This window comes from Scomber japonicus, chromosome 13 (genome assembly GCF_027409825.1).
Source record: "Scomber japonicus isolate fScoJap1 chromosome 13, fScoJap1.pri, whole genome shotgun sequence".
Taxonomy (NCBI): Eukaryota; Metazoa; Chordata; class Actinopteri; order Scombriformes; family Scombridae; genus Scomber; species Scomber japonicus.
In genome coordinates this window covers 15,799,708-15,871,796 of record NC_070590.1, presented here as the reverse complement: position 1 = coordinate 15,871,796, position 72,089 = coordinate 15,799,708, and the positions used below count along the sequence as shown (strand labels likewise).

Below are 72,089 nucleotides of genomic sequence, written 5' to 3'. Positions count from 1 at the left end.
AAACAAATATGGCTCACATATTTAAGATAATTAAAAATTAGCTTATTACATAGTTTATTTGTTTGAGAGTACAAAATACTCACATTTTAAACACCAACGTCCTATGCACTGTTTACAGATTCACTGTATTCATAGTATTTCTTCTGTCTCTCTAATTGAGAACAGACAGAACTACTCTCTAAAAGACCAATCTTTTTTTTCAGTCCTTTAGTCTTTCTATGTATAATAAATAGAGTTGTCAGAAGGCATCAAAGGCTAGTGGGAGTTATTAAATGTTATAAGATGGTGAAATATTGCTTTAACTACCTCTGCTGGAATCTCTCAGGATGTCTCATTAAACTGCTGTCTTGATTCTAACAAGTTACATTTGTGGTTTACCAGTTCAATATGAGTCAAAAGATGAGCAAACTAAACCTAAAAAACAGAATTAACTAGTCTAGAGTGTAGACTACCAGGTATGTATAGTGACAGAGTGGTGATTAAAGTAATTAAGGTCTTTGCATGTAATTACAGAGGTTTGGCATTTCTGAAAGAAAGCATGACTGCGAGTGTATTTAAAACACTTGCCATCTGTAGAGTGTGGCCATCTGCAAGTGTCTGTGTTTGTTGTGTGTGTGCCATACATTTTTCGATCAAAGCTTCCTGCTCTTCACCCCAGGGAATAAATGTGTGTTCATCATTTAGAATTGCTTTATTGCTGCACCATTGCTCTGGCATTGTGGGGAGCTGGAAGTGGGGGGAGAGGTGGGGCGCAGGGTGGATTTGTACAATTATAGAACTGATGATGCAAAGACACTGTAGCGCACATTCCCCCTTACACAACCCTGAGTGGTACGGTCCACTGTCTTAAAGGCAGAGTGTACAGCTGAAACATTTTTACACCATTTTATTTCAACTAAACTAAATAGTGAACATTGTGATACAGAGTAGAAGAATACACACAATTATTCAGGTTGTACATAGATAGTAGATTCAAAATCAAATGTGGCAAATCATATGGAAGTGCAGTAATAGTTCAAATTGTCTTGATCATTTCTGGTGATTATTTATTTAAATCTGATGTAAAATGAATAGTACACACATATACATACACGCACACACACACACACACACACACACACACAGATAGTGATGCAGGGTTACTTCCTTAGCCCTCAGCACTACAACAGTGACCATATGACAACAACAAGCCTTCCTATTGCCATGGCAACAACTGCACCATTGCTAAAGCAACAGCTGCAGAGTGCTACAACAAGCAGAAAACCCTTCATGCATTTTCAGTCTCATCATTTCATCAGGTTAACTCAAACTCCTGTTTCTTCTTCTCGTGTTTGTTTCGGTCTTCTTTAAGTCTATCTCGCGGTGCTTCGCGTTTTCTCTTTTTTTCTTCTGTGGTGCATATGTAATTCACACTCTCCTCCTCAACACATTTTCTTTCGGTCTAATTCCTTCTGTCTTCTCTCTCTCTTTCTCTGTCACACACGCACACACTCACCCACTCTCCCTCTCCTTTTCTCACTCCTTCACTGTCCCCTCCCTCAGTTCTTCCTCTCCATCCTCTGCTGTTTCACTGTCTTATTCTGTTTCTCTTTTTTCCCTTTTATTTCCATAGTGTGAACCCCCCATCCCCCCACTCTTTTAAATCCCCGCCACCTCTGCTTTCCATCTCCATCATCCTTTTCTTCAATCTCTTTTTCCTATTCACCTCATCTTTTTCCTTTCTTTTACGCCGCTTCTCACTCGCTACAGACCCCCCAAAAAGCAGATTCTGTCTCTCTGTCTCTCTCTCTCTGTCTCTCTGTCTCTCTCTCTCTCTCTCTCTCTCTCTCTCTCTCTCTCTCTCTCTCTCTCTCTCTCTCTCTCTCTCTCTCTCTCTCTCTCTCTCTCTCTCTCTCTCTCTCTCTCTCTCTCTCTCTCTCTCTCTCTCTCTCTCGCCCTCCCCCTCCCTTTTCATGTTTCCCCCTCCCTCCATCCTCTCTTTCCCTCGCTGGTTCAGTTAGTCAAAGAAGAGATTCACGGAAGGAGCGAAAAGGGGGGAAAGGCAGGACGAGAGTGAGAGTGCAGGAGTGGGGCAGGCTGGGGAGAGGGGTGTGGGGTCTCAGCCCTCTGTCGTGGGGGGTTGGGGGGGTTGAAATACACCCCAATATTTCGCTCTAAATACCATGGACTGCCTCTGCATTGTGACTACAAAGGTAAGCTTATCTGTTCATTACGCTGGCTCAGTGTCTGTGTGTGTGTGTGTGAAGGAGTGAGATGTGCCACAACTGTATCTGAACACAGAGGTGAACTCATCTTTCTGCTCATTATTAAAGCATCTACATGCCATTTCTTCTTCTGTTAGACACAAACATTTCTCTATCTTTCTGTCTTTGTGTTCTTTTTTGGGGATCTTTGTGTTTCAGAAAAACCTCTGGGTGAGCTGGGCTACCTGAGTGCTGTGTAGACAGCATACTCTTTGATATTTCCCTCTCTGGATGACCCTCTCTCCCACTCTCACTGAATCTCCAACTCTGTGTCATGCTTTGCGAGTGTATAAACAGGGGCTGGCTGACCTGCGTGGATGTAGTAGAAGCAAGAGAGAGCCAGTACTTGGGTTGCTTGTGCAGGGCTATTGTGTCACGCCGGAGCCGCAGAATATGTCAGGGAGAGACAGGACACTCTGCATGCTAATGTATCCTCATAATATTCAACTGCTTTCTTTTCACGTCAAGTGTAGGCATACGTTAGCAACCCACCATACATCCACACACATCTGCCTCTCACACACAGGATGTGAGCAATGTGTTATATCATGCACATGTGCTAAGCGTCAGACCTCCACGGAGGCAGTGCTTGTCAGGAAATTGGCAAAAAAATTAATAAAATGAAAAATGAAAGCATCTGTGTCTTACAGACCCTCTCTGGGGTCAGAATGTTTGTTCAGACGGCTGTTTTCTGTCCGCCACCTTCAAAAATCCTGGTGGACATACACATATTCAAAAACAGGTGAACAATGTACTGTAGCAGCTGCACCTGAATGCAGTTTCTGGCAGGAAGTGATGAGAAAAAGTGGGAAATTCACACACACAGCAAATCTTACAGCTGTGTGAAGATGGGGATGGCTTGAAATGTTTGCTTACACTATGTATGAAGCAGACATAATTACAGGTGGCCCTTTCAAATGTATTACATAAATTTGTGCTTAACTGTGGCACATAACATTTGCTTGTCAGCCTCTGCGTTTCTGTGGCAACAGAGATTATTGGCCTGTTAAACATAGGTTCAGTCAGGCAGAGGGACGATGTTTCACATTGTGGAAAGCTTACATTAAAACACATTTTTATCTTTATGGTGTAGACACAAAATAAAACCTTTGATTTCTCTAATGAGCTCACTTGCAAGCTGATACCGCCTGTTGGCTCTACTAGCCTATTTTTGTTACCTAACACGATGCACAGTGTGACAAATTCTTTGTGAGGAAAAAAAAACTGAAGAGAAATTAAAATGTCAAGGTATCTCTGGAAGCCTGGAACATCAGTCCCTCATGCATCTTATTTTCCTCGAGTGTGACTCACTGAGTTAGCTGAGAAAAAAAACAAAACACTTCAAGTGGTAACAGTGGATAATTTGACCAAACTTGTTCCAGAATCGCTATCAAAGTGAGAAAAGACTTACTGTAAAGCTGGCAAAGACCATCTGACTGTTGCCAAGAGATTGTGAGACAGATGGTCAGTTTATAAAGAGGAAAGTTAGTGCACAAAAGCACGTAAAGGGACGCAATAACTGATCGGCAGAACGGGTCTTTGATCAAACAACGAGATGATTGATTAAACTGTCATTGCAGTACACTACACTGTATAACTTTAAAATACAAGCTATGATTATCATATCGCATTAATGACGTGCTAAACCTTGCGTATCCAACACTGTTAAGTTATTAAAAACTTAAAAACAAGAGTACTGTGGATTCCCTTGTCTTTCCGCTGAGCAAATCTAACTTGAATCTGGGTTGGATTTACCAAAAAAAATCTTGGTGTATTCCTTTAAATGTAAGTTATTAAACTTTAATGGAGGCTGGCTGCATTGCAGGTGAGGAGTGTGACTTGCCATCATGTAGCAGATGATGGGCGAGCTGTTCCCTGGGTAAGCTGTTTCCTGACACCCACATAGTATAGAGCAGGTTATGTGAACAATGTTACTTCCCTGTGCAGGTCTATGGACAAAGTCTTTTTGCTGTGTTGGTGAAGCCACAAGTAAGCTAGTGAGTGACAAATATCTGATTATATTGAATAGGAAGTTGTGCTCAATGCTGCTTTAAGTTTGGACAACAGCAGCTTTAGTATGCTCTTCTAGACCAAATGAAGTGACATTACCGCTGAGCCAGTGTGCTAAGTATTTTGATGACAAAACTCACCAATTTGTGAGCTGTATTGTAATGAGAGGACTGAAATTAAGAGCACTTAAAGTGAGCCCCTTCGTACTAAAGAGGAAGTCGTTTTAGTTGAACAGGAGTTTCTTATCCTTGAGGCAATTTAGGGAAAATTAGACAAGTAAGTATTTAGTTGTCTTTTATAGTACTAGTATTATCTTTGCACATCTGTCTACTGACAAGTTCCATCTGGTCTCCATAAAAATTTAAGCAATATTGCTTTTTATCTCATAAAGTGTGCAAAATGCCTGAAAAATGTGTTAAGTGGGATATAGCGTTTCATCCATATGCTGTCCAATATTTTTTCATGACATCCACCTTTTGTAAACTGGCTGAACTGAAAATCAATTTTAAGAGAAAGTATGAAATAAAAATAATTTTAAAAATGGAAGAAATACTGATAAGGTCATGTTAAGTCATCATGGCTGGTGTGGAGTGAAAGCTGCTCTGATGCTACCCAAAGCAGCTTGTAATTTAATTTAATTTGTTAGCAAATGTTTTAGTAAATGTTGTAGCAGCACCTGTCAACACAGATGACCCAAGAACACTCAAGAGTTTCACTTCTTTTCTCCTGAGTGTTGATTTGGGCTTTTAAGCAGCTTATGCAATTTTCTGCTCCTTCCTACACTCAAATCTCGGAAGAATTAAATAATAAATTGCAACATATGACATCAATCCATCACCCAGAGCAGAAGTGTTATTACATAACATTTAAAACTGGAATATTGGGGCATATCAGCTTGAAGAGACGTCACAGGATTTATATTTGGTTGCAAGCCTGACAATATTTTTTGACTCTGCATCCTTGTAAGTCAGAGAGGAGCAGTTTGATGTTTGAGAGCCAAGAACAAAGGCAGTGTGCAAAGTAAAACAACTTTTCTCAATGCTATGATGTCTGATGGAAAATGATTGTAATATAAAATCAAGGCTCCTGTGTAGAAAGGTAGTATATTTCTAACTCCTTCTCTTGCTTTGCTTGTCTTACAATCCTTTGATTATCACTCCTCTTCCTGTTGTCACCCTCGTTCCACTTCTCTGCTTGCACATTTCCAATTCAGCTCTTTCCACAATTCTGCCTCCTTCACCTCTGTAATCCCTCGCTCAGTCCACCCTCCTCTCTCCTTTATCTCATTTTACCTCATTTTCACCCCCCCCTCCTCCTTCTACTTGCTCTTTCCTGCTCTCCACTCTCCAGCTTACCTTCTGCCCTGCTCTTCAGCACTTTCGAGGCTTCCTTAGTTAGTGCTTCTTCAAATAAATTATACATTTGACAAGATGTAGTCAAAGTCAGCAGCTTCATGTGCACATTATTGGCTTCATGTATGGTCACATGCTCTGACATGAACATTTTCTTCCCCAGAATGGGGTTTTAGCACTCACATTTATGATTATTTTTGTGTTGCCAGCTGTTCCTATAGTTCAATATATATAAATATTTATATGTTGTGGATGTCTGTTTTCACACGAAGATGAAAAGCTTATGGCTGCTGCTGCCTGCCGTATTCCTGAGAGTCTCCAAAATGGAGTTTGAGCTAAACCCTCCGCTTCGCCACTCGGATGAAATCAAACAGAGCCTCCTCAGTATTCGTTCAGCTCGTCCGCAATTCTGCTCGTCTTAACAAGTGTCCATTCACCGTACTGTGTGCGACTGTGTGGGACATGCAGTTTATAGTGTGCTGTTAGTCGGGATCAGTGATCGAGTGAGGGGGCTCATATGATCTCCGCTCAAGGGCACGGGCAATCTCTCGTCCACGGGGCCTTTGTATGCAGCCACAGAGACACTGATCCTGCCAAGTTGCTCCCATGGCACAATGAAGTGAAGGAAGGGCTTGCCCCGGTGCAAGTCTGATGCCATGACTGCACAGCACAGAGCTTTTTTGTTGTCTGATGAAAAAAAAAACCCACCACACAGCAGAATCGAGGGGATGACAGAGATGTGATTAGGCACAGATAGATGTTTTTTTCTTTTGTCATTATTTCTGCTGGAATGACAGCTTGCTTTTGTGCTCATGAAGAAATATCGCACATTACCGTGGTCAGCTGTGGTTTTGTTTCGTCTTTAAGTACATATTGCACCACCCACCCACACATTCAGCCGCTTTCCTGAAAGAAAGCCACACACCTACATGAGAAGACAGAACTCCCACAATCGGCAGAGCATCCTGCTCCAGCACAAGGGGCTTAACTGCACTGTGGATTGTAATGGCAGCCTTGCCTGAGCTAAGAAATTGGTGTCGAGTTCACTTCTTAGAAAAACTTGTCGGATCTAGGTGGAGGCTTGCTGTGTGGTGCTGATTTTTACTGCATGTGCTAAAGTTAAAGAGATACAATGTGAATGGTGTTATGGCAAATTCTACGAAAGTGGTAACTTAGAAAAGCCAATCACTACATATTGGCTTTATTTTTTTAAACATATGTGCTCGTCAATCACTTTGAGTTACCACTGGTGAGGGTTTGCTTCATATTTGAGCTCGTCATTCTCTCTCTATGTTAATGCCAATGATGCCAATCAAAGCTATCCTCTAGTCATTCAGCTACTTTATAATTTCCACTACCCCCACCTGGAGCCTTGGCCAGCCAGGAGGCTGTTAAGAGCTTGTCTTTGTCAAAAGCACACAATACAATCTGCTCCACTCTTTTCTCTCCATGTTTTTCTTCACCAGCTCATCTGGTGGAGAGGCTGAGTAATGTCTTATAATTTCTTTTGAATTTTATCTTGAATATTTTGACACAATTGATGGATATTATGATGTATATTGTGGTATGTATCCTGATGTGATTAGGCTACAGGTTCATTCCACATATTCACTGATTAATCAGCCTCCTTGAAGACTGATTGCCCCTTTGTGGAATTGATTGATCACCATTTTGTTGATTTAATAATAAGGGAATCAAACATGATATATGATAATCTGTTAATAGTATATAGATACAAGAGCCAATAGCTAGTAATCTAGTAATAACAGGAAAGAAAAAAATCCTTGTATATTTAAACCACAGCCTGCTTGCTGTTCACCAGCAGACCGTGCTCACAGGCTCTGCCACTTAATTTCAGTGTTTTGGCTGTCAGCATCACTGTCCGTCCTGAAATTGTCCATATGACAGGTGACAGATCAGATCCATCATGGGTAGTTTGGGTTAGAGACTTTGTCGTCTCACATCGAGTGAGAAGGCTAATGGCGAAACATGATCCTGCAACAGTGGACCAGGAGGAGGACTGTGGCTGATGGCTTCCCCTGACAGTGTAGGATGCACTGACTGGACAAGACACAGAACAAATCGTTGTGGCAATTCTGTAAATCCGACTGAGGAATAACTAAATCAATAAAGATGATGATGTGTATTTAAAGATGCGGATAGATTCAATACAGGAGATCCTGTGGGCCTCATTATGTAACAAGCTACGGTCAAGGAGAGTCAACTTCTCACCAGGGCCTCTTGTAATAAAACACTATATAGGCATTTTGGTTAAAGGAGTCAACCAAACCGTATCTGTCATGTAATTAGAGTCTGTTTGTAAATGTGTGTGTGTGTGTGGTGGGATTTTGATGTGAGGAAGTGAGGAAGGTAAACAAGACTTGAACAAGAATGAGGATGCTGATATCATCGATATGAATAGCACTTGCATTAGCCTTGCAAATGGGATCAGGTTTTCTTACAGTGCTGTGATCATATTTTTTTCATTATAGCACACAATGACACCTTGTGGTACGTTCTTAAACTACAGCGCAGGAGTCCATGACAATCCCACTGAGGGATATTGTCAAATTTTAGCTGCTAATGTTGTCCATGTGATCAGCTGGATGCTATTATGCATTATGCTACATTACCCTGGGCCTCACAGCGCTTACACGATCTGCGTTCACAAAGGTCGAAGGCCTTGTGTATTCCTTATAATAGAAATTGGGCATCTGAAATGCTGGACCCTGTGTCAGTTATTCATGAGCAGTCCCTTGTCCCAGACTTTCGTAATGTTTTCATCTGAAATTCAGGTCGTGGATACATAAGGCTGCCAGGAGTACCAGTCATATTTGAATTATATGCTTTCTCACTCTAATGATACACCTTACTGCCTCCATGTATGACTTGAGCAATAAAAATGATACAGTGAAGATTTAAATGAAAATCACAACGTGAGCTAATGACATTGTAAGTTCAAACACACACTCGTCACAGTGATGTGCAGGCGCACATATTCTGTGTGATTTGTTTGTCTCTGGCTTTGTATCTTCATGTTCCTCTTATAGGTGATGTCAGTTGCCTAGCAACCAAGCAATCAGGGCCCGATTGTTGCCATGACAACATGGCAGGGGTATCATCATGGAGAGAATAGAGATGAAAGGAGGAAGGGAGGGAGAGAGGAAAGGAAAAGAGAGATAGGAAAAGAGAGAGAGAGAGAGAGAGAGAGAGAGAGAGAGAGAGAGAGAGAGAGAGAGAGAGAGAGAGAGCGAGAGCGAGAGAGAGAGACAGAGAGAGAGGGAGAGAGTCCTGCCATTGAAGGCTGTTGATAATGTGAAGCCCACAGTGTGCAGGTAGGAGGATGACCTCTGTGTAGGCGGCGGCAGAGAATGCTCATGAATGCGGAGAATAGAAAATTAATGTTTGGTCTTATGCGGCTGGCTCCGCGGGTTACACAGCGTTTGACACTGTTCTAACAGCGCAGGGTTCATTCCAGATGGAAATGTCACGATGTGCTCCAGTTGTCTTTAGTCACAGACAGTGAAGCTGATGCAGAAGCCATAGCTCAGTGTGTCTCTGAGGTCCAGAGGGCTTTGGGCCTAACCTCTGCAGGTGTCATAACCCATCCATCACCCGACAGCAGTCCACTGTAAAGCAGTCCAATGGGGTCATGGTGCATTTACTCTGTTTATTCCCCTACTCAACTCTGCTTCCCTCTTAATACATTAATACAGCTATGTAGCAGGAAGAGATGCCTGAGAAGGGAACTACACACACACACATACACACACACACACACACACACACACACACACACACACACACACACACACACACACACACACACACACACACACACACACACACACACACACACACACACACACACTCAATATGATGCCAATTAAGCTACTGTATGGACCATTATTATATGTTGTGTGGACAGATTGGTCAAGTGTCACTAAAGTCAGCCAGCAAGGTCTTCTAAAGAGAATCGCTGTATTAACTGTGCTTCAACTCAAGCTTTTATTTTATTTCTATTATAGTAAATACAATAAAATGTTGCTTAGCAGTTGCATAAATCACTGGACTTCATGATCCAGTGGTGGAAATGTCCCCAAAAATCCCTATTTGTACATTTCATAAAATACTTGACGGTTAACTACCGCTGTTATATTTATTTGATAACTTTAACAGTTGATGTTACTTTTTGATACGTGGCATAAACATTTCATGGGCAAATCGACTTTCACAGTCCAGTCAGGATCTATTTCGTTTCACTGCAGATGTAGTGAATCAACTCCACAACTCAACTTTAGAAAGAAAAAAAAAAGACCATGTAGTAAATATCTGGTCTCAGTTATTGCTCTATGCGTACACAGGAACGTGTGATTCTGTGACAAGCAGACAGAAAGATACGTTTTCATCGTTAGTTTGTAAAACACGAAGAAATAAATAATCAGTATCATTGTATAGAATAAGGAAAAAAATCCTGAATTAACAATGAAAGTGTTTTTTAAGCTTTTCATAATAATATTTTGCCTTTGATGTAAAATCATACAAAACTAACACATGAAATTCAGTGAATAGATACATGTATACTCATCTGAGCCCAAACAGTAGACCTGAAATGTTTTGAGTAACATCATGCCCATAAGTGATATTTTTGGAAAAAAATAATTTTATCTCTTCTCTTGAAACACATAAACACCTACTCTAGCACCCGTCCATTGACAACTGATGACTGCGTCAGGCTGCTGTGGATTAGTAAAGTGGAAAAATACAGTAAGCTATATTAAGATACTATCTGCATCAAAGGCAGTCTAAGAGCTCCGTTTCTGAAAAGCGTGATAAAAAAAGATCCTTTAGAAATAGAAAGGGAACATACAGGCAACAATACCGACAACTACCACTCACATTTTGAAGGTCCAGGATGATATGAAAATGTGGATTTGGTCAAACCTTTTGTGATAGAAAATGTAGTCATCCATTTGAGAAATAAATGAATTTAGATGTTACATAAATGTGTGTTACAACAAATGACTAATTAATGATAACCTTCAAAGACAACAGAAGAGAGAGAGCGCCATTTACTCAAATGAATGTTTGATTGATATACAGAGGTAACATACTGCCCAATTCATCATTATTAAGTACAGTAGTACAGTAAATAGTTTACAGGGAAAAAAAGACAAAATCACCTGGCATAAACTTTTTAAGCATTGTCATCTGATGACAATAAATTTAACAGAAAATTAATTGTTTGCCTTCTAGAAACTGCTTTGAATGTTGAGAGATAGCATTTCATTTCTGCAGATATCATAATGATGAAAGTCCAAATTCCTTTTGAGTATCAAACCTATTCTAAAATACTTACATATATATATATATATATATATATATATATATATATATATACATATATATACATATATATAGATATATATATATATATGTATGTATAATGTTGCTTAAAAGAGTGTTGCAGTTGCACTACATCATTAAATATCAAAGCAAAGGTTTTCATAGTATAGTCGGGAAAATGGGGGAAAACACTCCAACAGTATGGACTGGAAATGCTAAATCACTTAGATCAAATGAGCATTTCTGTTACATTACTTTAAGAAACTGGGTTCCTCTTTCCTCAGTGGGCAGCATCATGTTTTTTCTTGCTGGGCCTTTGATTAAAAAACACAGAATGTTTTCAGTGGGGTCTGACTGATACTGGGTTTTTGGGGCCAAGACAGATATTGATAGTAGGGAGATATCGATATATTGACTTATAATCTTATACAGATATACGTAAATGCACGTTTTTTGCACTGATCCCTCAAATGTGGTTATGAAACACGTGACAAAGATATGTAATGGAGGCATGATATTTTACTGTTAAATAATAAATATATAAAATGATATCAATGCACTGACAGTAAAGTTCAATGACAAATAATTACTGTACAGAACAAACTAAAAACTATGAACATGTATATTAAAGTTGATTTAGGAAAAAGATCAAATATACACAAAATGGTGCCTATATAATTCATAGATTTTTTTGTGAGTCAAGGATTTTCCTTTTTTCCTGTGTTTTGACGTCACAGTCTTCTCATATCTAAATATGCCTAATTACATGTCACACATGTGCCCATGGCTGCACTAAATGATTATTTCCATGATCTAATAATTAAATATAAAATATTTAATAAATAACTATATTTCAATTGATAAAGTTATAATTTATTATACAGTGACAAAGATGTCTGCACAAGTTCCCATAAGCCAAGCAAGGTAACAGCGTCAAATTACCTTTTTTTGTCTAAGTGTTGCTGCTAGTAGATAATCAATTTAGAAATAAATGGTGACCGTTTGGCGTTTTTGATTAATAAATGACAATCAATCAATTCATGATTATAAAAATTGTAGGCAGTTAATTAATATATTGATCAGTTCAGCATTATCAGTGACTGAGCTTTTTTTGTTACTCTTACAATTCATAGTCTAGTGTGAGCAGTAGAATTGTCTCTAACTGAGACAGACATGACAGCAATGATGCGTGTTTGAACCTCAGAAATGAGTTTATGTGCTACAGTTAAAACACTAGCTGCAATGGGATAAATCTGTAATTATATAATGGTTGCATAACTGAGAGATATCTGTGTCAAAATAAAATCTTCATCATAATATTTAGCCTTGATGTATGTGTATGCTTGGTAACGTATGTGTGTGTGTGTGTGTGTGTGTGTGGCGGTGTGTCGAAGATGGCGAGGTTTCAAAGAGCAGCGTTGGATGGAGGATGGTGGATGTAGTGACTATTTCATAAAAAGAGGAGGAACAAAATGAAATAATATATAGGGTTTACTCTCTGTCTCTACGTCTCCTTCTCTCCCCCTCCCTCACTCACCGGCAGTGACAAACATATTATGAGTCACGGCTGGAGCAGGCTGCCAGTCCTCTCTATTCAGACCCTTGACTTAAACATCAAGATATATCCAACACCAACAACTCTGGCTTCCAGGAAAACTCTCTCTCCTCGTCTGCTACGACATCTCCCCTTCCCCTTCCCTCTCTCCCCCTCCCTCTTTTTTTTTTATTTCCCCTTACCCTTCCCCAGCCTCCCATCTCTCTCTCTCTCTCTCTCTTTCTCCCCATCCCTCTCCTTCTCTACTGCGGGTGTCTGGGAGGCTGTTTTTCCTCTGTCTCTCGCTCATGAAGGGCCGCACTAAGCTCCCTTCTCTCTGCCCGTGTGTGGTAGGTAAATCCACCTCTCTCTGTTTGTGTCGTTCTTCTCCTTCCATTCTCTCCGTTGCTGCCTCTGTTTTGCATGTTAGCTCAAAGTCTGCTAGACGTTGTGACAGGCTGGTCTGTGTCTACATCTGTGCATATTGCATCGAAACACGCATGCAATCTCTCACACTGTCATAGATTAATCAGACATATGTGTATGAGGTTGTTTTTTTTCCTCACCCTTCTGCGTATGCTCTGAGTATGTTTATTCATGCACTTTGGGTATTACGTATGAACGTGGCCTGGCACATGTGGGTGTGTATGTGCCAGTGAGCATGTTGAGATATGCAGAGGGAGTACAACTCCAGCAGACTTGTTGATTAAAGCATTATAGATTCATGTATGCAATGGTTTGATTCTGTTTGGATAGGTTTTGTCCCTATCTATGTATATATTTCAATACAATTCATATTTCTCTGTGCATCTCTATCCTTGTGAGGACATTAGGACACAGCCCAGTGTCCTCCTAAGATTAATGAAATCGTCCAATTGAAGAAAAAAAGAGTCGTCACTTTGACAGAGGACGTTTTGCTGTAAGAGTTAAAGACCCTGAAGACCAGCAGGGTTAGAGAGGGTTACAGGTGAGGGAATTCGTTTTCTTACGTCTAGGGTACTACAAGTCCCATTATGCTGATTATAGCACATGTACGCAGTTGTGTGTGTGTGTGTGTGTGTGTGTGTGTGTGTGTGTGTGTGTGTGTGTGTGTGTGTGTTTGTGATGGTAAAAAATGAAAACACTGAGCAGGCGAGAGAAGTCCAAAGCTCCTCCAGTCTTAATTAGCTGAGTGAACATGATGAGCCTGTACTAGGCTGGATGAGTGTTATGGCACCACAATGCCACTTAATGGAGTTCCACAGCTACAAACCACTGCATGTGTGTGTCTGTGGGTGTCCTTGTTTGTGTGTATCATTCGACGTGTGGTCCAACAGAGCTTTGGTTATTCATGTTAGAGATTTTAATGCAAATGTAAACGTGAATAAAAGCTGTGTGTTTGTATATGTGTGACAGAATCACAGTTCATTGTGTAGCAGATTTATAAGTGGCTCTGATTAGGCAGAATTGACGTCATTATTAAATTACTTCATTATTATTTAATTTAAGGTCATTTACATCCACATCAGATGAAGCATGTAGTGGACTAATATTATATCTATCATTTTATGCAAAAAACAAGTAAACAAAATGTTGTGGCATTTGCATTTAGGATGTGTTGTTGTCTGTTAATATAAAGATCAGTGGAAAGAAAATAGGCCAAAGTGGAATCAGTGTTGTAGCTCAAACATTTGGTGTGTCAAAATCATCTGTTCAGAAGCAGAAAGGTTGAAGAGAACTCCCTTTACAACTGTCCAGCAGTTCAAGGAGACGGTATGATGGCACACACGTGTCAGAGACAACCATCACAATAAGACTACACCAGTATAACCCAGGAAGACCAGGCTACAGTTTGCTGCAAGTACACCAGGAAACCTGTAGTGCTCTGGATCAAAGTGTTGTGGACAGATAAAACAAATAGTGGCCAGTGCCAGAGTGATAGACAGATCAAAGTATGAAAAAATAGAAAGAGCTGTGCCACCTCATTTGTCAAACTTGGCACAGGTGGTGTTATGATTTGGGTGTGTATGTCTGCCAGTGGAGTCATCTCACTTGAGTTCATTGATAATTTCACTGCTGACAGGAGCAGGGATGAATGTGGAAGTACAGAGAAACATTCTGACTATTGAAATCCAAATGAATGTACCAAAACTCATTGGACAATGCTTCATGAGCAGGCAAAGATCCTAAACATACAGCCAAAGCAACAAAGGAGTGAAGATGGCTGCTGTCCAGACCTATCGCAGCATCAGCGGGGAAGATACCAAATGTCTGTCGATGTCTATGGATCATAAACTTCAAGCAGTTACTGTAAAGAATTTTAAAACAAATATGATGCCTTTAGTAACATTTGTCCATTTACAACTGGTTTTCCAATTTTTACATGGTTCATCTGATGTGAACGTAAACACCCCAACTTTATAGCTGTGAGCCACTAGTTTAATATCATAGTCATTTCAAATCCAATGTGGTGGAGATCCCTGCACCCATCCTTACCATTACCATCTTGATATAAATAATATCACATATAACACATCATTAAAATGTCTGTTGCTTCTTGAAATGAAACATATTTGAGGCAATGCAATTACTCAAATCCTCCATTATTTGCTTTACTGGTCAGAAAACAAAATATTAGTTTCATATTGGCAAGCTAACATTACTGTTTGGCTACACATAGTAGCAACAAAGTGATTAATCCTTTCTGTTTGTCAGTAGTGGTGGAAGACTATTCCAACAACAAAATGCATGTAGTGTGTTTTACTTTGCACCCATTGTTTTCTGTTTGTCCTTCAATATGTCAAAAACTGATTGGAATAGAGGTTTCAGCATCTTGCAATTTTATTGCTATAAACAGCTTTATAATGACTAAAAGACTGAGTTTGATTGGCTGAATTGTCTACCCAACCACCAATTACCTAAAAGGGACAGTGATGGGTGAGTGGGGCTCTGTCAAGTCTTTTCCTTATTGCTGTTTAAAGCAGCTAATCAGTTAATAGTATTCTGTTTGGTTATCATGCTATTTTCGGCAGTTGTGGTAACAGCCTACATTCAACCAAAAATTGCTTACTAGTTAGCACACTGGATAATTATGGTATGCTGTTAATTACTATGTACTCTTAAGTCAATGCTGGTTAGGCAGCGTATTACTGTTGAAGATTAAAACTGTAGGCTTTTCATATAGAAAAAGGTGATTTTCCATACAAATGTACCAGAAAGGATGTAAAGTTGTGAAGCTGACTAGTCCAAAAATGAATGACTGCATATTACCTCTGTGTACAGGTTATTGTTACCAGCTTTGCAAGCTGTTAAACAGTCATAAAGATATTCAATATTATATTACTGGCTATATAAAAACAGGCATTTATCCAGTTGAGTCAATAGGTCTCTTGGTTCTTTTGTCAGTGGTGTTTCCTCTAGTTTAAATCCCCCCAATGTCACACACTTGTACTCCATTTTGCTTGCAACATAATTTGATTAAACAGACCATGTTCAACTTGCTTTCAGATGGAAGTGGTGGACAACAGGAGCATTACTGCCAGTCAGCTCTACCTGTTAGCACCTGGTGGCTCTATCTTTATTACCTTGGCTCGAAGTGGTTGCCGTGGCAGACCAGACTGATACCCTGCTGTGCATGCTACGTGCGAAGGCAGAGCTGTCAGCGGTGGCCTGAGCCTCTTTGTTTGACTTTCATCAGAGGTGGCTCCAAAAAAAATCTGCTTTTACCCTGACAGTTTGCTAAATTTCTAACTTTGAGAACACACACAGTGAGGTGCAGACCAGCATGAACTTCACTGGAAGTCTATCATAATTAAAAGACAGCATACGACTCTTCTCCAGTACACTATGTATTAAGCACTAAATGTTTTTATTTAATCTGGTCTTTATCAGGGGTGTGAAGCAATCAATCATCTTCATCTGCTCATTTATACTAGAAAGTTGTGTGGCAATCAACACCAGAGCACAAGAGCAGGCACTTACTAGAGAGAGACAATATAGGTAAAGGTCAATGAGGTCACTCTTACTGTACTGGCATAGCAAATTGATGCAAAGTGTAAAGTGCTGTAAATGTGCAGCACATTTGTGACGACTGTAGGGCCATAAACTGGTACTTTACACTACCTGGTTCATAATTTGGAAAGAGCATCATGGCTGTATTCTAGTCTAGCATACAAAGGCAAGTATTATGTAATGATTAGCAATGAGCTGTCCACTACGTGAAGTGAGTCTTTGTGGTCATGCTAGAAAACATACACAATCCCACCATGCACATTTCATGTCTAATTACAGATTGAGCCATAGTGACACCCCCAGACAAAGAAAGTTTAAATTCTCAGCCAAGTTTGACCACAATCTATCAGCATATTGCAGCATACCAATGGATGGTAGCAGTGAATTAATGCTAAAGTTCCTACAGATGTCGACCCCATGATCAATGCATAAAAATAGGGTCATAAATCTCTGAGGTTTTGGCCAATGATAATTGTTAATTCGTGAAAAGGCATCAGTGGTGCCTATCTTGGTGAATGATTTGGCTAAGATGTATAGAAGCATTTATTAGACACTTATATTTAATATTGTTTCATGCTCAGCAAAGAAAAACAGCACATGGTTTATCAGCAGCATGTGCTTTAAACAGTAGAGATATAATTAAAATGTTTAAATACAAATTGGTATTAAAGTACAAAAAGGTTTTTTTAAATTGGCCCTTCTATCAAAAATCTGAATTAGAAATAAAATCCGTCCCCATATAGCTCTAATAAGCATTCTGAAAAGCGTTTTTGTTATTTTAAAGTACCAGTATCTATGGAAGAGAGTAAGGGCCACATGTGAAAAATGAATTTGAGTTCTGCTTTTAAAGTCAGATTCTGACTTTAAATACATTCTGACTTATTGCCCTAATCCTCTCACATATTCATCAAAGAAAGTAGTATATTATATTTCATTTTCCTTATTACATTGTACCAGTAAGATCTTGCACACTGTCCACTTCATAATAATCACTGGGGTAATTTGATTTAATGATTCAAGTACTGTTCATTACAGTGATCTGATTTGGTGTAGAGCTAATTCGATATTAAATAAGCTGAACATGATACAAACAACACTTGAGACATATTGAAGAAACAGTAACATATTATCTGTATTTGCGAAGAGAATGTTACGTTACTTTTGATACAGAGTATATAATGGTATATATAGCAAAGCCAGCCTTTGTGGTAGCATGTTCAAATGTTAGAAATGATGGAGAGGTGTATGCTTTCAGCTTTAGAGCATAGACAGGCTGAGAGAAAGCCTTTCAGCTTGTAGGAGGTGCAGCTTTACAATCGACAGATTCTGGCACATGTTGGAGCCCGATTTGACAGCCAGTAGTGATCTTCCGTCCACATTTTCTCATCATTTAAGTCTCAGATGGAGGACAGCTGGCAGAGGATTGTCTCAGTGCTGTGGACGGCACGCTGCTGTCTTCTTTAGTGTGGGAGGAGGCGCAGCAGAAGCAGACTGTGATAGAGGAAGCGAGGTGATGGCTGTATAGAATTAGACCAGTAGTTGCTGTGAGACATTCTTCGCTTGTCACAGGAAGAAGATCATCCGTTAGGCTTTCATGATTATGGTGTAGATGTTCTCATCCCATTTGAGGGTGGTGCAGATAATTATACCCAAGAGCTCAATTTAACCATTTAATATCTGTCTCTAAACGTGTCTGCAGCTATCAAGAGGAGAAAAAAAATTGCATACGAGAGCAAATCAATTTTGGGGGGGCATTTAAAGTGTTGGTGAGGCATGCACAACATACATCATGCTTAACCCACTGCTCCAAGTCATCACTAATGGTGATGACTCCATTCTGGCATGTAAAATGTACACAGCTGGATGGTTTTGCAAGAGACAACCAGGAATATCAGATGTGAAATATTGTGGTTTGTCTGTCTTTGAGTGCATGTGTTGCACCTGTAGCTGAGCTCTACCACTGGACCCCAGCTGTCCAGGTTGTGGATTTAATTTTGTTTTGCTATGAAAGCAAGTTAAGGGAAGGGGGAATTGTTTTTAAGGGTGACCACAAATCCCAATAAAATTTTCCCCCAACGTTTCAAATAATGAATTTGTTGAGATACATTTTAGCAGATTTTAGCCCACCATGTCCTGTCTGAAGAGAAAATATTTAGCTATTTAGAGCAGGTAGAATCAGAAATTCAGACTGAGGGAAGTCATATATAGCAGGTTCTACCTGGGTGTGAATACTATAATTCTCACCTTGGGTATCTTCCTAGTCAGTACAGCTGAGGCAGTCGTAGAACCTCGGGAGACAACCCAGTTGTGTTTGCACTTAAGTTAGACTATTTCATTGTCAAAGCTGCTGAGTGTTTTAGAGGGGGCGGAAGACTAGAGGCTGGTTGTGTTAGAGTGATCCAGTTTGTTTCCTCCCAATTTAGGTGGTTAGCCCACTGTTTCTGATTGATTTGGATACCTGCTTTCTTTATACGACAGTAGTTATAAATGCCACTGAATGCAATCACTGTAGAATTCAGTTCTCTGGCATTTACCTGCCAGTACAACATAGGTTTACCTAAATGTCCTGACCTGTTTAGAGGATGCACACTAATCATTTTTACATCACACTCCAGACAGAACAAATACTATCATCGAATGACATTATCTAAAACTGTTATACTTGTTCCTTTATTATCAATTTCAAATGTTCAGAATCAAGACAAAATCACACCCAACAAAACATTTAAAAACTTTCAAATACAGAGAAATTTATCAGGCAGTGATAGGCTTAATCAGTATTGTGTAAACTTTTTGGCAAGGGCTTAAATGTAAGGGACATTCAAAGCCAATTCTCCAAATATGGATTGCTTGTATAGACAAATCTCTGGTGTATTTCATATATTTATGAAGAATGTGTTCAGTCCAGTAGCACAGGAAAGATGGATCAACACATATGTGCATTGAAAGTAGTTCCAGCTTAAATGTAATTGTAAGGACTGTCGTGTTTCTGAAAGGGTCTGATATGAATATTATATCATATTAATATTAAAGTGTGGGTCCCCACATTTGGTGGAGCAGCTGCTATGTAAATGATGTAATAACTAGGCTGAGCTAATCTCAAAAGGTGTCTGTGAATTTTCTCTGACTCTGGATTTAATACATCCATAGGCAAACAGTCAAATGTTTTATATGTGAACTTCTTTGCCACTGATGATAACAAGATTTTAAAATAACTGCCAAGGCCATGCCTGACTCTCAGAAAAGATGAGAAATAAAAGTCAAGTATGGCACATCTGGCTCTACATACAATGAACTGGGCTTAGAACAATTTCTGGCACTCACAGACTTAGTGAGCTGCTGTAACAGCCAGTGGTGAATACTGTCAGTGCTAGCAGCTAGACTCATGGAGCTTCTTTTCACTCATTGTGTATTTGAGAAAATGCTGGCATGTGTCTCGTAGGTGTTGCATGCAGTAGTAGCATGAGGCACCTGTTATTGCATAAACAATCAACCATGACAGAAGCAGTCGTCTTATAGATGACGGTGACCAGAAAGCTTGTGGCAAGTGGACTATTTGTTAGGGATCTGCCACCCCCTGCAGATGTTGTCATGGAAACACTCTCTTTTGGGGTCTCTCTCGCCATTCAGCACGACTCTCTCTCTCTCTCTCTCTCTCTCTCTCTCTCTCTCTCTCTCTCTCTCTCTCTCTCTCTCTCTCTCTCTCTCTCTCTCTCTCTCTCTCTCTCTCTCTCTCTCTCTCTCTCTCTCTCTCTCTCTCTCTCTCTCTCTCTCTCTCTCTCTCTCTCTCTGCAGCATTACGATGTTAATGCTATACACCACAGCTCAGGTTTCCATGTGACACCCACGCTTATATAATGCTGTAGTGGAAGTGGGGAAGCCACCTACAGTAGCCTATACCATTGCCATAGAAATGAAGATGATTATAGTCAGTCATATCCATCTTTATGTAATACTTGTATGTGAATATGAATCTTAAATGCTGCTTGAATTAAAAGAAATCTACCTAAGAGGTTATATCTAGAGGAATATCTGTCCTTAGTCCTATACAGGCTGGTTGTGTATATAAAAAGACATGTACCAGAAAATTGTGCTTTTGTACTTGTTCTGTGTACAGTCATGCCTGGGATAAAATGACTTCCCCTCATGCTGTTTCTATACATGTCAGTGGACTGAGACATGAAAAGGTTTCTTTGCAGTCAATGTTAAAGCAGAATCATGGCCAAGATATTTCTTCCAATGATGACAGCTGATAAATCAGGTGCACCACTATATTGTATAATAGATCAAATGTAAAAAGAAAAATAGAAAAATTGTAATCATTTTCCATTATTTTGTACAAAACCTGTTTGTATAAGCCATTTGCAATGTAGCTGCTATTTTAATCTTTGATTGAATGTTTCCATATTGGTCTGATCTTGTATGTTAGGAAGCTATACTATGAACTCAGTTAGTGACTTTCAGAGAAACTGTGTGGATGTTGTAATGAAGAAATGGCCTATTGCAGGTCTGTTACTCATAGTTGCAATCTCTTTTCAGTATGAGACCCTTATTAACATACATTCACTGCCAAAATCTTGGACAGAGCTTTCTGCTTTACAAAGCAATAACCAATATCCATGGAAACCATGTTGTGGGTTTGAAAAGTATTTTCTGTAGTGTTATGTGATCAGAGACAAGACTCAAAGTATATAGTTAGAACAACTGCGAGGAAAAACAACGTCATACATCTAGAATACTAAGAGTGTGAACAAAGCTGTGCCCACACACACACACACACACCGTCTAAAATAGTATTTGCACAAAGTTGAGGCCCCTTTATAGATGCTCATTACATTACTGTTCAGAATGTTTTTGTGTTGATTTTTAATGATCTGTTGATTTATCGCCTGTTTTTTTGGTCTTTGAAAGAGAGTTAACTGTAAAGATTTTTTTCCCTGAGAAAGTTACTCTGGTCTCTTCATGACCTCCTTCCAGAGGCCTGTGAGAAACCTGCTGATGTTTTAGCACATTGCAGGTTTCCCAGGATATCCCCGACCCTCTGGGAGGGTGATGATGTTTGAAAAAAAAAGCTATCAGCAGCACACTGGAGTATTTGGAATGGTTTCTGTGATCTATGCAAAGCTGACGTCACCCGAGAGCATTGAGCCCTGCGCCGCAGTCGGTCCTGAGATGAATGCACAATATTTAAATCTAGCCTACCTGGTGCTCTCACTCCACCCTGTGGGCTCACCATGTCAGCACAAGCCTACACAGGAGGGGAGAGTACAAAAACACAAATGAAAACTAAATGAGGCATTCTTCTTGACTGTTTGTATGAAAGAAAAAAGACAGTTGTTACTGTTACTAATATTGCAGGCTATCTTGAGTACTTTTCTGTACATTTTTTTCAGAAATCAGTAAGACCAAATATATAAAACCAAAATCAATATCAGCACTATAAGAGACACACTTCTTAATTTAAAACAATTGAAATCAATACAGAACCCTCGACCTATCACAGATAAGTGGCTCTTTTTAGTCTGAATCAATTTAGATTAAATCCTTCATATGCTATGAATAATTAGCGAACAACAATAATAGGGTCTATTCTTTCACTGTCTGTCTGTGTGTGTGTGTGTGTGTGTGTGTGTGTGTGTGTGTGTGTGTGTGTGTGTGTGTGTGTGTGTGTGTGTGTATACTATGTCTCTGATCACATAACACTACAGAAAATAATTTTCAAACCCACAACATGGTTTCCATGGATATTGCTTATTGCTTTGTAAAGCCGAAAGCTCTGTCCTTGATTTTGGGAATGAATGTATGTTAATAAGGGTCTCATACTGAACAGTGATGAATAACAGACCTGCAAAAGGCCATTTCTTCAATTTCCTCTAGCCCTCTTTAAATGACATCCACACAGATGCTCCCCTTATTTCAAACTTTACTCTAAAAGTCACTGACTGAGCTCATAGTACCGATCCCTAAGGAGCATTTGACACAAGATCAGACCAAAAATATACCAAAAAAATAATAAGATTGTTACAACTTTTTACATTTGTATCGACTCTACAATACAACACAATTATACACTTTATTTGTCACCTGGAGTGTGTTTGTGTGTGTGTGTGTGTGTGTGTGTGTGTGTGTGTGTGTGCATATGTGTGTTTCAGAGGGAGATGACATTTCTTTTTCTGTTGTTGTTGTGAATGAATTTTGTGTTGCTCATTTATTTAAAAAAAAAAGAAAAAAGAAAGAAAGCCTGTGAAACGACAAACACTGGCAGCAGCCTTGAGTGAGAGCGCTGACAAATGACACCCGCTTTCAGCTCAATCACCAAACCAGATACATGAAGACATTTTGTAGCCTTCAGGCTGTCCGCTGATTTGAAACATTTCAGCACCATGGACAGCCCCTCGGCGTGTCACCGCTGTTCCAACAGGGGGCGCAGTAGTCACACTGTAACGTGGTGTTGAACCAGGCGGCTTGATGTGGCATCATAAATACCTCCAAGCTATCACTGCTTTGAGATTAATGTGGACTTTAAAAAAAAAAAAAAAAAACTTTAATACTATTAGGAGTATTATTTGCATGCTGCCTCTGGGGAGAACTAGTGCTGTATATTCCGTTTCCTCACCGATTTTACCCATGATTCCAGCTGCGCATAGAGTACAAACTTTACGGTCAATCATTAGAGAGAGAGAGAGAGAGAGAGAGAGAGAGAGAGAGAGAGAAAGACTTGTGCATATCAGTGATGCTCCCGGTGTATTACCATAGGACAACATGTTAATATATAGCCACAGACCGACGCTTTGAACGTGACAAACATGCATGATCTGAAGTTGCATAAAAACAGGCCTATTGGACCGGAGCACCGTTAACGGTCACATTTCAACCGGGCAGCCCGTCTATTAACCTGCACCACCGAACCCCCCCTCCTCCCCTTCCCCTCCTCCCCTCTCATCCTCCGCGGCTCTCATCTAATTGTATCGCGGCTCTGGCTGAGTGGCGGCGGAAGGAGCAGCTCTGGTGTGAGGCTTTGGACTGATGTCTCTGCCTGTCAGGAATTTAAAGTGTCTCTCGCCGGTCATGTGCCAGTGTAAGGTCATCTGCAGCAACCGGACCCTCTCTCTCATGTTCGGGTGCAAGGTAGGTGTAAGCCTGGGGTGCAGCCGATGGTTGCAGCAGCAGCAGCGATCAGTTTATCTAAATGCACAATGTGGGATTTGTACTAAGTGTACAACATAAACATAATGAGGGAGAGAATAGGCCTCTGTAGGAGAATGCGCGTTTTATGTTTATGCCAGTTGTGATTGCATTGCTTCCATCTGCTGAATTTAGCTCATTTGAACCGCGCTTTTCTCACTGCACGGCTACTATACAATCAGTACAGTGATCACACTCACCTACAGCTCTCTCTCTCCTGCTCTAATGCTTTCAGGCTTTCAGGTGTCAGCTTATGCAAATGTATATAACCTTTTGCATCACCGCGTGGTCGTGTTTTTGCGCTCATAATGGTCGATTTGGATTTACACAGAGGCAGGCTACAGCATCCTATGCATGCACGGTTGTGTTATAGGTGATGGCTTTTCTTTACTATAAACGTTTCTTGATGTTTAATGAATGGGACGTCCATCACTATCAGACGTCTCCTCCTTATCTGTAGGGTTGGTCACTTCAGGGCCAACCATGGGTTCCTAAAGGAAACTGCATGGCAAGCTTTTGACCTTGGGAAATGCACTTTATTGCTCAGAGCCACTTTAACATCATTCATCATCGGGGAAACTGTACACTGCAAGAGAGGCTTTATCCAAGCCTGAAATCAGGTAACATGAACAGTGCCCCTGCTGCTTCCTGATGAATCAGAGCCAGGCTCTCAGCTGCTTTTTTATCAGGCAGAAAAAGAAAAAAATGAAAAGAAAAGAAAAACAGGCTGTTTAGCTGTGCTTTTGCAATATGGTTTTGGCTTTTGACTTAATGCTGAGGGGAATATACTGTCTTTTTCCATCCCAACATTTGTCCACTGAAGAGTCCATCACATCCCAAATCCCCCTCCTCCCTCCCAGCTTCAGGTGTTTCCAGTATGGCAGCCAGCTCAGAGTTCCCCTCCACATGGCACTCTGGGCTGTTGGCTTTATGACGCCAAATCTGACTATGCTGGTCCAGGAATTGTCCCGACACGTGCCAAAATGATGTGTACATGTGTACAGAGCCTCGGATAATTTGTTTGTTGTTTCACTCCCTACACTGTGGTTGGTGTTCTGCGTTGTTGCAAGAATCTAATTCATTTCTTCTATCATTAATTTGTGAATCTTCTTATTGGTTTAGGTAATTGCTAATGATTAATCATGATTATTTTTACATTTAGCCTTGTAGATGACACAAATATCTGTATTTGAGAGGCTCTGCTTGTAAAATTAATGTGGGTGTTTGCTTTCTAACGATGTGAAAGGGTGGTCCTGCTGTGCTCATACTAGCACAGATAATACCATGTGTCCCCGCCTCATTCTCTCCTGGCTCATTCCATCCTCCATATCTGCATAGGAGACACCACAGCCTTTAAACATATTAAAATTCTCCTTCCACAGGTGCAAGTTGTCTCTACAGTCATTGTGATTGACCAGTGAAATGTAACTCCACAGCATACAGTCATCCTGTAATAAAGTCAGATTTAAAAATAGGATTAACTACTCAGTTAAACTGAATTGTGCTTTTCTTACAGTGTGTAATACTGGTTATGAAAGATCTGGCTCATGGTAATCAGGTTCAGTTCATCTCAAGCACACATTACAAGTAAATATTTAGATTTTTTGTTTTTGTTTATATTTATATAGTGTTATACCCTCCAATAATACTGTGTATTTCCTGCAGCTCAGTAGCTCTTAAACAACTTTGTCCAGTGTGTTAAATTCTCATGGTGGGTTGTTACTGGTGGTGTATCAATGATATGGCCGATATGTGGTTTACTGTTCCTCTACATCCTGTCTATGTGTTTCCATACATTTCAAGCTTTCATATATTTTCCAGGATTATCAAATGTTTGCTGAAGAATTTACATTTCAATAGCTGCTACATGACTGGTCATTTTCCAAGGTGATCTTCCAAGGATATTTGTTTCCTTTGTCCTTAAACAGAGACCAGCAGAGAGCCTCCCAGTCATTTCAAACTCAGGATCTTAATTAAAAGGGTCTTTATGTGGCTGGAAGCACTCCTGCTTTAACTTGCTATTTTATGCTTAATGCTCATTGATGGCCTCACAACATTTAATCAGACTGCCTTAAGATACAATACAGTGAAGTACTTATATTGAAGGCTATTCAATGTAAACTAACCAAAGGATAGAGTTTAAATGGAAACTGAGTATGTAATTAATCATTTATGACTTGAGGATCAGTGTGCCTTCATCTTAATATCAAGATCGATGACCCACTCGCCCTGAGAGTCAATTCTAAAATATCTTTACTGGAAAATGGACAGGAAAACGACCTGCTGTCACTCATTACCAGCCAACCAATCATGTGGTCAGGAGTAACGAGTTAGAAAATATCTGAGGATGATACCAGAGCAGAGGTGGTTCGCTGTAGTTATGTGCAGTCAGTGTTCCTGTGTGTGAAAGTCTGGGTTTTACATTTCACATCCTTACTGTAACTGTTTTTATAGCTTCGCAAACACACATTTCCTTGTATGGATTTGACCTATTTTATCCTGCCGTTTCTATCATCTTTAAAAAGAGCAGAAACTCCGACAGTAAGAAATGCAGCAACAATGTGTGGTGGCAGACATTTACTAATGCATTGTTCAGGTCTTAGATTGAATCTACCTTTCAAATCCTGCAGCTGTTGTTGTGTGAGCAATATGTGCAGGTTGTAGGTGTAAGTAGCACACTCACAGTGTAAAAGCACTGTACAGAAATGGCCCTTATCTATCTGTAAAACCATGCAACAACAGGAATAACAGCAACTGACGACATGTAGGTGTTGCTCATCAAAGCAGACAGTGTCTTGCTGATGGGATGACACAGCAGAACATATGGGTTTTCTACAAGAGAACCAATGGTTCATTTGACAGAACTCAAATACTCAAACTTGCCAACACAATCTTTTACATATGTTGCAACCACCGGGATAAATTGCAATAATATGCAGAATCTTCATATTATTGCAAGATGTGTTGCCCACTGACAAGGTTTATCATTTAAAACCTTGAGGTGAACATATCAGAGCTGCAGAAATGGTGATGGGCTACTTGAATAACCAATAGAGGCCTGTTTCATAGTTCAGAAGTGGACTGTCAGTTAACGTCAGATATTTTTAAATGTATGTCGATTGTCAGACGCTGAACAGATAAGAGCATTAGATATTAAGAAACTCACTCCGCTACGCATCTGGCACAGATATGCATCATCAAGCTTTGAAATCAAATTTAGTGCAAGTGAAGCGCACAGACAGAATCAAAGTAACTCAACCTCCAGGACATGTTCATTCACAGAATGCAGAACACATAAATACACTCCAAGACAGCATTTTTCTCTAAAAACATGAGGAAACCACTAAACCATGACCACAATCTAACATAAAAATATTTTTTCCATCCTGAAATCAGCCTCTTAGGTGTGTACAGTCGGTTGTGGCTGTCAGTATGTAGTTGCTACTGTATGTTGGATTTTAATGTGAGTGAGCTATGTTATCTGTATTTAGACTGATTTTTCACACGTTAGAGATAAACTGATTCCCCTCTTTTACTACATATTTGCAGCAAATAGACACATTTTGAAAGGTGCTTTTTGCTGCTGTTTTTGCATCATAGGATGAAAGAATATACACACTGTTTCCATTGCTGCATGTTTTGTCTTCAGTGAAACCCGTAACCAGTCTTACAGCGCTGTGTGTTAAAATGGCCTCCGCTTGCATGTTTGTGTGTGTGGACAAAACAGAGGAATGGGGGGAGGGTTAACACTACAATCCCCCACTACAAGTGCAACATACATGAAAATGTATGTACTCAGCATAAAAACTGTGTATGCATGCTTGCTCTGACAAAGGGGGCGGAGGGTGGGTGGAGATAATTAAGATGACTGAGTTTTTGTGTAAGCATGAGACCTGTGAGCAAATTAATCCAGAGTTTGACTCTTTTTTTGAGATAATCAACTGTAGCTGAATAGTTAATGTGGCGATTTTTTGGAGTATAGCTGTTTTACAAGGTCTTTTTTGTTTGCATTGTATGATACAATGTCCTAAAAAACTGCAGTTATAGCAGGTTTGGTTAAATTTGAGGTCCTTGTCTGTTGTGTCAGTTTAAGTCAGGTTTAACTGAGGGTATCTTGTTTCATCAGATTAGGGTAAGGTATTTATAATGGTTTCACCTAGTTTAGTGTAAAAATTCAACCTCTGTCTTCCTATAAAAATATCATTCTGTCCATTTCTTGTCTTACAAATAAGCATGGAGTACAACCGCACAACCCTCAGCAGAAGCACTGCAGCCAAGCACCCACTATGGCACCATTTAGTGTATCTATGCTTCTAATCTAATTATTAAATTTGAGGATGATACATCTGTGTGGGTCTCATCAATGCCAATGATGAATCATCCTTCAGAAATGAGATTCAGAATCTCATTAATTCAAGGACATAAATTAACAAGAGAATATTCCAGACTGAAATGTAAGAACGACAGAATGTTGGGGGAAAAAATGTTTTCCTTATGTATTTTTTATTATTTTTCCTGTTTCACTGTTGTAATACAGCCCTTCCAGTGGTGAAGGACGTCCAGAAGCACTTTAGGGGTATTATATTTTTAGAGACAGTCTTAAGTTTGGTTGGGACAGTAGCGTACAGCTCAAAGTATTTTTTGATAAAAGTTTAAGTAGGATAATCAAGGATGTCTCCTCACAACCACCTTAAAAGGACATATTCTACACCTTTTCATACAAATCGAGGTGTTCTTGTGACTGTTTTTGGAGCTTGAGTTATAATAACAAATGGACAAATATATTATCAATCATAAATGTGTAAAAATATTTCCACTCTTGCTTCCTAGCTTTGTGTCATTTGGCATGTACTTTTAAATGATGCTCTTAGAAAAAAGATGTCAATCTGAAAACTGCTGCCATCCACTTAGCACGACAGCACTGAGAGATGAACTTATAGAAAAAATTCTGCTCCAAAAATATTGAAATGTCTCAAAATGTCTCTGGTATTTACTGATTGCAATGACAATGTTGAGGTTCAACTTGTATTGATGAGTAGATCTTTCTACGGTAGCAGTGCTGTTCAGGTAGAAGCTTTGTATTTGGCTGTTTATTTTTCAGCATTTCAAAGAAATTAGAGCGATTACACCCAACAGCAGACTTAAATTTAGGGCAAAGAGGGTGAATCTAGAGTGTATCCATGGGGGGTATAAGAAGCTCTTTGTTGCAGCCCCACTTTTTGATTTCGACTGGGTGGATTCTTACAGTATCCTGCCTGGTGCAGCTTTAAGCACTCTGCCCCGTGGTGAATGTAAAGTCTGTTGTTGTTGTTGTTGTTGCAGCATACATAGCTACAGGATACTAACACTTGTCAAAGTGTTGTGGTGAAACACCTTGGAGAATAGTCTGAAGTTAGCATTGGCAGAAGTTGAGTGAATTTCCTGTTCTCTAAGGCATACATATACATGAAAAAAACAGTTGTAGTGGTAGGTGTTGGCTGGCAGCAGTCATTGTGATAATGCAAATGAGATGAAAGCTGTGTTGGGGTTTGGCACTTGAGGAGACACTTGTGAGTGAAAATCAACTGAGAAGACAACAATGGCTGTATTGTCATGAATCATAGAGGAAAAGAGAAAGTTTTGATGACCATCGCGGACAAACATTAACTCTCATGAGCAATCTGTTAACGTGAAAAGGAGTGATGATGCTATGTGGCACATGTGTCATTTTTCTTACATGTCATCTTGATGTCCGACAGATACTAAAATGTCTGCATGTATTCTGCTCAATTGTGGCTGGTATAATGGTGCCAGTGGGTGGATGTGATGGTTTGGTCCACTAATATCCAGCAGGTGGTCTGGCCCACATATAGAGGAAGGTAAATTAACTTCTATACATCTACTGATGGATGCACTCAAGATAAAGCCAAGGTCACTTTAAAAAAATATGTATACACCCAGCATAAATCATCTGTTTGAATTCATCAGAGCAGCAAATGTTAAAATTAATCCAAACATAGGAGGGGAAAAATGGATTAATCACAGTTAAAGAAAATGCAAATAGATTAACTTGCAAAAGCTTAAATTCTGTGAACATTCAATGGGGTTCTGCCATCTTTAATATACACCTGAGGAGCCTCCTATGGTTCCTGCAAATGCATTTACAGTCTGAGTTTCTTGGAAATTATATGTGTGAGAGGTGAGGTTAGCTTTCATTCCATTACCTAATGCACAGTAATTTAAAAGCTCAAGCTTGGACCTTGAATTACAATCTGAGATGATGGCAGATAGTATTTGACATTTGCTCTACATTAAGTTACCTCATTAAGCCATTAAAGGAACAGCTTATTCAGCCTCTTAGTGTGCAATTCTTATTACACTACAGGAGGGCCGACACATGCAACTGCACACTTTGGAGACTTTCTATGTATTGACCTTTATAACACAATATTTCCTTAAAGATAAGCTGGTTTTCTTCCACCATGATTTACTGATACAATTAAGTCTACTAAACCCAAAGGTATTTTGTTGCAGTGGTAATTTAGTGGACTGCTTGTACAGTAAGAAGCAGATTTTAATTGTTGCAAGCTGTTAGAGGTGCCTTGCTTGTACAAAAAGCACCCTGGGAAAATACATTTTATTGACATGATGTCCAATTATGTTTATTAAAACAGAGTACATCATATCTTGTTTGTTTTGTGTGTACTATTGAAGCTTTGTATTAATTTAGTGAACATGGGAGTGCATGTGATTTATTACAGAATGTTTCCTCATCCTTATCTTCATATACCAACACAGATTGTAAAAGATCTGTTAGTGCCTCTGCCTGATTAAGATATAATACATCTGGCAATATATTTAAAAACAATAAAGGAGAATAATTTGCAGGCAGACATACTCACTGTCAAACTAAATTAGGGCTGCAACCAGGGATTATTTTCATTATCGATTAATCTTCTGATTTTGTTTTTGATCAATTGATTAATAATTTTGTTCTGTTTAATTTCTAAATTGTGACATATGTCAAACACATTTTCCTACAGACCACAGTGACATCATTGGATGTCTTATTTGGTTCAAACAACGGTCCAAAATCCAAAGATCATAAATGTTCTGTAATGAAAGACAAGGAAAAGCAGCAAATAAATAAACATTCTCCAGAATAAAGTCAGGAAAAAAGGCGGCACTCCACAGTTAAAAACAGCAGAAAGAATGGCCTCATGTATTATGTATCTTTTAGAAAAATGTAATCACAATGAATAAAAAGCAGCAAGTACTCTAATATGTGAGCCTAGAAGCCTCACATTTTGGGCATTTTTGCTTTAAAATAAGACCTAAATGATTAATCAATTATCCAAAAATATGCAAATTAATCTTCTGACAAATCAGCTCTGAACTAAATGTTATAAAACAATGATAAACAGTATTTTAAAAAAAGCACAATAGATAAAAGCAATAGTTCAGGCTGAACAAGACCCTTCCACTTTCACTATCACTGTCATGCATACATTATAGACATCAATGCATGACTAAGAATAACTTGGTGCTTTTGATTAATCCTGTCTAGTGATAAATGTTAATTTTAATGTTAATTTCAATATGTCTTGCTCACTGCTGACCTCCAGTGCAACAATATCTTGTAACAAAGCTTTTTTGTTTTGTTGTTAACATGTGTTCCTGATTTAAATATTGGTTTCTCATACTGAATAAATTCTGCACTTTAACAATCAGACAGTATTTTACAATGAGTGAATGTGTGTAAGATAGTGAAGCTTATGTGTAATGTTGCAGGTCTGTGTAAAACATTTATGGAAAAGGGAAAATACTAACTGCTTCTGCACTCTTCAGAGAAAAGGTAACTGGCGAGGTGTAATCATCTCAAGCAGAAGCTCACTGTCGTTGCTCCCAGGACTCAGAGCTGCTCATTTTCACTCAAGCAATCAAGGACTGATTCACACCTGCAATAGCAGGTGAATACAATGATGAGTAATTAACTGGCTGGAAAGCTGTAATGAACTGTGATGATACCCAGGAGTTAAGTGTTCCCGTACTCTCTTACTGATTTTTGGCACTGTGATAAATACTTTAAAATGCTCCTTTAATTTCACACTAATCTACAGTATTTACATTTCTCATCATATGTATGAAATCAGCTTTTTAGTCAAAATTCAATTAATCAGATTGTTGTTATTCACCTCCAAATAAATAAATCTTGGACTCACTGAGTAATCATACAAGAGGAAATGCACCTAAAGCTCTCTCAAGAAAGACAGTTTGTTAGAGAGCTTTAGCATTGACGGTCACATCCCCCACCAGTGGGACAGAAGGCAACATGGCAGCATGAACGTTGTCATGCAGGAGAGGGGGAGGCAGCACAGACCAAAGTGCTTAGGGCTACTTTGTGCTGTGATTCATGTAATGTAATTGTTCTATTTGAGTTTTGACTTAATGTTTTGTTATTCTATAAAACTTTTCAGAGTTTACTGACATAGGCAGGACTGAGAATAGTTCATTAAGTGGTAGTTGTTCAGTTCTGTATTATACTGTATAAGGGTAGTTAATGGTATAAAGGTAGGTCATATTTTACAACCTACGTTTACATTAATATAGCCCAGTGACTGCAGAGCTTAATAAAGAAAGATCAATTGCTTCCTGCCTACTAACATGTCGTATGGCATCCTGCTTTCAACAACTATTCATTTTCTATTTGGTTCATTGCTGCTGTTTCCTGCTTCCCTTTAATGATACTCTCACCTTCTTTTTTCATTTTTACCCATCCCCCTCACTTTCTCCTCTATCTTCATCTCTATTTCACTCCTTCTCTTACTTGCTGTCTCAGTGTAATGTGATCCAGGACCGATGCTGGCAGCCCCAACTGTGGCACTGCAATCTCTGCTCTGCTCTGGTTGCTAGGCAGCCTGTCTGAGACAGGGCTCAGTGATGCACCTCCCTCTCCGTCTGCCTCCAAAAAAAAAAGAAAAGGGGGGGGGGGGGGGAGTGGCAGTGGCTGGCCATCAGGCCATCAGCCAAAATTCAGATGATCCCTCCAAATTTCTCTGTTTTCAGAATGAGATGCTTCACATCTGCAGTGCAGCAGAGCATATTGTGAGTCTGGGGGGTGGTAGGCGGGTACAGATTTGTAACAAAAACACAAGTGCTAACAAACAGGACAGCGTGGCAGATCTCCACTGTGATCGCTGCCCACCTTCTGATGAGTTTGTGATGGAAAATGCTGTGTGCAGATTTTGTGTTATCACACCTAGAATGAAGCCTACCATGTGTGGCTACCACAGTGGGCTGCTGGCAGGCTGCCCAGGTGTGGGATATCGGTAGGGGAGTAAGGTTACTGGGAAGAAGCTGCATGATCTGCATTAGAGCCACTGTGAGTCATGGCTCTGGTTGCTCCATGTGGTTGTGGAGGACGACCGCCTTGCTCATCAATGTACAATGGTGACATTTGGAGGCCTCTGTTTCTATGATGTCTTTGGCTTGCACTTGTGGGCGTCACACATGTTATGGGATTTACAAGACATGGATATAAATTGTCAGCATTTGGCTAAAAAATAATCTGTGATGAAAATACTGGTTTTCGTCCTTGGAGAGGAGAGTCTGTCATTTATATGTGAATGTTCAAAGGACAGAAAACACCACTGAAAGTCTACAATAATCAGGCTGACAGTAGATTCTATTTGCGAGTTAAACATTATAAACCTTCGGCATTGTTTTCTGCCACTTCTTACATATGTGAAGTTAGGACTAACAGCCATGTCTGCATCTGTGTGTGTGTCTGCAGAAGTACAGGTACCAGGATGAGGAGACGCCCCCCTTGGAGCACAGTCCAGCACATCTGGCTCCAGGGAAAAGTGCCGAGATGCTTCACATGAGTGACAAGAACCTAGCTGCCATGGAGGCTATACATGGCTACACACCACACACACATATCTCTCCTGTCAAGGTAAGACACATGCTCACACACACACACATACACTTTTGTACACAGTTGATCAATACCTAACAGCATTACAACAGCACAACACAGTCAGCTGTCAGCACTGTTACTGTGCTAGAATACAAACACACTTCATCTCCTTGAAAGGTGAACATACGGTGACATATGGCAGCATGCGTCACACACACATTCCTCAACCAGCAGGTCACAATTTACCCCACAATACCTTTATTACAACATAATGTCTGTGACACAGTATAATTGCCCTCTATGTCCACTGAGTGAGTCCATTTTCCAAATTTTTCTTCCACATATAAAAGTACACTAACCGTAGCTACTGGAGAAGTAGGTGAATGTATTGATTGTATGAGAAAGACTTAAAATTAAAACAAAATGAGACATGATTATGATAACCCTGTTCCTTTCAATGCATTACCAGTTTGAAAACCTCTGGTTCAATCACCAGACAGAGAGCCAATAATGTTTTCTTCATTCTACATTGCTTAATTCAGATACATAACTCTAAACTTGTGAAGTTTATAGTAAGAGTTCAATGTAGCCCATACACTGTTACAGCACATTATGTCATAATTGAAATGGTGTGTTGCCTTGAAATGAAGCAATTCTCAAATATAAACACTTTGATGGGAATGTAATATATTTACGAGGCAATTTGATATCCGATCTTAATTGCATGAAAATCAAAGTGCAAGTGGCGTTCAGGATTGAGTAATCTGATCCCCTGAACCACATCAAGATGTGGTCAGAGATCCATTTATTGTAATTGATTCCAAAGTGTGGCAGCGGTAATGGTTTTTATTAATAGATGGAAGTGAAAGCTCTTATTTGTTTTTTGTTTTTTTTAAATGAAGACACTATAACACAATAGCGTAATTGGAACATTACAGTTGCAGGAACAGAACCACACACATTTATGAAGAAATGTCTGATTCCTCATATAATCATCATGAGACTGATTATTTTCCTTTAAGCAACATAAAGCTTTAACAATGGAAAGGGGAAAAAGTCATCCAGAGCTGCACGTACGCTAACACGATATACAATCGTTGTAGCTCCCAGTACGGACACTGAACCGCTATTCAGACACATTATCTTACAAATGCTAAATCTAATCGAGAGATACAAACCTCTGTGAGACATCGACGCAGACAACGCTGGAGCCGATGGTCACGCGGTGAAAGCATACAGCTGACATCAGTAGGAACATGAGTGCAGTCACTTTGCCCCGGAGTGCATTAATGAATACATACTGCAGCTACAAAAGCAAGCAGGTGTAAGCTATATTGTCCACTTAATAATGATCCATCTCATATGCCCACTCATGTTGTTTAACTGCCTCACTGGCTTTTAAGACTTAAGAGTTCCTGTATTTATTTGCTTGAAGGGGAAAAAGTGTTTCACTATTTCCCACATGGGATTACCGTGAAGTCCCCGAGGAGCAGATATGTCTATTAAAATGCTCCTTTTTTTAATGAGCAGAGAGTTGAGGATATGGTTATTGTGCTTTACAGCTGCTATTTAAAACATACAGAGCCTGTTCAGCGTGAGCTGCAACGGCACATGGAGAGTTCTCCTTGAGGGTGCTGAGAGGGTGCTCGGTTTAGGAACGCCAGTGAAGAGTAGTGATATTACAGAGTCAGTTCAGGTATCTTTGCTACCAGGAACTCATTTGATGGCACACGACTAACTCTCAAAGAGACAGATTTTTAAACGAGTGTCACATCAACACATCACATTGGCACAGGTTAATGAAACTGCACTGTATGACAGCAATCAGCTAAAACCTGTCTTATGTAATAATGTGTCATTTGAGACCAACCGTTTAAGTGCAGGTTACTTGCTGCTGCACCATTACTTTTCAGTGAGTGTCATATCAAAAGAAATGTACGTAATGAATCCAAACCCCTAATCTGATTTACATTAATCCATTTTTATACTTCTCAATGTTGCTTTGTCTTATGTTTCACACTGCGCGCTAGTATAAGCAGCTACTTGGAGACCGTTGAGTATAAACAACAAGAGATATATATAATACTGAGAGAAAGCATTGGTTGTTATGTCAGTGTCCACTACTGGAGGTTCACAACAGGAAGGTAACACACGTGAGTCTAATATTTCATGCCAATATTAGAGTAGTTAGTCTTGTATTTTAATATAAACACCCAACCCACAGTCATACTGATAGAAACTAGTTCTGTATGATAAGAAAATATTGTTTACTTCTATTAAAAATAGACAACATGTTGTCCCTTACTGACCCTTCTCACTGTTTGAATGAATTCCTCAGCAGAGTTTGTCATCCAGCACCATGCCAAGGGATCAGTAATTATTCAGGGTGGTGATGGGTGCACCATTTATTATGAGGACAGGGACGGAGACTTGCTCCTTTCTCTAAAATATGCCATTATGAGGTAATTTAAGTCTGTTTAAAAGTCTGTTTTATGTGGTGTCAGCCCTCTGGTGTTTCAGATACATTACATGACTCATTCAATCCATTCCCAGAGGCTTAAGTATTAGAAATTTTGACAGTTTTTTCTGTCAATGCATCAGCATGTCCAAATACTGGAAATACAGTATTGTATCATGCCAAGTAATAACTATATTGGAAGTAAGAAGTTAGTATTTATAAAACATCTAAAGATACATTTCATGAAGAGATGGGGCTGGAGATATTCTATATTTTAATTATTAACAAATCACATGAAGACTACAATCACCAGTGAATATATGCCACAGTGCTAGTATTGTAACCAATCAGATAATGTATTCCTCTGTGCCTGTTTTGTGTCCAAAAACTATTTAAAAAAATCATTCATGAGTGATATTACTGCACTGGCTGATATGTGCCTTTGTTATGATGATCATGGGCACCAAAATCAATGCAGAGTCATAAACTGTACTGCTGCCATAAATACTCACTTAAGCACAAAATGTGTATTTATCCACAGCTAAAAATAGTCCCCAACAAATGCACTGTTTACTGCTGTTTGAGTAATGTTTACTAAAAGCAACAGTGCCCAGCTGTTTTGGGAAATGACTGAGCCTTAAATCTAACTATGTATTTGTGACCTGTTTTAAAGAGTTGCACTTTCAGTAGGAAAAAACCTTTGATCGTCACAACTGCTAACCTTAGCCAGTTCTCTCTTATGATCAGACATTGTACAAATTTTACATTTAATTATGTCTTTGATATCCAAATTTCCTATTTTAGAGCTTTCCATAACTGGGAAATTAGCTAATATTGGTTATTCAGTTTACGCAGAATATATTTACATCAAAAAGTCCAGCTCCTGCATACCTGACCTGCCTAAAAAAACAGAAAACAACTGTAGAACAACTGTAGACTGTTTGTATTTTTACATCATTTGTTAATATGTTATTTGGTAAAAATGTTTCTGTGGGAGGCAAACACTTCATCAACAGACCTTTACTGAGCATCAAAAGTTGAATGTTTCTTAATATGCCCTGATATCCTCCACATGACGTCACAGCCAAATCACTTTACTGGCTGTACTACACATTTAGATCATTGTTATAATGATTTGTGGAGTGTTTCATTTAGTGGACAAAGTGCATTCTGCTGGATGGCTGCTTTTATACAAGATAAACAAAGGAGCAGAAGCATCACTAAGAGGCAGCCGAGCTGAAGAAGTTGCAATACAACATTTAAACTACTCATCAGTCACTGGTGTTTTTTCTAACATGATTTTATGCCTTGAATTATGTCTTTCTGTTATGAGCCGAGGAGCTTTCACAAGTCTTTATGTTGTTTTACCCACCAATCACCAACAATTAATTAAAGAATGACACCTGACCATATTTAGTACTAAAACCATACAGATAAGGAAGTGTATTTATTTAATTTACTACTTGTGTGTTTGACTGCCATGTTCATGCTTACAGTAATACACACTGCTCCTTCCTTGATGTGGATTTCCTGTCCGCACGTAGCTAAAAAATAATAATAAATATTAGTCTATTGCCCAAGTACTATCATATTTAGTCAAACTGCACTTGCTCCAATAATATCCACATTGTATCTGAATGAATCTTGAATGTTTTCTGTTTGTATAAAGTGAGTGTTTACAAAATTTGGAGAAAATTTTCTTTCAATAGATGATCTGTTTGGCAGACTCTGTAACTAGCCTGAGTGCATTAATTAGCAAACATGTCACTATGAGACGCATAAACGGCAAATGCAACATCAGCTTGAACATATTTGACAGCTACAAATCAGAGTTCTACAGTATAAGACTCTAGTTTGGTTGGTCCCGCACTACCTTGTTGCCTTTATAGCACAAAAACGCTTTGGTGTCTGGAGGAATTTGTGGTTTAAAAGAAGCAGCAAAAACAGTGTCCCTCCAGACATCTGTAATGCTTCTGTGTAAAAACCCACCTAAAATCTTAAAGTGGCACTGCACCAGAAGAGTGTCCCATCCCTCCTCACTGCCTCACTGAGGCTTTGAATATTTCCTCCATTTGCAAACACGGTGTTCAAAATGTTCACAGATAAACTCTGAATCAAAACTTTAGAGAAACACAAAACGGAAACATGCCATACATGAATGGTGGAGAAAAGTTAGTGAAACTAAAATGATTTAATTCAACCTGGAGGATATTGTTTTCCTTCAACATGGACGGGAGCATGTTGATGTTGTTCACAATGTTTGGGGAACCAGGACTGGCCCTATTTCTATTTCTGGAATACTGCCATTATTTATGAAGTCGTGTGCTCCTCTTCTCGGAGAGATGAACGCACTGTGGAGCATAAAGGTCCATGCTCACTTTGTTCAAAGTGAATTGTTTGCACCATTATATCTGAGCACAGGGCTTCTTTAATATCAGGCTCAGGCAGATGGACGACAGGGGACCACATGCTGTTGGAGCCATTTTATCAATGATCATGATCAATGTGTTCTTATACATGCAAGTATATACACTGAATGCCAAATGTACTGTAATAGATTATCCATTATTTGAGTAATTGATGATGATGATGATGATGATGATGATGATTTAATGTTAGCTGGTTTATCTGTACTATGTTACTCCACCGCTACTATTCCCTCCTCACACAGTGTCATGATGACTTTTTTGGTTTTGTGACCCTTTTTATTACTGTGTGTTATGGTGAGTATCTTCAATGGAAACCGTGTTTAATTATTTTTTCACACCTCTTATTAGTTGTATGCCTGTGCTTCCCCTCTCCCCACACTACTCAGTCGCCCACCTGCACCCATCTCCCTGCCTGTGAGTGGGTGTCAGCAACTGAGAGGTTAAACCCCCTGAAAACCTGATTTAAAACCTGAAGTATTTCATTATAACATGAAATAATAATGACAAAAAAATTATAATTTCAGAATTTGTATAATTCTGAAATTTGTGCAATTTGTATAATTCTGAAATGGTAACATCCGATCATAACACTACTCAGGCTAAATGAACATATGTCTTCTGAATCATCTGTACAGTAATAATAATAATAATAATAACAATAATCAAAGTTTAGTTTGTAATGAAATATCCTTGGTTATTATTTTTTTATTCAAGAGTTAAACACCTTTAAAACTCTGTTAATCTGCTTCATCAGGTTACTGTGGGTAAATGACAGTGTAACACATGTGACATCACATTTTTCTACTTCAAATCAGTAATAAAGGCACGGAGAAAAATACAAATACAGACAATCTTCTGTTCACTCATAGTAGTCGATTGAGAAAAAAGGTTTGCAAGTCCTTTAAGGAAGTTGATTTATAAGTTAAAATTTCCCTGTATGAATCTCTGATGACTAAATAAATGAATAATGCTTCACTTTCTGCTGATGTGCCATTGACCAAAGTACTGTCCAAAATGTCTCCAGCAGAGCCATTAATAGTAGGCCATGACTATATTATGAAAGAGAGGTGCACAGATAGTACCTGTGAAAACCAGTATCAGCACTAATTCACCTCCTATGTACATGGATCAGCAACTAGAGCTGTCCCACCATCCATACTTTAATGATGTGCTTCACTGCAATATGAAGCTTTTCTGGTAAGAGGAAAAGTGTCTCCTGAGACATGAAAATGCTGCACTGCTGCTATCTATAAAGTTCATAGGCACACAGTACGTTGTTTCTTGAAATTTAAAAAAAAAATTCGGTCTGCAATCAATAACAGAAATGACCAGGATCATATAAGTATGTGTAATACACATTCATATACACGCATACAGATGTCTGAACTCTACCGGAGGGATGAACACCATTCTTCCAAAAGATATTCCCTCATTTGGACATCTTTGTGACAAGTTCACCCAAACCATGCCATCAAATGCCCCCCATAGCATACCATGTCCCCTCAATGAAGGGGTCAGGCATTCAGAGTCTTTACCTTTTTTTACCTTTAATTTATCACCCATCTTTATGTTAATGTAGGGAAGTAAAGGATTTAACTAAAACATTAAGTATATCAATGAATAATAAATATTATAGGTTAGATTTATATGTATGTTAATGGGTGATATATATTATGTTGTGCATTCTAATTTTCTAAATCTGAAGTTTATAATGTCATCAAATAATAGATACAGGCAAGTGACTCACGTAATATGTTATAACAGTTTTAGGTGTGCAAATGTCTTTAAATTCATGTATGAAATCTACAAGGCTCCAATGACATATGATGTAAAAATTCATGCATATTTAGTCGAACATTCTTGTACAGTATATGATATATGTTATATTAGAGTACAATTACAGTACAAGCAGTAAACGGTCAGATTCAAAGCCTATAGAATAAGGTTATTGCAGATATTTTTAAATTATATACTGTCTCATCAATATTCATAAATTCAGTTTTGGTAACCTGGTTTCGGTGGATCTCGGGTGTGAACCCAGATATGAATGTGTTAGTGTGCGTCATAAATTAACTTGTTGACATCCCCTCTGATCAATAAAAAAACCCCAAAAAACCTGAAGCAGTACCCGCTGTTCATCCCCTGTGCCCATCCGCATGCCCTGCACAATTACCCTCTCCCTTCTGTTGTTTTTCAGCCAGTGTTGATGTCTACAGGACACACTCCAATGTACACCTCCGCTGTTTCCACACTGGTAAGAGCACAGCGACCCGTGCCGCTATGTCACCCTTAAAGTTTGCGGTATCATCATCAGTCATCACCATCAGACTTGTGTCCTCATTGCACGTCGTTGCTTGGTTTGGTGTCTGATCGCAACGAGCCAGCTGTCCAGTCCAACTCCATTTTATCTGTACCACCAAAGAGTATGAGATAATCTGTTCATAGTCATTGTCATTGAAACCTTTTCTGGCTGAAAGATTTATGAACCTTGTACTCTGACTATTTTGGGGCCTGTAGCTACATGACTGAAACCAAAAACTTTTGAAATGTTGTGTATTTAAACTATAATGTGGAAATAATGTGTTGTGGTCTGGTTTCCATGAATGCAAATGTAAAAAAGTGATATGTGAAGAGCATATCAGAAAAATATGCATTGTGGATCAGTCCACTGTTTATGTGTACAGAAGCGGGAATGGTTTTTGTAGGCGTATTTCTTCTCAATCAAATGCAGATCAATGGTAAAGTACCCATGAGTCTATGAGACATAAGCAAAGATTAAACTAATCCTAACATGCATCACTACGTAAGCTTCGGCATGTCTTGAATGTGATATATTGAAGGTGTCGTGTGGCATGAGGACTCGATGGACAGACAGATGTAATCTTTTTGCAGGGCAGACAGAAACCTGTAGGTGTCAGTGTTAGACTGTGTATAGTGACTCTCATAACCTTGAAAAGACGGCTATAAAACATCTTTTATGATCAGACCGGTTGCATTAGCCTCATGAGTGGCTGAGGAGTTCATACTTAAGTGCAGTTAAGTCCCCAAACTAGCCACTTAAATCCAAACATGCAATAATGCAAAAACTGCCTAAAATGTCTTATTATCTGAATAGAAATGATTTAAAAGGAAGAAGCTGAACATAATTTATTGTCTTTGTGTGCTTGCACTGACCTTGACTACACTCCGTCTAACTGTGTGGCTTATAATTAAACTATTTAACATATGGGACATTCTGCACCCTTCAGTATTAAAGTCATCAGTCAGAAAAAAAGGGTTTGTATACACTGTCTCACACATACAGGGTCGTACTTTTGGTCCACATATGCATAGATTACATTTTTCCACACTGGTTTGGTAAAGTGTGTACTGTCTCAAAGATGCATTGCAGTGAAGCCTACGGTGTGGCTTTGCGGGTGGTGTAGTACTTGTGTGGTTGTCATTTATATGTGGGTGGTGTTGTCAGTTTGTCTCTTTATTGTTTCAATGGTGTGGGGTTTGCCAGTACCACTCCAGGGCCCATTGATTTATGGGTAGGATTATCTCTAGAAGCACTGCAATGGTTTGGCAAAGTGAGAGGAGATCTTTGGGTTATGTATATGATTAAGCTTCAAATTACTACTTCTTTTTTTTTTTTTAAACATAGGACATAATGTTATTAGATTTTTTTCCTCATCGCACTGCACAGAACTTCTGATATTGATCTGTGCTCTCATATTAATGAATCTTCCCTCCAATTCTTCTCTATATGACTCCATAACTTGGCTTATAACTTGGCTATAGTGTTTTGCGGCTGCATAGTATGCTGTGACATCATGTGCTGAAAAATTCATCCAGTTATTGATATACAGATATACTCCTCTTGGCTGATGCCAGTGTTCAAGACATCTTCAACCTTCATATAAAGACAAACCAGAAGAGTGTGTGTAAGACGTGTCAAAAATACCACAATTACCTCAAAACCACTTTCATTCTTGATATTTTGGATGAGGTTCACTCACACGCTCGCAGCCCTGGAGGCAGAGCGCTGTGGCTGCTTCACTGACACAGATCGGCCTCAAAAATATTCTTAGGCAAAATGTTTTTTAAACAATGCACACGCTACATTTATCTTGACAGACTGGAGCTCTTCGGTTGAAAACATTACACAACACATTTGCCATTTATCCTTCACCTGACGAGCTGGGAGTGAGAACGAGCAGGCAGAGCACTTACTGAAAGCCCCCACCGCCAAGTTTACGTTACACTCTGTCTCTTCTAATGAAAAGGGATGCAGATCACTTTCTCCTCCTTTTTCTAAACCATAGATACTTTTCACACAAATTCTCCTCGGACTAAACAGTCAACCCCTCCAAGATGAGTTTGACACTTGGCAAAAAGGCAATATATATATATATATATATTTTAAGTAATGATTTAATGACTGTTTTCTGTAGTGTTTCTCCCAAGAGCTCTCTATTATACCCTCCCCTTTCTGCTCTGCACTCTTGTCTGGTCGGTATCTGGTTTCTATCTTCATTTTCTCCGTCCTCCTTACTTTTCTTTAATAAATGTTTAAATATGTCCCTGCAGCCTCGGTGTAATTACTGTGCACCAGCAGCTCAGCTCCTTTGAGAGAGAGAGGGGGGGGGGGGAGAGAGAGAGAGAGAGAGAGCGAGAGAGCGAGAGAGCTGCTCATGCTGAATGGCTGAATGGCAGAGTAAGACAGATAGAGAGGGCCTTGCAATCGGAAGGGTGAGAAAATTAGATAGGTAGACGGAGGAATTTTATTCAACAAAATGAGAACGTCAGCTGACAGCTTGTCCTTCAGCGTGTCCTTACATAAGTCTGTTCAGTGTGTGTGTGTGCCTGCGTATATGTGTGTGTGTGTGACTGTGTACTGTATATATTACACGCCTGTCAATCCATCTGTCTTTCAGAAAGAGAGAGCTCAAGTGAGCTGTGAGAAGCTGACGATTTGAAAAGAGAATTTTAGTCTTTTTTAGCGTAAGCAGTTGCGTGTCTTTATAAGGCTACATCAACCATTTAGCTATTTATTTAAGGAAAAGTAAAATGAATAGCCAGCATAATTTCCTTTTTAAACATCTCAATCTTTTCACCACATTCAGCGTCTTTCTAGTGTTTCTTTCTAGTTCTGTCCATGGTGCTGAATTTATTGCCAGCAGCAGGGATATTAGGCTTGAGCAGGACTGTGCCAACAGCTGATTTATAATGGCTTTAATTGATGAAATGAGAAAAAAATGTATGGATTTCTGTGTTTACATTTAAGTTAAATCAAAGTCGCAGTAATGCAGTGTGAGCATCTTAGTTTTTTTCTTAAGAAATTACTGTAGAATATTTGCATAGATTTCTGATACTTACTAGACATGAAAAGTCATGAGTATCGTATCATGAGTTGCAGAGATGGATTTGGACTCTTTGAATTATTTATGGCAGCTGTGGAAACTTTGGAAACAGAAGAAAAAACAACAATGCTGAGGTTTCACTATTCTGAATGACTTACTGTAAAAAATTTAGTTTCAGGTGCTTCCCTGGGTCAAGTTAGGCCAGTTTGAGATGCTTGCCCTTCTAAGTTGCGCCACAGTATAAATCCTCCCCCTCTCACATCACCAGCATCGACATTATACAGAGAGACAGCTAAGTAATTGCCATCAAACTTCCCTGCTCGCTCCTTATTCCCTCAGCAGTGGGGAAGGGAGGGGGTACAGTACAGTAGCAGCAGAAAATATGAACTGCATTCTCACTGAGCACAGACCAGTAGCAGGGAGGCACCGCTATCACAGTCCACTAGCACAGATGACGGGGAATGGAAGGATTTGCTTATAACGGCTCATTTTTATTCTGGAAGGGTGGTTTCTGAAGACAGGACGACTACACAAGTCTCAGATAATAATGAGCCTTAATGAGGATGAGTAATTTTTAGAGCTCAAGTCTTGGTTTTTGGGGGATGGAACGGGGCTTCCTCTAATGAAGTCTTCAGCATCGACCCAGCAAGAAAGAGGAGGATACTAATTGGGCTGTACTGATTTTGCGATTCTGGATTTAAACATTATATTGGTGTGTATCCTCAGTCCAAAACATGTTTTTTTAGATTGAGCAGAGAGCAAAGCTGAAAGGGCACGTGCTGAGTTCAAATACATATTTTAAACTGAGACGATCTGGACACTCAGTGGTTTCTGATCAACTGTTATGGCAGGACTTGGACCTGATGGATCACTTTGCGGTAATGCTTGTGTGGTATTTTTGAAAGCGGACACTTCTACAGTGTACTGTAACTCTTCTAGCCATACGCTCAGTGGGTGTGGATGTCATTGTGTTTTTTGGAGGCGAGCAGGGTTTGCTCCCCAGTCTCAACCACCATTTAGATTCCTGCGCTGAGGCATAATGTTCATGACCGTGTGGTACGCCAAGAAGATGGGCTGCCGCTTCCTCAATAATGTACGGAAAGCCAAGAAACATCGACATCATAAGATGGTAGGCATGTTTTAACCAGTTTGCTTTTTGCTAGGATTGTACCTTTATATTTGGAGAATTATGCCATGTTTTCTAGTGGTACTGAAGTGATATTTGTGGTTAGTGTTGTAGTATTTTCTCAGATACTAAGCTCGCTGTGGCTCAACCTATTGCTCATAATAGATATTTTAATCACAGTGAGGCTGAGCAATCAAATCTGAAAATACTTATCAGGATGCATTTGTGCATGTGGGTGAGAGTGGGGAGGTTGGGGGGGGGGCGTGTTTGTGAGTCTGACTACTGGTGTGAAGGTGCTGTGTCGTTCTTTCAATTCATATCCTAATAAACATGGATGTGTAGGTGGCAGACAAACTCCACACCTTGATAACCCACCCACATCCGCACGCGCTACCCTTTTTCCTGCACTCCACACGTAACGTGACGTCTAAATTAGCCTCTAACACATCCTGCACTCAGCAAACGATGAAACCCACACACAAATACAGGAGCATTAGCACGGTGTCACGGCTTCACATTACAAAACACTTCACACGCTCGTCTTCTCGTTTCCATTCACTTGTCAGCCCCTGAGGTAAGGATCAGTCTGGAGTTTTTGCTACTGTTATCTGTCTCGAACTCTTTTTGCTCCCTTAAAAAGGAAGAGCAGCAGTTCAGACACACATTAAAATGCTTGCATGATTAATTGTTGCTGTAAAAAAAAAAATCATTAGACACACACCAACTGCTGTGACATTGCGTATTTCAATAGAGGTCATTATCTTGCTTGATGACTGGATGGCTTTCACGTGTTAGGGGTTGCAAGGTGTGCAGGACGTGCAGCGTTAAAGCCTCTCTAATGCAACCTTTGGTTTCTATCCAGCGCCAGCTCACACATGACATCATCCTCTCTGATGGTATTGAAACACTGTTTGCACACCAAGAGAGCAGTTGGTGTTTTAATTATCATCAAGCTTAATGAAACAGGTGATATATAATTATATTGTTATTTTACCTCCTTTGGCTAAAAATGTCCATCATACTGGAGGCGGCTAGTGGTGTGAGCATGCATAGTATGTGTTATGAGTGTTAGACGGACAGCCACAAATACAGGGATGGAGATTGTTCACATTATTATTATAAGTGTTATGATTCACATACTCACAAGGGAGCAGTGCAGTACAATATGCAGCCTAAACAGATCCTGAACCTTGTTTCCACTTCCAAATTACTAACAATATTGTTTAGCTCTAAATGGAGAGAGGAAATGGCTTCAAACACACAGCTTCACTCTTTTGCTGCTCTTTCCTCTGTACCGTGTATGCTACTGTCTTTTTTTTTAAATGTTATTGTTGTAATTTGTCATTGAATATACACAATCTGGCACTTAGCTTCCTGCATATAAATCCAAAGGTCTAGGTGTGGATGGAATTTGAAGCTGCCTGCAGAGACATGGCAGAGGACGGGTAAGCTGAATAGTTGGTACTAAAATATAGGTGGGCAAAGGCAGCCAAACACCATAAATCCTAACAACCACGACGTCCAGCAACTTGACAGAGCAGAGAGAGGCAGAGAGGCCTCTGTCAAAAATCCCTGCAGGGAAACTGCCTGCATTGGGCTTAGATTTCTGCTGGCTATACTCATTATTTCTGTCTGCAGATAAGGGGTGAATTTGACGTAATGTTCAGCAGCACGGCCCGTTGGACACAGCTACACGGTGGAGCTCTGCACGGCCACCGTTATAATCGAACGGTGTGCAGTTAAAGCTGAGCTCTGGCATTTTCTGGAGAGCTCAGAGTTTTATGTCTTTACCTTATGTGGAAGAATATTTTGTCTTTATAAGGCTAGATATAACTAGTAGGATTCAACATGACCAGTAATGGAAAAAAGGGGGCTTGGAGCAAAGGAGGGTTGTGAAAAGAACAGGCTTTTTTAGAGCATTTTTATGACATGCTGTAGCTGGGAAAGCACGGGTGTAATTAATAGCCTTAATTACAACATAAGTGTGCGTCCGGGCCCTTGTTATTGCACATGCTGGCTCACTGGGATACTGATTGAAATGGAATCATTGTTAATGCCATTACTCACACCTGTGCCTTTCCTGCAACGGCATATCACAATGTCTGCTGTGAAAAAAAAAGGCCTGATGAAAAGAACCAACAGCGTTAAGCGTTTCTTCATTGGGTTTCCATGAGAACTTAAGTCTCTGAGAGTAACAGACCAAAAAAGTTACTTCCCATTGCATCACATGAAGATCACTGGGTAAATTGTTTTTCTTAAAAGCTGAGAAAATGTATTCAGTTGTGTGTAGTTGTTTTTTGAGTGGGACTAAGAGCTGTCAGGTTTGTGAAGGTCAGCACACTGATTTATGTTGCTGCTGCTGTTCAGTAAGCACTTTAGATGCGTGGCGTCTCTCCCATGCTAATCAGCGTGGTACAGAGCAATGACAGAAATAAATACAGGAGTTTAGATGAAGTCTGACCCATACAGTATTGTACATCACGGTGTATTACATCTCATACCTTCATGATAAGAGTACATCCTGGAAAGAAGCATGAAACTGTGTGTGGGGAACAAAGTTATAAAAGACAGTGGATCAAAAGGAGAAGAACAATGTGTAAAGGTTAACTGTCACACTTCAGATGAGATGACTGAGAAAAGCCCAGACAGGTAAACCCAAATCATTTCAATGCTGACAATCTCCTTTCGTTGAATTGCTGTCTTTACTTTTACTTTTTTATCGTTTGTCCACAATCACTTCCTGAAATGCTGGGATTCATTTATACCATAATGATTGTAATATGATTCTGGACCTAATTTAGAAATTAACAACTGACTATCAAGCAAGCTGACGATATTGGCACTTACTGTGCTGCCTGTCACTACCTTGTTACCAAATCACAGTTTTTTCATGGTGTGCTGGGAGATTGCAACTATGTGCCGTCAGCGTGGCGGCACATGATTCACTGAGAGGTTTGTTTTGGAATGGATGGTGGGCGGAAGGCGGGCGTCCATGTCCATGGTATTCACTAGATCTCCATTTACTACATCAATAATACAAGCTATACTGTAATTTAACTACTAGCTGCTCCAAGATAAGTCAACGACTAAGAGTTAGGACAACCGGCAGCTAGCATTAATTTTTTCGTGTCCATCGTGGATGATAATAACAAATGACTCTGGAGTTGCGCTCTCTATCCTTTAGCAGAGTGACAACCATAGCAGAGTGAGAATAGTGTTATCACTGCTAAGAGCCAAAATGGCTATCAGTCTTGGCTGTGACTGTAGGTTTCAGGGATATACTGAGAGCTCATCCAGGAGCTGCCGCATCTTTGAGGTTCTGCCATTATTTCTTAATAATATATCTTCTCTCTCTGCCTCCAGGGAAATACTCCTCCAGTGGTGGTGAACACTGATACACTCGATGGCTCCCCATACGTAAGGATTATGTTTAATCTCCCCTTTATTGTATTATTATATTAGGCTCAACCAGGACAAACTTAACAGCCTTCAATTCAGTCTGTATTATCAGTAAGTCTAGTCATCTAGCAGCATCCAGGTAGGTCTTTACTCATTGTTTTAATCTGAATTGGATTACAGAATGAGGTCTCTCAGAGAGAAAGCCTCCCATCACAGACCACTATTTTTGCAGCACTAAAAAAAAGTTGTTTTCTAGGTCAGACACCAAAACAGTAAAGTTTGAAGATCCTTAAATTCCCTCCTCCTCAGGGACTAGCTTAATTGCAGAGGTAAAACAGATGTGTAGTTAAGTTGCTCAGCCAGGAGGCGAATTAGACTAAAAGAGCAGTTTTGCTATTATCAACCAAGCATCAAACTGATCCAAACATGCAGTGTCTCAAAAAGGAGCAGTATATGTGAGTGGGCAGAACTATTGGTTAAAGGATGCATTTGATTTTGGTGATGATTCAGGAGCCTGTGGGAGGTCCTAACAAGACCTCATTTACTAAACAGAAACATGGTCATGATAAAGTGTAGACGGCAATGCTCAACCAATGTTATCTGACCATTTAGGGGTCCCTTATTTATACTAGAAATTAGGGACACAACTAACTATGTTTCTTTATTATTGATTAATCTAATTATTTTCCTAATTAATCAATTAATCTTTGGTCTGTAAATGGTGAAAAGGCCATAACAATTTTGCAAAAATTAACATATTCAAAAGTGTCATTTTTTAAATTTATATTAAAAGTACAAAAGCCCTGCAAAATTCAGTTATTTTTTATATGTTACAAGCAAAAACATCAAAGTCACTTTTTCCAGTGAAATGTATTATCAAAATAGTTACCTACTAATTTTTCAGACTAATCAACTTATCGCTTAATTGTTTCAACTGTAATAGAAATCCACTAAAATCTAATTCTCTCTGCATGTCAATTAACAAACATCTTATCCTGACAGGTGAATGGGACAGAAGGGGAAATCGAATATGAGGAGATCACACTGGAGAGAGTGAGTCTGTGAATCTGATCTTTTAAACTTGATCTTGAACATATTCACAGTGCATTTATACTTGTCTGTAGTTCAAACGTATTGATTATTAAGCAAGTCATGAAAACATGATTTATGCATGATCATTACAGTCTCCAAACCCCTTAAAATACACTCAGATGCCCCTGATGTGATGAATTATATGCTGTGTATTTTCTGCTTCAGGGTAACTCAGGCCTGGGCTTCAGCATAGCAGGGGGAACAGACAATCCCCATGTGGGCGACGACCCCAGCATCTTCATCACCAAAATCATACCTGGAGGAGCTGCGGCTCAGGATGGGCGACTGAGGTAAAGCCACACACAGTAAGCACACAAAACCAGCTTGCAGGCCTACATACCACAAATATGACAGCAATCAAAATCTCACATATACAGTCAGGTCGACTCCAGTTACAGATGACAGAAATGTTCGTCTAACACTGTGGTGCCCAAACTTTTTTAGACAACTATGAGAAGTCATGTAACCTCCGACTACTTGCATATCATTTTAATATGGTGATTTTTATGATTATTGTTTGTTTATCTTTTTTTGTAATGTTAAAAGTATTTAATGTAAATGTTTGGAATTTTTAATGTAGTGAAACATTATTAAAAACATACAGTAGCTCAACAATGATACTGTTAATTCTGCTGCACCCTTTGCCTGTCCTCACCCATCCACTTTAGGAACCACAGCTCTACTATTCACTCTCCACATTCCAGCACAATTTCTATTCACATACTCAGTCACTTTTCTGTCAGTAAAAACACTACAAGAGGAGAAACCGCCCAGCAAGAATGCACCTCTTCATTTTAAGTCTAAAGTATTGTACCACAGTACTACAACCTACTGACTGTTAGCATCATCGCCTCAGATAGACCAGCCTATTTAATTCAAGACCTGAATCCCTCATCCAATCAGTCTTTCCGCAATTTTATTTAACTGTATTGTTTGTATTTTCTCTAAAACTGTTATGTTGCTCCTTTGTGATTTTGAGATCATTTTTGGGAGGTATAATAGATTCTTATGTATGCTGTAAATGTTAAAAGAAGTCCAATTTAAACAAATGATATGACATGGTAAGAAAGGGCTAAATAATAAATAGAGTTTTTTTCAGTTTGTTTGAGTTAACATCATAAAACTCCAGACTAACACTATAAGCAGTCCATCTTTTAATGGAGAAAATGTGTAGAAGCTGACAGCGTAACATACTTTAGATGAAAGTATTCTCCAAGAAACTATGACAAGTGACACCTAAAAAATAAAGCCCAGAAGGATCAAATTGTGAAGCAGCCCACAGGAATATGTCACATTTGCTTTCCCACTTTTGTAAGAAGCTGTAGTGCACACAGAGTTTTCTTTTCTGAATAAAAACTGTACTTTATAAGCCGTTTTCCCGATTACACTGCAATAAACAAGACATGTATGGAGGCATCCTCCTCATCCCCCTCTTTATAGTTGACCTACAAACTTCCATCTTGAATGACTTCAGTTCGAAGCAGGCCTCGAGAGAAAGCTCATATATACCTGAATGCAGGGTTTTTTACTTGATTTTTACTGGCTGCTATAGGCAAATAATTTATAATACTATAAATTATTAGTGCATATCTAAAAGGGAAAAAAAGAAAGAAAAGGAATTCCTTACAAACATTAAAGGGGGTGTGTTATATATGACAGGTTCAAATGGTTTGAAATCTCTAATGGTGACTCAGTCAAAATCCTCAATCATTCTTTCTTTAGGCTAACTCTTCAGCACTGAATGACTCAACAGCCCCCTGAAGATTATTTGAAAAATCCTTGAAAATCTGAATAAAGAACCCCATGAGGCTTGTTAAAGCTTGATTTATAGTCCTATTTTGTAACATTTTATACTGTACATTTACACAATCTTAATAAATGCTGTACACATCCCGATGAGCACAGAGCTACAAAGAAACATAAAGGGACACTCTATGAGTTGCTAGAAGTGCAAGCATTAAAAAAAATGTGTTACTGTACGATAAAAATGCGCTCTACAAAATATATATTTAATACTGCCAGTGTGAAGCTCAGACTTGAAGATGTCAGCAACCATTTGTTCCCTGCTTTTAGTGATGTATCTCAGTGGTTAAACCTCTTGCAGCCCTCAAGAATTATTTCCGTCTTACAAAATTTTACACACTATAATTTACATGGCCGTAAAATCAATTTTAAGCACATGAATGGAATAGTGATAAGTAGAGTTTTTAGGCCCTTGAAGGAAAGAATGTCTACATCTTAAAATAGCTATTTCATCCAAATCTGCTTGCTTGAAAATCTGCTTTTCTTCTGCAAACGGGCTGACATTTTCACTCCACATATCAGCTCATCATTTTCAAGAGCAGTTAACATAAATAGAGCTACATTTCAGCTATCCCTCATGCTGGATCAATTTCTAACCTCTTTAACATTGGATACTGAGAGTTGGGGTGGAAAGACCAGATGTCTGTGATGAAACCGGATCCCCAACACAGGCATTGTTCAAGACCGACTGCTTTTGGTGGCATATTACACCCAATACACCAACACAAAAACTCATGCTGTATTTTCCTTCTTGTCTCTCCGTCTGTTTGTTAGTGTGAATGACTGCATCTTATTTGTGAATGATGTTGATGTGAGGGAGGTGACACACAGCCAAGCCGTGGAGGCTCTTAAGGAGGCAGGTGCTATCGTCCGCCTCTACGTCCTCCGCAGGAAACCAGCAGCAGAGAAAGTCACTGAAATCAAACTCATCAAAGGGCCTAAAGGTATGTGGAAGTGTGGACTGTGTATACCACAGATGCTTTTGTGTGGGCTTAAGGATGCTTTGTACCCGGCTAAGCTGTGCCCTCTGGATTTGGAAAATCTTCTCTGTGTTAACCCGTACCTCCTTTGCTCACTCTCTGCCTCTCTCATCGCTCCCTTTTCTCAGGATTAGGTTTCAGCATTGCTGGAGGGGTGGGAAACCAGCACATACCAGGAGATAACAGTATCTATGTCACCAAGATCATAGAAGGCGGAGCAGCTCATAAAGATGGGCGTCTGCAGATCGGGGATAAGATCTTAGCGGTCAGTCATTCATATATGATAACACTGTCACTGACTCAGACTCTCACCTATTAAAACACACCAACACCCACGCACACAATTGGATACGTGTGTGCTTGAGCAGCACTGATGTATTAAGAGCCAAGATAAATTACAGCTGTGATTTTCATGGTCTGGAATTACTTTCATTAATATGTTAATAGATGTGTAGGGTGGGATAAGTGTTGAACTGTAGTACTGCCACAGTGAGTCTTGAGCAGCATTACTGCCATCTGCTGGACAAGAGATAGTGGTGCAGCTGACAGTCAGCTCAACACCAGCAACCTCAAAATGGTGCTGGGTTTCTACTAAATGGTGTCTGAGGCAACGCTTTACCTCTAAATGGGATACATCAATATGCTTCTGCTCATGGTGAATCTGTTTAAAAATATATTATGATCGTTGGCTTATTGAAGTCATATATAATAATGCTCTTTTTTATAGCCTTTTGTAGTTAAGGGTGCGAATCTGCATAATGCCTTTAGGGACTCCCAAACCAAGGGGGACCCTTCAGGGAAGAAGAGAACAGAGGAAATATTCAACTGTATATAAAATATAAAACATTATCTTTGCTGGAAAACCCACTTTAATGTTTAGAAATTTTACTTGTAATTTCTAGAATAGGGGAAGAATTGATGATATGCTTTTCAGCTCATTATATAATGTGTAGTATTTATAAGAAATTATTTGAAGCTCATTTTTCTACCATTGAAAATGTGCTTTGGCAATTATTTCCATTATTGATTCATCTCCTGATTATTTTTTTACTTTCTCAATTAAGTAATACATAGGCGTGTCTGACAAAGACAACGATTTTAGAAGCTGAAACCAGCATATTTTTTAGTATATTTTCTAAAAAATGACTTAAATGATTGTTTAGTTTCTACATTAGCTGCTGATTCATTTGCTGTTGATCAACTAATCAATCAGTTGACTTACTGATGCAGGTCTAATGCACTTTTTATAGTTTGTCTTGCGTTAAGTCAGTTCATCATGACTGTTAAAAAAAAACAAATTTGATCAGCTGGTGTTCTCTTGATCATAAATACTGAGAAGCACTGTAAGCATCTTTAGTTATGAGCGTCTATCAGACCCTTCATGTGGGAGATACAGTATTTGGTCTGAGGAGCCATGCTAGCAGCTCCCTTTAATTGCTTCACTTTGCATTTATCATCCCTGACTGTGTTGCTGTGAACCATCAGGTGAACAACGTGTGTCTGGAGGACGTGATGCATGAGGATGCGGTGGGGGCTCTGAAGAACACAGCCGAGGTGGTGTACCTCAGGGTGGCCAAGCCCAACAACCTGTTCCTGACCAACTCCTACAACCCTCCAGACCTCACTAGCAGTAAGCCCTTCAGTCTTTTTGTCTCAGTTTCTGATTTCACAAGGCATAAGGACACATTTAGTGGGTTCAGGGACATTGGTATAGCTGGCTGGTTAAAATCAGACCGGACAACTTTAAAACAAAATGTCCAATGTTTGAATTGATGCATTTCCAAGAACGTACACCCACAAAAATGACAGCTTTTTCTTGTTCTTTCTAAATCACTGAGATCACTATGGGAGTTCTGTGAGAATTCAATGCTGAGGTGTACAGGTTTAGGGTTTTTTAGTTTGTTTGCTTTCTCACAAAAACTGAACATTTTCCCTTGACCTGAATCTGTCACTTGATGAAAGCCTGCCCTTGTAATAAAGAATTACAGCACAGAAATACTCTTTGCAACAGTCTTTCAGGAGATGATTACAGAGTACTTCATACAAAACACAGACAAAATATCACATTCCACAAGTACATTTAGTCAGTGGAAAAGCAAAAGGCCTTGAGATATTACATAGCTGTGCACAACATCTGCCTGTTACATCTCTTTAAATTTTGTGTGTATTTTTCCAGCATATTCCCATATGGATACTGAACTTAGCCACCCAAACTATCTTGGGTCAGATTACCCACAAGCCCTCACTCCCACCTCACCTAGTCGGTTTTCTCCCGTTCTGCATGGCCTGATGGGAGATGATGACATCCCCAGGTGAGCAATGATCATTCAGCTCTTCATCATGTAAATTGATTTATTGGCTGTTTTAGTGTTAGCAGTAAAAGTAGAAGTAGAAGAAGGATTAGCAGTATTAGTTTTAGTATTTGAGTGTGGATTGTGTATATTATTCAGAATCACAATCATATTAGTAGTTAATAGTTATTTTTGGTAATTTTCCTCCGTCCCCTGTCTCTTTTCTAGGGAGCCTCGCAGAGTCCTGATCCACAGAGGCTCCACAGGTCTGGGATTCAACATTGTTGGGGGAGAGGATGGAGAGGGAATCTTTATCTCTTTCATCCTGGCAGGGGGGCCAGCTGACCTCAGTGGAGAGCTGCACAAGGGCGATCAGATCCTCAGTGTAAAGACGCTTTATCCTCATAAAGTTGTCACACACACAAACACACATACAGGCGCTCTATAGTGGCACAGTGGTTTTTCAGTTGCTGTTGTTAACAGTGATGTTGTGTGTGCATCAGGTGAACGGCGTGGACTTGCGTATGGCCACACACGAACAAGCAGCTGCAGCACTGAAGAACGCCGGGCAGACAGTGACCATTATCGCTCAGTACAGACCCGACGGTAAAGCAACAAGCCGCCACACAAAGACTGTGTCATTGTTAATGCATCCATTCCAGTGCAGGAAACTTCTTTAACTTTAAAAGCAACCATCATTATGGTCACATAACATAATGACAGTATTTTGAATTAATCATACGACACAATCAAATAATGTGTCGAGTGTCTGTGTGTTTGTTCGGTTGTTAGCAGGATATTGGTTGCAAGTAACAATTATTTTGATTATTTTTCATTGATTTTTTCAAAACATCAAAAAAAATGTGTAAACTTGGATGAAAATCATTAAAAATTTGGAATTGTTGTTTTAAAAAAAATGACCTAAACAGTTTATCAATTATCAAAATAGTGAAAATAAAGTTAATAATACAGATTTTTAAAATAAATAGTAAAGATGGTAAATCTACTGATTTCTATAAAATAAAAGGTGAAAATTTAGGCCATGGACAAAGACACATGAAAGTAATTAGTCATTCAGTACTACTGAAAACAAATTCTACATTATACAATGAGTTGTATTTATTCTGTCCTAGTTGGTGCCACAGCAATCCCTCACCTTATTTAACATAATATAAAATGATTCAAATGAGTTCCATACAGTAAACAGATTTAAATTAGGGAAAAAGAGAGCACTTATCAGGATTGGTAATTGTTATAGCTGAGTTGAGGAATTGTTAAAAAGTTGGGTTAGTACAACCTCATCCTTACTTATGAATCAAACTGTGACTTGGTCAATAGATCTTTTTGTGTTTCTCTGTTTCAGAGTATAGTCGTTTTGAGGCTAAGATCCATGACTTGAGGGAACAGCTGATGAACAGCAGCATGGGCTCTGGGACTACGACGCTAAGGAGCAACCCAAAGAGAGGCTTCTACATCAGGTCTGACGCTCAAAGTATAAACAGCACAGATAACACAAGGTTTTTAGGGTCAATTTCAACATATTGATGTAAAATATGAGGGCCTTTTGATGCTTTTGATGAGGAGATGATCATTTGAATGTTTTTGAAGAGATAAGCTTTGATATGTTTAGCCATTAATGATCTGGTTGCAAAAACAAACACACTAGCTAACATTATGTTAAGCATAGTTAGCCACACCACATATTTGTTAAAGTTGCCTGGATTAGTTAGCTAGCACCCAAATGCAGCTAGTTTAGGACCATAAACTGTTATTGTTCTTACAAAACTAATCTTTAAAAGGTATCTCATTTTGATTACAAGATTGTTTAAGCATTGGTATATGGTGCAGTACAACACTCATGGTAGGCTTATTTTAAGTTCAACATTGTGTTTATCATTGAATTACCGAAGCAGTACTACAGAAAGAGGAACATGTGATTGTAAATGGTACTGGTTAAAGTTGACTATAAACTCAGTCCAGTTTATTCCCTCTTTACATCCAGTTTTGGCCTTTTCATGTTTTTTTAATAAGGTTGTGTTTCATGTCTTTGCTTAGGCTGGTTTGATTCATGTCGTAAAACTCTTATTAGACGTTTTTTCTGAAATGTCTGAGGAGAAAATAGCTTGTGAATCACAGGCTGTGGAAAAGAGAGCAGTCACTTCAACAACCCTTTCGACAGGTCCAAAGTCAGGCCTGGATTAACAATATAGGGTGCCCCAGGGCATTCACACCAAATGTGTATATTAACAAACTGTAAAGGAATAAATACCCTACCATTAAGTCACAGTCCAACTACAAGGTTATGTAATTCAACAAACAAACAGACATGCACCATAGTACCACTTATGTGGCTTTACATGTATATAGAAGATTCAAGATACTGCCCAGTCTAGATTTATTGTAGCCTAAATACCACAATTGATTTACTGTGTTGTTTACTATAGATGTAAATGCTCACTGTATATGGTTAAAAAATGCAATTTTCCACACAAACTTGCAATGTGTATTCACAAGCTCAATGTTGTAGCCTTACAAACAAACATCAGTGTTTAACAGTAATGCTACTACACAAACTGCAGAACAGAGAGCAGTAGGGATCATCCCATGCACATTTCACTTCTATTTAATAGTATAAATGCCAGCAACGTGACAACTGCAGCTCACCGCTTTAGAGCTTCAACAGGGATAGTCCACTCATAGCATCAAGAGTAATCACACCAACCACCCAACTCCATAATACAGGACTATTTGACAGTGTTTATGTGAAGAATATCATAGAGACATTAAAACATTATTTTCATAATAAGCATCATTATCTGTGCAACCAGGTCAAACCATACACAAAAATAATGGACGTGGCTACCTTGACATCTCCCACTGGACTCCAGTCTGAATATAACTCAGATAGAAGATGTGGAAATGTTTCTGTACCTGTGACGTTGAAGCACCGATGTTGGCATTTTGACCGTCGCCATCTTGGATGTTTGGAGCCATGGCCTGAAGTGAAGAGAAGAGACAGCTAGATTGGAGCTGACCTGTGCATTTAAACTAGAGTGTATAGTTAACTGTGATAATGCTAATGCTAATTTTCACCAGAGAAAAAAACTGGCTAAAACGAACAAAACAAGATGTATAGCAGAAAAACTGAATATCCAACTCCTTAGAGGGTCAGTTAGTTAGTTAGTATGACCAAAGACTGAACAAGACTTTTTGGGTGACTAAAATTTTACAATTAACTTTTACATGAACTGAAAACACACGGAAATAGCAACAGAAACAGCTATGCCTGGACGTTATAAACTTTTTTCCGGCGGTGGAAACGCTTTTTACTACTGTTCTTCTTCTGCTGGGTTTTTTTTAAATGGCGCTTTCTGTTTTCGTTGACTGTTTTCAAAATAAAAGCACCAATTCTACCGTTATGGTTTTCTTAATAATAAATGGTAACGGGTGTTTTATTTTGTGAAAATTACCGGAAGTGTGTTACTCGCTACGGTTAGGCACGCTAGCTACGGCTAACTCCGAATCATAGATATACTGACTCCGAATTCGCAGGAACAAAACTTTAAACAGGTATTATTTGGACAAAACGGCGTCACATTGTGGATCTAAGGGCTCGCATAAAAAGGTTAGAAATGTGAATAAAGTGGTATATTTACAGAGTTGGAGCTAAAATAAAATCAGCCTCAGCCTGCTGATTTCAGCTCGGGTAGGGACGAAATGCATTGTGGGTTATTGTGTAGTTTACTACAGTGTAACGGTCTGCTTACTATGTGGCCGCACAGTCTATGGTCGCACCGGCCCCGTAAAATTCCCCCCAAGTTCCTGCAGTGGAAACGGGGCCATATCATATACATATCATATATCACATATGTCAGGGCCAGCATTAGGGACCAGGTCTATAGAGTGTTGTTGAGTGAAGAGCGAAGAGCATTATGCATTCATTCATATGACTGTTATATAATTAAGATTATATAGGCCTAGTACAGAGAAATGTGGTAGCCCTCTTGAATATTACATTACAAGATTAAAACCGTTGTGTGAGTTGGAGGACTCAAAACTGAAACAATATAGCAAGCAGTTATAATAGGCCACAGTTGAAGTTTTCAAACAATGTAAAGAAAATGTGAAATTGAATTTTTACATTAAGTAACTTGAATTTTCATAACTTTCATCACGCAGGGCCCTTTTTGACTATGACAAGACTGCAGACTGTGGCTTCCTCAGTCAGGCGCTGGGCTTCAGGTTTGGGGATGTGCTGCATGTGTTGGACTGTGGAGACGAGGAGTGGTGGCAGGCTCGCAAAGTTGCCCCCCAGAATGAGGCAGAGGAGGTCGGCTTCATCCCCAGCAAGCACAGGTGAGCCACATTTTTCACAGTGAGTGTGTGTGGGAGTGGAGCGATCTTTTATTGTGTTTCAAGAATTACTCAATGTCTTGATTACATTCTACTTAGTGTGTGACTAAAAATACTCATACAGGAGTTATTGAGACTTTGCTGACAGCAAATTCGAAAGAATTATGTAAGCCATATACTATTTATCCGTAACCAGACATAATAGGTTTTTTTTCCTCCTCTACTCTACAGGGTGGAAAGAAAAGAATGGTCTCGTGCTAACACCAAAGAGAGGGTAAGTTAATTCATCACAGCCGTTTGAATGAGGTAGTTTTCCTCAAACTGTCTCCCAATGTGTAAATCTATGCTCTCTCCTCTGCTACAGGACCATGGTCGGGATAGCTTGAGCACTCAAGGTAATAAGTGTATATTATAGTGACACTGGAAACTAACATTTACACAAATTACTGACAGCATGTTAACACTGTAGTAATGGGCAGAACACAAGTAACATGGGAATAATATTAAACATTTAAAAAAGGTCAACTACTGGCATATGCACAAACATCTTACCATTTCATTAACATTTATTCAATGCACGCACTTTTATAGTTTGTTTTGCTTTGGTTTGTTTGTTTTACTCAAATTTAAATGAATGTTAATAGCAACTGGACACACTTTGTATACTGTGATGTGTATTGAAGGCAATTATAAAGGACAGGTTCTCATTTCTTAAAACAACAGTCAGGTGCCCAAATTAATATTGAAATAGGTTTTTCTTGCCATGATCATTCCTCCTGTTCATACTGACCATTAGAAGATCCCTTCTTCATGTACCTAGATAACATTAGAACCACTTTATTAATCCTCCAATGGGGAAACTCATTTGCTACTAAACAGTCTTCCATGTAAGTGTCGGAGGACAAAATCTACAGCAAGCCTGCAATTATGCAAAAATGTATTTAAAACTTAAAATTAGATTAACTCCAAATTAGTCAAATCAAGTACAAATCTTTCAATTTTACTGTCCCTTTTTTTGTTACTATACATCCACCACAGCTCAACAAGGAAAAAACTGTTTGAGGAAACAACAAGAGGCAGATTGATCATAAAAACAATGTAAATGTGATATAAATCTTGATATAACTAACTAAGACTGCTGAAGCCTCATATAAGCTCCAGATCGTCAGCACACACAAATACAGACACACCCACACATACAGACAAAAAAATCTGAATGTCATTTCATAATAATGGTTAAAAGAATTTCTGCTGAATGTTTCAATGTTCTGTCACCAGGGAGAGATAAACCCTCACACAGTTATGAGACGGTCACCCAAGTGGAAGGTAAGGTCCTGCAAAAGAATGATTGAAGTCCTTCATTTAAAGTTTCTTTTCTGTTTTGATTGTCTTTTGTTGACTGTGGCTGCTCTCTCTTCTCTCCCTCTCTGTTCATGAACTTAGTTCATTATGCGAGGCCCATTATCATTCTGGGTCCTGTGAAGGACAGGATAAATGACGATCTGTTGTCTGAGTTCCCTGATAAGTTTGGATCTTGTGTCCCACGTAAGTAATTATGCTGTCAGTCACAGACACAGATCCCTTCTCTGGTTTTTATTTAATGTCACTGCTGCCACCTGCAGCCATTTTCGGGTTATGTCTGCATAATGCATCCCTCCCAGTGAAATAATTGCTTTAATTTGAGGCTCAAAGTGCTGTGAGCGTATTCTTTGTTCTTCACTTGACAGACACCACACGGCCCAAGAGGGAATATGAGGTGGATGGGCGGGACTATCACTTTGTGTCGTCAAGGGAACAGATGGAGAAGGACATCCAGAGTCATCGGTTCATCGAGGCAGGCCAGTACAACAGTCACCTGTATGGCACCAGTGTCCAGAGTGTCCGTGAGGTGGCTGAGCAGGTGTGTAGCAACTTATTGTATCAGAGTGAAAAATGAATGGCAATGATCAAATTTTATAAAATAGGGTAATTACTTCCAAATCCATTTAAAATGTGAAAACTGAAAGCTGAGGAATTAAAATGTGATGAATTTATCAGTAATTGACTTTTTATTTTCAGGTGTCTTAGCTCTGTTTTCAACACCATTAGAGAAAAGTTCAATCAATTGGCTGCAACCTCTCATTTAATTAACTATATACTGCTAACTAGCCATTTTAAAAGGTGATAAGATAATCCTTTATTAGTCCTACGGGGCTACTGATTGTACTGAAATAAGTTTGTGTTTATTAATCCGTATCATTTTCCCCCCTGTATGTGTGCACAAGTAGCAAGGGAAGCACTGCATCCTAGATGTATCAGCCAATGCGGTGCGCAGACTACAAGCTGCTCAGCTTCATCCAATCGCCATCTTTGTCCGGCCCAAGTCACTGGAGAATGTCCTGTATGTACTGTAAAAGTTATTTTGATATTTGATACACTGTTTATGAAAATATGTGCTGTAATAGATGATTTTGTGCATGTTGTGAACAGAGAGATCAACACTCGCCTGACAGAAGAGCAGGCCAGGAAAGGAATGGACCGAGCCCTCAAACTAGAACAAGACTTCCTAGAGTGTTTCTCAGGTAAAAGCAGAACGCCTCTGTCTACATGACATGAACACACAGAAATTATGTGCACACCAGGCAACCAGGATTTTTAAGTTGCAAATTGGTATCCTGCACTGTCTAAACACCATTTATACTCAGTAGTAGGTTTGAGTTTGGATTATGGCAGCACCAGATGGAAAACATAAGCTAATACACCTGTGTTTGCACCTCACTGCACACTCGTAATCTGTTTGATTTGGAGTGGCAATTGTGCTATTCTTTCATTTTATTGCAGCAAGATTTTGCCAGCAGGTTTTTACATGTATTCACTGCAGGTGTGCACACTTGAAATTGCAATAAATGCGCACTTCAAGGTTTATCACTTTTTTCCCTCATCTTGAAGCCAATAATTTCCAGTATTAAAACATGCCTTTGCCACAAAGAAGAACCTCACATTTCCATTTTGGTGGCAGAGCTTAGTGAGTTAAATGAAAAGAGCATTTTAACATTTAAGAGACACTTTTAGGGCAAATCACATCAGCTGACAGATTATAAATGTTATGTTTCCTCCCAAATCCATGGCTGCCTGTAATTTATAATAAATCATGAACAGATGCTTACTGTAACATTTTATCAGCCTTTGAATGAATATGTGGAGGCTTTGTAGCAATCAACATTGTGATTGTTCATCATTATGATTTTATTGACAATGTACACAGATAGTCCAACCACATTCATGATGTGCACTGATCATTCATCACGATTGCAAAGGGAACACATCTGATAAACGTCAATTCTCTCCTCTAACCCCCACCCCCCACCCCCCGGCTTCCTACTGTCTCTTCTCTCTTTTTGCTTGCCAATATCTGTCGCGTTCTCTGTTCCTCTTTGTTTCTCTCCTTCCCTCGCTTACCCTGTGTCCTACTGCAGCTGTCGTGGAAGGGGACAGTTTTGAAGAGGTCTATCACAAAGTAAAGACAGTGATTGAGGAGCAATCAGGGCCTTACATCTGGATCCCCACTCGGGAGAGGCTGTGATGCTGCACCTGCCCAACCACCCCTCCCCTCACAGCCACCAACCAACACCACCTTTCACCCTCACAGCCAAGCCAGCCTCGCCTGCCTGTCTGTCCTCCAGCAAAGTCAGTGCTTAGGCAATCACAGAGAATGACACAGAGAGACAAACGCATACTAAGACAAACACAGGAAGTGACACAGCGAGGCAAAGAACAATACCAAAAAAGAGACTCTGAGACAGATATGAACACAGTGATGTGATAATTACACTGAAACAGACTGAGAGAACAGACTTAATCACTATTCCACTTTAATGAGGCCCTGTTCACACTTGGAATTAAAATGCATCTTGGTCACAGGTGGACAGCTCTAAATACAGCTGTGTTTTCACCCAAAACTGGGGATGCAAATATCCTAAACACAGTTTATGTAGTGATGCCAGACAACTTAGACAACATTTTGATGTGTCTATAAAAGGTAAGGTACCTCGACCCTCGTCCCTTGTTGTATGGCAGAATGTAAACATGTGTTTTCTCCATGTAGATGCAGTTGCTGTTTCCCAGCAGATAAAAGCATATGTGATGTGAAATCTAATCACAGACGAGACAAATTTCACATGCATTCTGATGCCGAGTGTGAACTGCCGTCCATCTCATCTGGATCTAGACTCAGTCTGGGTATATCTGGACATGAGACCTTAGGTCTGAGCAGGGCTTTAAAAGGGAGTAGAGGATGACCCAGCAGGGATGGACCCTGAGGTAGTTTTAAGCTCGCCTCATCCTTCCCATCCCTCTCAAGTCTCACGCCCCCATTGAACGCCTCCACACACCTATGTCTGAGATGGAGGTGCCCAAAAAGACACTGGCCCCTCTTTTTATATCACCTCCAGGCTTTCTCTCCTCCTCCTCCTCCTGTCAGCTCTGCCTTGTTTCAGGACAGAAAAGGGGGAAGACTGAGAACGGGGCAACCTTATCCCCCTTGACCAGGAGTCTTTTCTCGACTAAAAGTCCCTTTTCTTGTGAATCTCTTCTTGGTTCTAAGTGATACCTCAGCGACCAAGACTGACATTTGCTCAATCACCCATGTCAAATATTGCGAGGCATTATTTAAAGGCAGTTCAAATAATTATAATGAAGAAAAACTCATATGCTGAATTTGTGCATGCATCCTCAAAGACAATGGAGACAGGAGACAATGGAAAAATCTGACTTAAAAAAAGAAAAAAAAAGGCGAGTAAGTAGGGTGTGTTCTCCTTCTCCACTTCCTTATTGTGGAGGAGTTTTTAGCATGTCTCATGAAGGAAGAAAAGAAGAGAGGCACAGTCATGAGATATGGTCATTAGAGGCCAGTCCTGAGCGCAGTAGATGCTCTGACATACAGTTTAACCTCTGCTCTCTTATGCACACACACTCACCCACACACAAACAAATACACTCTCACATCCGTCCACCAAAACACACACACACACGTAGAGTTGTAACCTCAGCTGTAACCTAGCACACTCCTGTACAGGGGGACTGGCTGTTCTGGCCTGCTTGTCAGAATCCAGGATGAATGTTATCTCTCTAGGCACAAACAGCAGAGCTGTTAGCTTCATCGCACCACAGACAACTCACCGACCACTCTTCAAAAAGAACCCCTCAGCCGCAGACATACACACTGTTTCCATTGGCTGCAGTAAAAAGCCATGGCGCGGGTGTGTGTGTCTGTGTGTGCGTGTGTGTGTGTGTGTGTGTGCGTGTGTCTCTGTGTGCACGCCTTTGTGCACATTCATGCGTGGGAACTCCTCTGTGTGGGAGGAATAGGTCTTCTTTTATTCTCTCTCTTCCACTTTTTCTCTGCTTCTTTCTCCCTCTTGTGTCCACACAATTTAAAGCTAAGTCATGTTTAACAAATAAATGGCCTATATATATAGATATAAATATATATAAATATATATATATCTTTTTTATGACAATTTCTAACGGGACTAAGTCTGTAAAAATCAACATCTCCAAACAATATTCCATGGATTCCTTTGGGTAATATTGCGGTTTGGTTGTTGAATTTACTCACCTTCCCATTTTATTGTTGTCAGAGACAGAAATAACTGAAGCATTCAAGTCGATGTAAAGCAGACCTCAGTAGAGCTTTGAACTGACATATTTGACATGTTCTTGTACACGTTGAAAACAAATTGAAACTCTTGTACAATGCAGCCGTGTGTGTCTGAGTGACTGTGTGCGAGTGCATACGTGTGTTTGCTGCTTGCGTGTGTGTGAGTGTGTGTGACAAGAAAGCGTGTTGCATATGAAATATAAATGATACTATATGAGAATATCTATCGTTTATAACATCCACTGGTGGTTATAACGTATAATACATAAATGGGTAATGTGCATATATGTGTGTGTGTGTGTGTCAGAGAGAGAGAGAAAGAGAGAGAGAGTGTGAGACACGCACATGAAGATGTAGTGCAATACTGCTATGATGTTATGCAATGAAGATGGTTTTATGTGTGTCTAAGATTAAAACAGTATTTATAAAGTTTGCACTGACGGCATTATATGCGACAGGTATCATCAGGAAAAAGACAAATGAAAGCAAAAGGACTCTAAGGTTTTATGAGCATGTTTGTATTTACTTATAATTTGTTCTGAATTATAAGAGTGAAGGTGGAAGTATTGATTGAAGTGACCATTCATATTCTTTTTGCTCACTTGCTTCTCTTGCTCAAGGAGGAACAGCTGAAGCTTGTGAACGAGTATCAATTTCTGTTTGATTTACTATTTATTTAGAACTGTCACTGATTCCATCTCAAGTCTGTATATTTTTGTATTTTTTATTTTATTTTTTTTTGTTCCACATTGAGAGAGTTTTTGGGTCTTGGCCAGAAATCTTGTAAATATGATAGAGATGCTGGGCGTGCTGTGTGGCTTTAGATTTAGCCATGCACACTGCTGAATTGATGCAAGTGCAGGATCCATCAGAGCCACAGCCCAGTTTAACTGCTCCAACACAGTAACAACATCTGCACACTTCGGGTGGGCAACACACACACACACACACACACACACACACACACACACACACACAAACAAAGATATCAGCACGTCCACACATCCATTTACATTTACACAATGAGAAATCACACAAACAACACATGACAACACATCCATGAATGGAATAATATGTTTTCAATTTCTTTATTTGAGGTCTCAATGTATTTCTTAATATCTCTCTCAGCCATCCGTATCATAGTGTGATATTCCTTATAAAATATATGAATTTTTACAGAAAAGACGGATTACAAAGTTACAACAAAGTCAACTGATGCAGAAAAATATATTTAACAATGACAATATCAAGCAAAATAAAATGTTCCAGTTCAGTGAAGCGCTTGTTGTAAATTAGCTATAAAATAATAAAATGAATTTAAAAATGCTTTCTGAAAATGGACTCTGCAGCCTTGTTTTTGTTTGTGTGTGTGTTGATGGTTTGTGATGGATTCACAGTTCCACAGGTGATGACTGCGAGACAACAGTGTGGCCAGAGGAGGGCACTCATTCTCCATTTTCAGCTGCTTATACAAGCTCTCAGCTGCATTTACAAAAATACTTGCTCTGGCTTGTATTCGCTGGCCGCTCCCCACCTCCCTCTTTCTCAAAGGGGGAACCATTTTTTCTTTAGAAAAGCACACAATGAGGATTCTTTCATTTGATCAAATGCAATGCTTTAGAGTGTGTGTGTGTGTGTGTGTGTGTGTGTGTGTCTGAACACACAGACATTCACTATGTATACAGCTGCCATGATCATATATCTTTGTCCTTGCCTCCTCTTTTAGCATATTTGTATCATTTGTGCAGCTTATTGAAGCACAATCTGTAAGTCAAATGTAAATTCAAGATTTAAATACAAGGTTAATCCAGCTACCAAAACCTGAAACATCAAATGTGATCTAATTTTGTCATGTTTTCTGCTGCTATAAGTTTATGGTTTTACCATTTTACTATTGTGTGTTAACAAAGGGTGAACCAGACTGACATGACGTCTGATTGATTAAGGAACACACTGACTTTTACCCATGGTCCAAAGTCTCCATTTCTGAAATTATTTCCAGTTAACAGAGTCTTAGAGTAACACTTTTTTTTAACACTACAAAGGCAATAGAGAAACCCCAACAAGTTGTCAAATTTTGCTGATTGGTTGGTCAGTCTCTACAAACTTCTGCTGTGAGAATGAGTGTCTTCAAACTGTCAGAGCTTCATGCAAATTTCTAGTGTAGATTTTTTTTACTATTCTTTCCTAACACATCAAATACATCTGGCTGAATTGGTATACAAACTTGTAATGCACAAAATCAAAGAAACACACCGGGAAAAAAATGGAGTCTCACAGAATTAAGCAGGGCCTGTGTGGATAAAATACTTCTAAGATACATTCTTTGTGGCCAGAGGCATTATGTAGCACCTACCTAGTTTAACTTAACTCCTCTGCGATACACAGAGCTTTCCTCCTTACCCTCTGTTCCCAAAGAATCCCCAACTGGCTCTGTAGCCTTGTGAGTTGTTTACTTGCCACTTTGATGACCCATGCCACCTTACTCCTGTATTTCCTCACAATTCTAATGACAATTGTAGAAACTACTTGTAAAATGTATTGCTTTACACCAAAACTAATATGTAATTTTAGCAAATGACAATGTTGCATATTTCTATGACTGATATAACTAACTAAGTCATTGTGGGATGAGATTAATTCTCCAGCCTTGAAAATATAGCAGGAGAAAAATGGGGAATCTGCATGACTATGTGGCAAAACATGAATCCATTCATTTTCTGCTTGTCCACTTCAGGGTCATTGGGAGGCAGAGGTATTTCACTCCTAAAATTCAAAACATGAATCACCTCAGTTGAAAGTGATAAGACAGAGCAAGAAGGAAGGACATCCAACAAAGGTCATAAACACATTTTAACCCTTGTATGTAACTAAGGCCTTCCAGCCATCAGATTATCCATCCACATGTTTCGGATATCCTCCTATCAACCATGAACAAGTGCCCACAGCGTATAGCAGGCCATGAAATGCATGTATCCACAAACTGCTGAATGCACAGTTGGATCCTGGGCAAGACAGACGCTGGGCAGATGGATTACTGTAAGAAAAATCTGCAAAGTATTGTGGTTACTTACAATTAGAACCTGAAAAGCTCTCCTAATTAAGTAAGTGACTCACTTGGTAAACTCTCTCTTTAATCATGAAAGCGATTCATGTTTTGAAAATCTGATTTTTCAATTTAAGATCCTGAGCTGTCACAGATTGTGTACACACAATCCACTACAGCCACCCTGCTTTACTGCCAAAACAGACAGTGGTACACTTAAACTCAGAAAGAATGAGAAATGAATGTCTCCAAATGGAATCATTAAATTGAGGCAGTGATTACAATCTAATTTCACCCCAAACACGAAGAAATGAGGAAGGTGGCAAATTGAAATTAGTGAGATAATAGTCAAACAGTTCGAACTCACAACTCTTAGTAAGATCAAGGTGATATCATTACACGTTGCAACTGGGCCCTATTACTGTATCACCAGCAATTATTCGCAGTCTGTTTCACAATAAGCTGATAATAAAGTTAAACCTCTTTGTGCTTGCTGCTGAGGTCCAGACAAGGCAGAATTTGGATGAAATAACAGCTGACGTGTGTGTGTCTTGTGAGTGTTGGAAAGAGAACTCAACTGAGAATTATATCCAAGATTTCAAAGCAACATCAAAACCGCTCCTACTTCTGTACAGGAAACCGGTGATGGATTTCAGTACAACCCAAGCTATCACACTATTCAAAGGCAATATTGTCAGTGGACTTGAAGGCACACCAGCCATCCCCGAACCTTTACTTTTTTAATTCTGACTTGCAGTACACATCCCAGACTTCAAGATAATCATGTTAGGTGCTTTCAGTAATGAGGTCCACATACATGTACTTGTATCTCTGTATCGCAGGAATTTTCTGATGGGTGGACCTTTATTCTTCGGCACAGATTTATTTATTTTATTCAAGACAATCTCTTAGAGCCAGGATGGTTATGTTTATATATATAAAAAAACATTGTTTATGCCCTGCCAAATCTAAGAGTTTCAAAAACTGCAACAAGAGCTGTTAGTCATAGATTCCAACCAGACATTTCAATCAGTCTACCAGACATTTTGGCTACACACAGGAGGCCGTCATCATCATTTGTTACCTTTAGTACAACATGACAGCTACAGCCTGCAGCAGAGGATCAAACACTGATCTTTTCCATGTTCATATTGTATTATTAATTTCTTTTACTTGCCCATTTTTCGTCCCCTCTTTTTGCTCCTCTACCCGTGAGGCCCCAGCTGGCGCCCTTCAGACTGTTTGTGTAGGATAACTTTTGTTTATGTCTTTTGCTGTATTAGTATAGCTGGATGATGTCATTTTGCCTCTTTATCTTTATATCTCAGCGGCTGCACGAAGATCAGATGATTCATCCTGAGATTGGTACATGGTAGGGTGTGGTGCAGGATTGTACTGTTGAGACACTGTTTTATGCTTTTCAAAAGGAGCTGCCTTCTAAAGTTTGTTGACCAAGATAATACTCCTGTGGTTTTGTGCAGGAGCTCTCAGACTGATGTTGGATTAAATGTAATGGCTTCTTCTTTTTTCCTGACTCTTAAAGACTTACTCTGACTACCTGGCATATTGATTTATGTTTAAAAATATCAACCTTGTGCTCATGCTGCTAATTAAGACAGGACATGTTACCTTCTTCAGTTAATATTTAACAACCTTGAAATTAATTGAAATGACAAATGACAACAATATTTTGGTTTTACATAGTTTTATCGAGCACGAAAAATGACAGCAATGTTAACGCGAAGCCCTCTGGTGTCATTTTATAAGCTGCATCTGCAAGGGCAGAGCTTAACACATGAAGGCTTATAATGTCATCAAGGCCAAATGCACCCTTCATTTTGTAGTAGCAATGATGACATATGGTCCAAAATTAAGATGATAGCATGCAGGAATATGCCAACACTTTGGCTAATACACCCATGTGCCTACTGAAATAATAATAGATGTACCTCGAAATAGTGAATACACATTTAAGGATGAACAAACTGCACTGATCAACATAATGTTAACATGCAGACTTCAGAAAACATTAAGGAGTTCTTCTTTTACTGTCTTTGTGGAAAAGTGACAACTTTTGAAATGAAAATGTCCCTCTGGTGATTCCCCAACGAGTCAAAAAAGAAGCAGCAGCATTGTCCCACAATAGGCTTCACAAAATGAGTGCTACTATCTATTTTTCAGCAATCGTGGCATGCAAGTATACTGTCAAGTGTTTTTTTTAATGCCGCCTTTTATTTAATATGGAAGAATACAAGGATAAACACTAATGCAACCAGGGACAGCTGTAGCCCAGGTAGAGGGGGCGGAGCATTCAATACAGGGCCATTCAAATAAATCCCTGGTTCATCCTGTCTACATGTCAAAGTGTCTTTGAGCAAGACACTGAACACCAAACTGCCCACAACATGTGTTGGCTATGTGTGGGGAAACAAGAGTGTACAAGCATAGCAGCTCTTTGACAGGCACAATGGAGCTAAATGCTTGCATTATAATGCTAACATGCTCATAATGACAATACTAACATGTTAATGTTCACTAGGTATCATTTTTACTGTTTACTACCTAGTTTCATGTGTTAGTATGCTAACATTTGCTAATAAGCACTGGATACTGTGAGGCTGATGGGAATGTCATTGGTTTTGCAGGTATTTTATTTGGTCAAAGTATTGAAGAAATTTTAATTTTACATCCCTAGAGCCATTTAGTCTCTACATGCCATCAACTAGGTTGAATCAGCTTTAACATTTTTGTTAAGGTTAAGCAAGGATTGTGGTTATGGTTACAATTGCCTGGGTCCTTGAAGTTTGTTGAAGTGTTTGCTCTTCTCTGCTAAACAAAACTCCTTCTCTTTCCCCCCATCCCATCCCCACCAGCAAAATCAAATCTCACAAAGTTGTGCCTTCTTACAGACTTTCAAGGATTAACAATCAGCAAAACTGGAATATATTCAGATGTTTGATAACACAGCCTCTGCAAAAAGAAGGAAAGTGTACACAATAAGCTGACAAATAACCATGTTTTCTCCCAGTGGGAGTTCACTCGAATCCCAAAGCTCCTCTGCCTTACATTTGAAAGATTCCACATATTCTTAGTGGGAAGAAGAAAAATTGAACCTCCTGAGTAAATTTCTCAGTCTCGTTTGTTTCACAATTATTTCCTGTTGAAGCTCCCACTGCAGCCTGCTATTGCTGGAAGTGGGAGCAAAGCTGATGAAGAAGAATTTCATGCACGGCATACAGTAAATGTAACAGCTTTGGTAAGTTGATGGGTTATGGGATCTGTATCATTTTGGAAGATACAGCATTGCACCATATGTAGTGGTGCAATGATTCAAAGTAACTACTTTGAATCAAGCCTTTGGTGACATCAATAGGACGGATAAATTGATTGCAACTCAAGAATTTCACCCATTACTGACATAAAAAAATTAACAACCCAAGATGAACTCAATGAAAACAAGAAACACTGGTTTAGCCTTGCCAAAATTAATCATTGCTCCGGTCTTGTTAGTAAGCTTGAATTGTTAATGTCTTATTTACATTTTGTAATTTAAACATAAAATTAGCATTTTCTCTTATTTATGCTGCTGTCTTTCCCAGATCTCCTTCAAAAAGTGATTCCATTCAGGTCCCCTTGATGAAAACACCCATTAATTAAATAAGAAAAAAACAGACTATGCTGCAATATTGATGTAATGAATCAGTAATGTTATAGCTGTCATTAAAATATGCTGTATTCAGATGGCTAGTTCCAAAATATGCACATTTCAGAGAGAGATGTCATAAAACAGACACATTTAAAAATGGTCAGTTAGATGGCACAAGTGCATGATGGCTAACACTAGTGAGGTTTAATAATGCAACATCCATATTATTTCATCAGGCTGCAAGATAGTCAAATCTGCCAAAGGCACTATGGCAGCAGGGTTGCATCATGAGTCAGGTGATGTACTGGTTGGTCTATCTGTATTTTGCAGACTCCAGCCTCATTGACCTTAAACTGAGACCATTTAAATCCTCTGTGTCAGAAGTTATTAGCCCTGCTGAAGTGTCCTTGAAGGCCTATTCCAGGGTGCTTTTCTGCAGCATTTAATGAGTGACTCTTCAAATGTTACATGATTTTAATAAAAATGTATTAAAGGTTCACAATCAGATTGTTAGCCCCACCAACTGAGTGGGGCCAACTCAGACAGACTGCATTGATAGTACTTGCAGACAGGATGGACTTAATTGTTGTTTTGAAGTCAAGACAGTCTGACACAGCCTAAATAACACCGGAAGTCGTGAGAATTCGTTATCAAAATAAAAGTCTTTCATTTGCTTAATGTTTTTTTAATCTGTGTCAAGCTTCAAGAGGAATGAGAGAGGTGCATTTGGGTAAAAGACAATGAGACAATGAGAATAACTATTGATGAGATATACCGGCAGTAAAGGTTGGCTCAGCAAACGGGAACTATTTACTGTTTACTGTTGATAGCAATCAGGGAGCAAGATAACTGAGGCTAAATGTAGAACCTGATGTTATCAGAAAATAGGTTGGAAGATGAGTAACCTTCTTGAAGTGTATAAGTA

At 39.3% G+C, this 72,089-nt stretch overlaps 1 protein-coding gene across 2 annotated transcripts; it reads left to right on the top strand.

Annotated features, from left to right (window-relative positions):
- Nucleotides 1-23,501: 23,501 nt before the first annotated feature.
- On the top strand, nucleotides 23,502-62,691 carry LOC128371940 (disks large homolog 4). Of its 2 annotated transcripts, XM_053332355.1 has the most exons (22): nucleotides 23,502-23,603; nucleotides 33,433-33,594; nucleotides 40,643-40,699; nucleotides 48,280-48,333; nucleotides 49,318-49,368; nucleotides 49,573-49,697; nucleotides 51,985-52,154; nucleotides 52,319-52,455; nucleotides 53,676-53,820; nucleotides 54,367-54,502; nucleotides 54,710-54,866; nucleotides 54,985-55,087; nucleotides 55,845-55,959; nucleotides 58,661-58,837; nucleotides 59,066-59,108; nucleotides 59,199-59,229; nucleotides 60,113-60,160; nucleotides 60,278-60,379; nucleotides 60,562-60,734; nucleotides 61,102-61,214; nucleotides 61,304-61,395; nucleotides 62,290-62,691. In XM_053332355.1, exons 1-22 carry the CDS (start codon nucleotides 23,502-23,504, stop codon nucleotides 62,394-62,396), a joined length of 2,400 nt encoding a protein of 799 aa, XP_053188330.1. In that variant the 3' UTR covers nucleotides 62,397-62,691. The 2 variants fall into 2 exon arrangements, with proteins under 2 accessions (XP_053188330.1, XP_053188331.1); XM_053332356.1 differs by lacking the exons at nucleotides 23,502-23,603; nucleotides 33,433-33,594; nucleotides 40,643-40,699; nucleotides 48,280-48,333; nucleotides 59,199-59,229 and adding an exon at nucleotides 44,830-44,919 and having other exon boundaries at nucleotides 59,066-59,095; nucleotides 60,105-60,160.
- The last annotated feature ends 9,398 nt before the right edge of the window (nucleotides 62,692-72,089 follow it).

What these genes read in the sequence shown, in the direction of transcription:
- LOC128371940 (XM_053332355.1), top strand. Translation starts at nt 23,502, where the DNA reads ATGTCTCTGCCTGTCAGGAATTTAAAGTGTCTCTCGCCGGTCATGTGC. An exon ending in CTCTCATGTTCGGGTGCAAG is followed by an intron (nt 23,604 to 33,432) that starts GTAGGTGTAAGC and finishes GTGTGTCTGCAG; the next exon opens with AAGTACAGGTACCAGGATGA. An exon ending in GCTCAGGATGGGCGACTGAG is followed by an intron (nt 49,698 to 51,984) that starts GTAAAGCCACAC and finishes TCTGTTTGTTAG; the next exon opens with TGTGAATGACTGCATCTTAT.